The sequence below is a fragment of the Bufo bufo genome, chromosome 1 (genome assembly GCF_905171765.1).
Source record: "Bufo bufo chromosome 1, aBufBuf1.1, whole genome shotgun sequence".
Taxonomy (NCBI): Eukaryota; Metazoa; Chordata; class Amphibia; order Anura; family Bufonidae; genus Bufo; species Bufo bufo.
In genome coordinates this window covers 427,726,039-427,798,127 of record NC_053389.1, presented here as the reverse complement: position 1 = coordinate 427,798,127, position 72,089 = coordinate 427,726,039, and the positions used below count along the sequence as shown (strand labels likewise).

The 72,089-nt window shown below is 45.3% G+C and overlaps 1 protein-coding gene across 1 annotated transcript; it reads right to left on the bottom strand.

The window, feature by feature from the left end:
• Nucleotides 1-15,934: 15,934 nt before the first annotated feature.
• LOC120981085 (double-headed protease inhibitor, submandibular gland-like) lies at nt 15,935-61,637 on the bottom strand. Its single transcript, XM_040410604.1, has 7 exons — nt 61,580-61,637; nt 50,884-50,924; nt 46,083-46,207; nt 42,139-42,187; nt 40,933-41,042; nt 17,544-17,589; nt 15,935-16,048 (listed from the first exon to the last, which is right to left on the bottom strand). The coding sequence occupies exons 1-7, from the start codon at nt 61,635-61,637 to the stop codon at nt 15,935-15,937; spliced, it is 543 nt and encodes a 180-aa protein (XP_040266538.1).
• Nucleotides 61,638-72,089: the final 10,452 nt, after the last annotated feature.

The following is a 72,089-nucleotide window of genomic DNA, read 5'->3' as shown; positions in this document are numbered from 1 at the left end:
CATTCCCCACCTGCCCGTCGCCTCCACCCTCCCAGCAGTGGCCGAACGCCTAACAACCCTACAGGAGGCACAAAAGAACATTATAGACAACCTCCAGCTCGCCCAGAGGCATTTTAAACAGGGAGCAGACAGATGTCGCAAACCCACCCCGGGCTTCCATGTGGGAGACAAGGTGTGGCTGTCCACCAGGAACCTCAGATTGAAGGTCCCCTCCAAAAAGTTGGCCCAAAGATACATGGGTCCGTTTCGGATCACCGCACAAATCAACGAGGTCACGTTCCGGCTCGACCTTCCGGACTCCATTAGGGTGCACCCTGTCTTCCATTGCTCACTCCTCAAGCCATACGTGGAGAACACCTTCACAGGCCGCCACTCGCCCCCTCCACCACCCGTGAGGGTACAGGGTGAAGAAGAATAGATCCTCGACTCCAGGATCCACCGGGGAAGACTACAATACCTAATTGGGTGGGAGGGTTACCCTCCCGAGGATAACTCCTGGGAGCCAGAAGAAAATGTCCACGCCCCTAGACTGGTAAAAGAGTTCCACCAACGGCACCCCGGTAAGCCTGCCCCTGCGGTGCCCGGAGGTCACCTTGGAAGTGTCACGGAACCATGAACCAGACGTACAACAAGAGATAAGTGAAAATAAGAAGGCTTTATTGAAAATAAAGCTGTAAAGCAAAAGTCCAAACGGATGGTGAAACCGAAGCAGAGTCTTTGAGAGGCCAGGGGTCAGGAACCAGAAGGGTAGTCAGACGAAGCCAGGATCAGGAACCAGCAGGGTAGTCAGACGAAGCCAGGATCAGGAACCAGCAGGGTAGTCAGACGAAGCCAGGATCAGGAACCAGAAGCAGCAGCAGTCTTAGAAGCATGTGAACACAGGAGGACCAAGCAAGAAACTGAAGCCACAGACCTCCTATATATATGAGCTAGGCATCCAGCTCCTCCCAGTGGGAAGGAGGAGCCGCAGGGTGGAAGGCTACAAGAAACCCAGAAACCAAGATGGCCGCCAGCACATGTCAAACGAAGGAGAACAGCAAGAAGGTAAGACCATGACAGTACCTCCCCCTCAAGGGCCCCTCCTCCGCGGAGCAAAAAACGGTTTCTGAGGGAAGCGTGCGTGGAAGGCTCGGAGCAAGGCAGGAGCATGGACATCTGCGGAGGGAACCCAGGAACGCTCCTCTGGACCATAACCACGCCAATGGACCAAAAACTGCACCCGACCGCGGACCAGGCGTGAGTCCAGGATATTGCTCACCTCATACTCCTCACGATTGCCCACTCGGACCGGACGAGGCCGAGGAACCGAGGAAGTGAAACGATTACACACCAGTGGCTTCAACAGGGAGACATGAAACACGTTAGAGATCCGCATGCCAGGAGGAAGCGCAAGGGCATAGGCTACCGGGTTTACCCTGCGAAGCACTCGGAAGGGACCAACAAAGCGAGGCGCCAGCTTGGGAGTGGGCACTCGAAGGTTGAGGTTGCGGGTGGACAACCATACACGGTCTCCGACCTGGTAGGAAGGAGCAGGCGCTCGTCTGCGATCAGCCTGGAGTCTCTGGCGCTGCGCAGAGGCCTCAAGGGACTTCTGGATCTGTACCCAAGATGCACGTAGGACGGAAAGGTGACCCTCCACAGCCGGAATATCCTGGGGAGAGAATACCTCCGGTAACACGGCAGGTTGGAACCCATAATTGGCCATGAAGGGAGACGTCCCAGAGGAAGAGTTCACCGCCGTGTTCCTGGCAAACTCAGCCCAAGGCAGGAGGTCAACCCAATTGTCTTGGTGATCGGAGACATAGCAACGAAGGAATTGCTCCAAGGCCTGATTGGATCGTTCTGCGGCACCATTGGACTGAGGGTGGTAGGCCGAGGAGAAGGAGAGATGAATCCCCAACTGGGAGCAAAAGGCGCGCCAGAACCTGGACACAAACTGACTCCCCCGATCCGACACAATCTCCTTGGGCAAACCGTGCAACCGGAAGACCTCCCTGGCAAAAATCGTGGCCAACTCTTGTGCAGAGGGTAACTTCTTGAGAGGAACACAGTGGCACATTTTGGAAAACCGATCCACAATCATGAGAATGACCGTATGGCCTCGGGATGCAGGGAGGTCCACAATGAAATCCATCCCCAGGTGTGACCATGGGCGCTCCCCGGTGGCTATGGGTTGCAGAAGGCCCAACGGAAGGTGCCGAGGGGACTTACTCTGGGCACAAACGGAGCATGCCGCTACATATGCGGCGATGTCGGAACGTAGGGAAGGCCACCAGAACAGACGTGAAACAGCCCAGGACAGCTGATTCTTTCCAGGATGCCCCGCGGTCTTGGAGTTATGGTAGGTTCGCAACAACTGAGTGCGCAACTCCTCAGGCACAAAACATCTGCCGTTGGGTCTCCCAGAGGGAGCACCAGATTGAGCCGCCAAAATCTGCTCACCCAGGGGAGAGGTCAGGCTGGTGCGAATGGCGGCCAGGATCTGATTCGGAGGTATGACCGAAGTCGGAATCGACTCCTCCCTGGACAGCTCGGAGTACTGCCGTGATAGGGCATCCGCCCTGATGTTCTTGGAACCGGGTAGGTAGGAGACCACGTAATTAAAACGTGACAAGAACAGAGCCCATCTGGCCTGACGTGGTGTCAATCTCTTGGCCTCAGAAAGGTAGGTCAGATTCTTATGGTCCGTCAGGATGAGAACCGGAACCACCGAACCCTCAAGCAAGTGCCTCCATTCTTTAAGGGCCTGCACGATGGCCAATAACTCCCTGTCACCAATCTGATAGTTGCACTCCGCGGAAGACAGTTTCCGGGAGTAAAACCCACAAGGAAGCAGAGGACCCTCTGGTGTTCTACGCTGAGACAGAAGGGCGCCTACTCCCGTCTCAGACGCGTCCACCTCGAGGACAAAGGGCAACCCAGGGTTGGGATGCGACAGAATCGGAGCCGACACAAAAGCGGACTTTAGAGCCTCAAAAGCTCGGATGGCCTCGAGCGGCCAGACCTGGGAATTACTGCCCTTCCTGGTCAGATCCGTGAGAGGCTTGGCCAGCATGGAAAAGTCCCTGATGAACTTCCGATAATTGGCGAAGCCCAAAAAGCGCTGCAGGGAACGAAGACCACTGGGCTGGGGCCACTGTAAGACAGCTGAAACCTTCTCAGGATCCATGGAGAACCCCTCAGCGGAAATGATGTAACCTAAGAAGGTTACCTGGGATCGGTGAAATTCGCATTTCTCAAGCTTACCGAACAGCTTGTTCTCTCGTAACCGTTGCAACACTCGTCTGACATCCAGAATGTGGGCCTCCATGGATTCAGAATATACCAAGATGTCATCCAAATAGACCACCACACACTGCTGCAACAGGTCACGGAAAACATCGTTGATGAATTCCTGAAAGACTGCGGGCGCATTGCACAACCCAAAGGGCATAACCAAGGATTCATAATGACCGGTCCTGGTGTTAAACGCGGTCTTCCACTCATCACCCGCCTTGATCCTTACCAGGTTATATGCCGCCCTCAGGTCGAGTTTGGTAAAGACCGTGGCCCCTTTAAGGCGATCGAACAGCTCGGAAATCAAGGGTATCGGGTAAGCGTTCTTGATCGTGATGCGATTGAGACCCCTGTAATCGATGCAAGGCCTCAACTCACCGCCCTTCTTTTTCACAAAGAAAAATCCAGCCCCTGCCGGGGACGAGGATTTGCGAATGTGTCCACGTGAAAGCGCCTCCCTCACGTACTCCTCCATGGCCTCATTCTCCGCTACCGACAGTGGATAGACTTTGCCACGAGGAGGAACGGCACCAGGTTGTAACTCTATGGCACAATCGTATGGGCGGTGCGGAGGTAGGGCAACCGCGCGCACCTTATCGAATACATCCCGGTACTCCTCGTATTCAGGAGGCAACAGAGCCTCCGAGGAAGTACACAGCAACTTGACAGACCCATGGATGCAACTAGCCCCACACTGCGGTGACCACGAGAGGATCTCGGCCGATCTCCAATCGAAAGTCGGATTATGCTTCTGGAGCCAGGGGTACCCCAAGACCACCGAGTAGTGTGGAGACGAAATAACCTGGAGGCAGACCGACTCTCTGTGAACGGCACCAATGGCTATCCCCACTGGAAGGGTCTCATGAGTCACGTGTGGCGGCAGAAGGGGTCTGCCGTCTATCGCCTCAAGAGCCAGTGGGGAACCTCGAGCCTGCAGAGGAATGGAATTGGCGGCAGCGAACACACTATCAATGAACAAACCACCAGCACCAGAGTCCACCAACGCCTGGGTCGTCACCGAGCCCCCGACCCAGGAGAGGACAACAGTGATCAGTGGTTTGTCAACACGGGAAACTGGGGACGAGGAGACTCCACCCAAGATCTGCCCCTTGACAGGATCTCAGGTGCGAGCGTTTTCCCGGACGGTTCGGACATGCCAACCGAAAATGCCCACCGAGACCACAGTACATGCATCGGCCCTCGCGTCTCCGGAGTACCCTCTCCCCCTCGGACAGGCGAGCAAACCCCAGCTGCATGGGTTCACCCCCAGACAAGTCATCTCCAGGAGGCGTGGGAGGAGAGGGAGGCACGGGTGGGACAGCAAACGTAGGCGCCAATCTGTTAGAAGACCTCCGCAGGCTCTCCTTAAAGGAAGGTCTCTCCCTGAGTCTGGTGTCAATCAAAATAAGGAAAGAAATAAGAGACTCGAGCTCCACTGGTAGGTCCTTAGCTGCAACCTCATCCTTCAAGGCATCCGAGAGACCATGAGAGAAAGCAGCGACCAGAGCCTCATTATTCCAGCCCACCTCTGCTGCCAGGGTACGAAACTCAATGGCGTATTCAGCTACGGATCGTGAACCCTGTCTGATGGACATAAGGAGCTTCGCAGCAGAGGCAGCACGAGCCGGCACATCGAATACCTTCCGAAGAGAAGCAACAAAACCGGAAAACTCGGCAACCACCGGATTGTTGTTCTCCCATAAAGGGCTGGCCCAGGCCAAGGCCTTGTCCGAGAGCAGCGAGATCAAGAAGCCCACCTTTGATCTCTCAGTAGGAAAGGCATGTGGCAGCAACTCGAAATAAATGCCCACCTGGTTAAGGAAACCTCGGCACTGAGTTGGCTCTCCCCCAAAGCGCTGTGGAAGAGGGGCAGAACCGATCATACCCCGAAACACCGCAGGCGCAACAACAGGTGTCGGGGTAGACTCTGGCGCAACAACCGGAGCGGCAGTAGGAGCGACAACCGACCCATCGGCAACGGGAGCGAAATGAGCCGTGCGTTCAAGCAGGGTTAGCAACGCCACAGCGAACCGACCCAATAGGTGATCCTGCTGATCAAGTCTGGCAACCAGCATGGGTAGCGAGGATGGCCCTGTACCGTCAGAATTCATGGCTTGGTCCTAATGTCACGGAACCATGAACCAGACGTACAACAAGAGATAAGTGAAAATAAGAAGGCTTTATTGAAAATAAAGCTGTAAAGCAAAAGTCCAAACGGATGGTGAAACCGAAGCAGAGTCTTTGAGAGGCCAGGGGTCAGGAACCAGAAGGGTAGTCAGACGAAGCCAGGATCAGGAACCAGCAGGGTAGTCAGACGAAGCCAGGATCAGGAACCAGCAGGGTAGTCAGACGAAGCCAGGATCAGGAACCAGAAGCAGCAGCAGTCTTAGAAGCATGTGAACACAGGAGGACCAAGCAAGAAACTGAAGCCACAGACCTCCTATATATATGAGCTAGGCATCCAGCTCCTCCCAGTGGGAAGGAGGAGCCGCAGGGTGGAAGGCTACAAGAAACCCAGAAACCAAGATGGCCGCCAGCACATGTCAAACGAAGGAGAACAGCAAGAAGGTAAGACCATGACAGGAAGGGGGGGGGGAGTACTGTCGGGATTCGAACCCATGACCAGCCACATCCCAGGCGGTAGCCCTGCTTACTAGGCTACCGTCCTCTCTGGACATTACTCCCTGAAAGCTATTATGTAACCTCAGTCTTGCCAAGCCTTGCTCATCACCCTTGATTCCCCACACCTGGTACTTCCCTATATAAGTCCAGCCCCTTGCACTCTAGCTTGCTGATTATTGAGCTCCTGAGCCTTGATCAAGCTTCTCCTCATCTGCTGCTCCTGCTACTACTGAAAGTCCACTGCTGACCAGGAATTGCCTACCGACTACTCTTCTGCTTGTCCCTACCTACTGAACTGCTACCACCGTTGCCATCCGGATTGTCTGACCACGCTTACTGCCGCCTGCCCTGACCCACCGCCTGCCTACCGACTACTCTTCTGCTTGTCCCTACCTACTACCTGCCTGCGGTCCTTGCCACTGGGCTCCACTCCTACCTCCAGCCAGCGGTCCTCTGACTCAGGTGAGCCTGTAGGATTGTTACACTGATAGCATTCTTTAGAAATGTTGACCCATATTGATGGGATAGCATCTTGCAGTTGATGGAGATTTGAGGGATGCACATCCAGAGCACAAAGCTCCCGTTCCACCACATCCCAAAGATGCTCTATTGGGTTGAGATCTGGTGACTGTGGGGGCCATTTTAGTACAGTGAACTCATTGTCATGTTCAAGAAACCAATTTGAAATGATTCGAGCTTTATGACATGGTGCATTATCCTTCTGGAAGTAGCCATCAGAGGATGGATACATGTTCTCATTCTGTTTACGTCAAATTTGGACTCTACCATTTGAATGTCTCAACAGAAATCGAGACTCCTCAGACCAGGCAACATTCTTCCAGTCTTCAACAGTCCAATTTTGGTGAGCTTGTGCAAATTGTAGCCTCTTTTTCCTATTTGTAGTGGAGATGAGTGGTACCCGATGGGGTCTTCTGCTGTTGTAGCCCATCCGCCTCAAGGTTGTGCGTGTTGTGGCTTCACAAATGCTTTGCTGCATACCTCGGTTGTAACGAGTGGTTATTTCAGTCAACGTTGCTCTTCTATCAGCTTGAATCAGTCGGCCCATTCTCCTCTGACCTCTAGCATCCACAAGGCATTTTTGCCCACAGGACTGCCGCATACTGGATGTTTTTCCCTTTTTACATTATTCTTTGTAAACCCTAGAAATGGTTGTGCGTGAAAATCCCAGTAACTGAGCAGATTGTGAAATACTCAGACCGGCCCGTCTGGCACCAACAACCATGCCACGCTCAAAATTGCTTAAATCACCTTTCTTTCCCATTCTGACATTCAGTTTGGAGTTCAGGAGATTGTCTTGACCAGGACCACACCCCTAAATGCATTGAAGCAACTGCCATGTGATTGGTTGACTAGATAATTGCATTAATGAGAAATAGAACAGGTGTTACTAATAATCTTTAGGTGAGTGTATAACACCCCTTTATTCCCAGACCCGATTTTCTGTAACAGTTCCTCCATTTGTTATGCATACTGGCCATCTTCTATGAGAAGACCAACCTCCTAGAAGCCTGCCTTTTAATGCAAATTTGGGTAGCTGGCTAAGAGGTTTCACCATGCGTGTGTCCAACAGGAAACCTTAGGGTTATTGATGTTGGAGCAGCCTGTTAACATTGTTTCATTTTTTACACAGATTCTAGAGACATATTTTTATTTTACATTTGGACAATCCTTTTAATTTTGAACTGGAAGAGGTGCACATGAGAAGGTTCAATTCCAAAATTTTGTGTGCTATACTCAGGGGTTAAGTAGACATGTCATTGCTATTGTGTGTGCATGTCTATGTAAAATGCTATGTGTGCAGCCTATGTTTTCTGTGTAAATGGTATGTATATGACATTTACAGCACGTTTTATGTATAACTAGTTTGTATGTAGCATGTATTTTATGTGTTAGTGGAGTGTGTGACACATAACTTACAGTATGTACAGTGTGTGCAGAGTGAGTCAGAGTCATGTATGCTTTGTGAGTGGCTTCTCTACAAAATGCTTCTTTGTGTGCGGCTTGTGCACTCGTATGAGTATGTATAAACTTTTCTTTGTCTAACTTTCCCATGAAAGGCAGGCGGGGGAAGAAACACTTCTTGAACAGGGACCCTCACTTTTTTCTGGTGAAAAATAAGTAACTATAACTACTATAACTAATAAACTAGAGGTTTTGTATGACCAAAAATTTACCATCGGCATTTTAGGATTAATACAACTTATTTTAACATTTAAAAGGGTTGTACCAACATTAAATGTTATTCTAATATAATTTACCATGAAAAATAAGTTACTTTTGTAATTTACTTTCTCTAACAAGAATTGTGAGATATCCCCCTTAGTTCATGATAATGTCACCCCCTTGTGTTTAGTCTGTATTGTAATGTGTAAATCCTACTGAGCTGGATGGGCATGGTTGCACATGCTCAGTTCTTCAACTGACACAAGCCATATCTACTGTTAGAACTTCTGATAGTTACAGGGTCAGAGCTGCATCAGAAAGAACATGCCCCTGACCTTTAACAGGGAGAGAGTTGCAGCAGAAAGGAGGCACCTCCTGAGAAAGAACTGAGCTGTGAGCAATTACAGAAACAGCTGCAGCAGAAAGGACATGCCCCTGGACTGCAGCTTGAAATAAATCTAGCAGAGCAATGAATGGAGATACCTCTGATTTTATATTTTACATGAATGATGTCATAACCCTTTAATGTGATTTCTTGGAAGGATTGTAAATTATAAAATTTTATAGAACCAGGAACCATGCTATGCATTTCCATTTATTGCAGTTTTGATCCCTGCATTTACGAGGCATGTAAATATGCTGCATCAGTTAATTCTGTTCTTCACATTTTCCATTAGATACAACTCTCAGCTCAGAATTCCTGTAAAACAAAAAAACAAAAGGAAAGTTTCAGCATCACATTATCCAATACATTCAAACAAACAGTTTGGGATATTTTAGTGCAGAGAAGGTGACAAATATTTTGGTAGAAGGTGTCAAATAATCTAACTGATGCTCATTCTCTGGGCAGACACTTAATGGAGGTTCTATTTATCATATATATATATATATATACACATATATATATATATATATTATTATATTATATTATACTATTATTCTAATTTGCCTGGTTTCCCTATTTCAAAATTAAGAATAAATAAAAAAAATTAAGATCAATGGTATTGCCAAATCCCGTAGGGCAAATTTCGAAGTTTTTTGTTCAATCTAATGATTGCATGTTATAGTTCCCTATGGGAACTATAAAAAAGTGTAAAAAAAAAAATTAAAATTAAAATCACCCCCCTTTTCCCAAAATAAAAATAAAAGAGCTAAAACATTTTTTTAAATACACATCATGGGTGTCGAGATGTATGAAAACACCCATAGTATAAAAATACACTGCTAAAAAAAATAAAGGGAACACAAAAATAACATCCTAGATCTGAGTTATTTAAATATTCTTCTGAAATACTTTGTTCTTTACATACGGTAGTTGAATGTGCTGACAACAAAATCACACAAAAAAAAAAAAAATGGAAATCTAATTTTTCAACCCATGGAGGTCTGGATTTGGAGTCACACTCAAAATTAAAGTGGAAAAACACACTACAGGCTGATCCAACTTTGATGTAATGTCCTTAAAACAAGTCAAAATGAGGCTCAGTAGTGTGTGTGGCCTCCACGTGTCTGTATGACCTCCCTACAACGCCTGTGCATGCTCCTGATGAGGTGGCGGATGGTCTCCTGAGGGATCTCCTCCCAGACCTGGACTAAAGCATCTGCCAACTCCTGGACAGTCTGTGGTGCAACGTGACGTTGGTGGATAGAGCGAGACATGATGTCCCAGATGTGCTCTATTGCATTCAGTTCTGGGGAACGGGCGGGCCAGTCCATAGCATCAATGCCTTCGTCTTGCAGGAACTGCTGACACACTCCAGCCACATGAGGTCTAGCATTGTCTTGCATTAGGAGGAACCCAGGGCCAACTGCACCAGCATATGGTCTCACAAGGGGTCTGAGGATCTCATCTCGGTACCTAATGGCAGTCAAGCTACCTCTGGTGAGCACATGGAGGGCTGTGCGGCCCTCCAAAGAAATGCCACCCCACACCATTACTGACCCAATGCCAAACCGGTCATGCTGGAGGATGTTGCAGGCAGCAGAACGTTCTCCACGGCGTCTCCAGACTCTGTCACGTCTGTCACATGTGCTCAGTGTGAACCTGCTTTCATCTGTGAAGAGCACAGGGCGCCAGTGGCGAATTTGCCAATCTTGGTGTTCTCTGGCAAATGTCAAACGTCCTGCACGGTGTTGGGCTGTAAGCACAACCCCCACCTGTGGACGTCGGGCCCTGATATCACCCTCATGGAGTCTGTTTCTGACCGTTTGAGCAGACACATGCTGGAGGTCATTTTGCAGGGCTCTGGCATTGCTCCTCCTGTTCCTCCTTGCACAAAGGCGCAGGTAGCGGTCCTGCTGCTAGGTTGTTGCCCTCCTACGGCCTCCTCCACGTCTCCTGATGTACTGGCCTGTCTCCTGGTAGTGCCTCCATGCTCTGGACACTACGCTGACAGACACAGCAAACCTTCCTGCCACAGCTCGCATTGATGTGCCATCCTGGATAAGCTGCACTACCTGAGCCACTTGTGTGGGTTGTAGACTCCGTCTCATGCTACCACTAGAGTGAAAGCACCGCCAGCATTCAAAAGTGACCAAAACATCAGCCAGGAAGCATAGGAACTGAGAAGTGGTCTGTGGTAACCACCTGCAGAGCCACTTCTTTATTGGGGGTGTCTTTCTAATTGCCTATAATTTCCACCTGTTGTCTATCCCATTTGCACAACAGCATGTGAAATTGATTGTCACTCAGTGTTGCTTCCTAAGTGGACAGTTTGATTTCACAGAAGTGTGATTGACTTGGAGTTACATTGTGTTGTTTAAGTGTTCCCTTTATTTTTTTTGAGCAGTGTATATATTCCCCATACGGCAAACAGCAAAACGGAAAAAAACATCCAAATGGCCAATTGGCCGTTTTTGGTCGCTTCATTTTCTACAATAAAATTTGATAAAAAGTGATCAAAAAGTCATACACACCCCAGAATGGTATCAATGAAAAGTTCAGATCACCCCAAAAAGTTATAGGGGTCAAAATATGGCGACAAAAAATAAAACTGATCAAAAAGCAAAAAAAACTATACATATAAAAGGTATCGCCGGATTCGTACTGACCTGTAGAATGAAAGTAATCGGTCAGTTTTATCGTACATCGAACGTCGTAAATAAAAAGCCCATAAAACTGTGGTGGAATTGCTTTTTTTTTGCAATTTCACCCCATTTAGAATTTTTTTCCCACTACATCATATACAATATTAAATGGTGGCATTGTAAAATACAACTTGTCCCGCAGAAATCAAGCCCTCATATGGCTATGTGAACAGACAAATAAAGTTATGGCTCTGGGAAGGCAGGGACCGCAAAATGAAAAAAAAAAAAAAAACGGGACTGAAAGGGTTAGGGACTGAAAGATTTTTGTTTGTATTTTTCAAACAATACACATGTATGAGACCTTACTTCTTGCAACATAAAAAGTTGCACATTCTATACAGACCATTATGAAGTAGATATACAGGTTTTTTAGTTATACATTTGTATTACGGTCACCCTCAGGAAAACAAAAAACCTGAACAAACCCATCTATTTACCACTTATTTTCCCATCTACCTATTTATCTTCTATAAACCTAAAAAGGCTATGAACTGTCTATGTACCATTTTTTTTTCTACATGTTAGGACCCTTTCACACGAGCGAGAATTCTGCGCGGGTGCAATGCGTGAGGTGAACGCATTGCACCCGCACTGAATGCGGACCCATTCACTTCAATGGGGCTGTGTACATGAGTGGTGATTTTCACGCATCACTTGTGCGTTGCGTAAAAATCGCAGCAAGCTCTATATTGTGCGTTTTTCACGCAACGCAGGCCCCATAGAAGTGAATGGGGCCGCGTGAAAATTGCAAGCATCCGCAAGCAAGTGCGGATGCGGTGCGATTATTACAGATGGTTGCTATGAGACGATCGGGATGGGAACCCGATCTTTATTATTTTCCCTTATAACATGGTTATAAGGGAAAAATGATAGCATTCGTAATACAGAATGCTTAGTAAAATGTCCATTGAGGGGTTAAAAATAATAAACACATTTAACTCAGCCCATCCACTTGGTTGTGTAGCTGATCTCCTCTTCTTTCTACTTTCTTCAGGACCTGGCTAAAGGACCTTTGATGACGTCACTTTCTTCAGGACCAGCCAGGTCCTGAAGAAAGTAGAAAGAAGAGGAGATCCGCTACGCGTGGATGGGGTGAGTTAAATTTGTTGATTATTTTTAACCCCTCAATGGACATTTTACTTAGCATTTTGTATTAAGAATGCTATTATTTTTCCTTATAACCATGTTATAAGGAAAAATAATAAAATCTACAGAACACCTAACCCTAAACCAAAACGCTTTGCACTCGCGCATTTTCCCGCAACGCACCCGCATCTTGTCCGTCCCTCACACGCGACGCTCGTGTGAAAGAGGCCTTAGTGGTTAACGTAGTTAAAAAAGAAGTTGAGGTTTCATTGTGCAATCTTCATTCCATTTATTTTCAGACATCCTGATTTGCACACAAATCTTGTATGTCCAGGATGCTGTTGTCTTTACTAGCTCTTCTGTGTCACAGCACAACTTCCTGTATTGATTTCCCCTTCTAAAATTGACTGAACTCTGGACAGACAAACACTGATGCTTAGGAGTGTGTGTGCCCCCCCCCCCCCCCCCCCCCCCGCAACACAGTCTTCTGAGAGCTGTCTCCTCTCTGTACACTGATGGACAGCTTATATGATTCACCCCCCCCCCTCCCCCTTAGTGCTTTCCTCTCTATCTACAATGTGTATGATTTGCCATCTCTTAAAAACTGGATGCATTTCTCTTTGCTCTGCCCTTTCCGAACTGCTGTATACAACATCCTCCATCTCCCTGCTGCAATCACTAATACAGAGAAAAAAAAAGGGAAGAGCAAGTAGAGCCAATAGTAGTATGCTGTCAGATCAATGTCACATACAGCAGCACAGCTAGCTATATGAAGGAGAAGCACAAAATCTACAGCAGTGGTAGGGGTTTTTAATTGACTAATGAAGATTGCTTTACAATGCTAATGAAAAATAAATCAGTGCAGTTGTGTTCATAGCCTTTAAATTTAATTAGCTTTAATTTTAATTAACATGATCAAGAACATGAGGCATTCCCTTTAGTGACTGGGACACTGGTTATTTTTTAAAGGGATTGCGCAAAAAACTGACCAAAACACGCTTGAGTCTTATTTATATGCATCATATTTCTATGCTGACTTAAAGGGGTTGTCTCATTATAGACAATGGAGACATATCTCTAGGATATGCCCCCATTGTCTTATAGATGTGGGTCCCACCGCTGGGACCCGCACCTATATAGAAAACGGAGCCCCAAAAGTAAAGGAGGGTGCACTGCACATAGAAGTGAATGGGAGGGGTGGCCAGTCATGCGCGGTGCGCTCTCATTCACTTCTATGAGAAGCCAGTTTGGTGGTGGCCAGACCGGAGTCCTCCAGCCACCACCTTGCGGGGCTCCGTTCCTGATATAGTAGCGGGTCCCAGCGGTGGTACCTGCACCTATAAGACAATGGGGTCATATCCTAGCGATATGCCCCCATTGTCTATGATGAGATAACCCCTTTAAGGCCGAGTTCACACGAACGTGTGTGACCTGTGCCTGTGAAGCGGCCCGCAAATAGCGGGCCGCAATGCTCGATCGCCGGCCGTAGGTCAGCCGCATCGGATCGCGGACCCATTCACTTTAATGGGTCCGCGATCCGGCCGTTCCGCTAAAAGATAGGACTTGTTCTATCTTTTAGCGGAACGGAAGTACGGGACGTAACCCCACGGAGGCACTCTGTAGTGCTTCCGAGAGGTCCCGTCCCGTGCGGCCGTTCCGCGATTCCGGATTAGCGGACCCATTGAAGTGAATGGGTCCGCATCCGTGATGCGGAATTCACACGGAACTGTGGCCGTGTATTGCGGCCCGCGATTTGCGGGCCGCAATACGGCCACAGATCACACACGTTCGTGTGAACTTAGCCTAAGGCTGATTCACATAACTGTGATCAGTCTGGGAAACACTCCCCATGTAGCAACCACATCTCCCAGACCAACTATGGCTTCACTGACCTCCACAGTAAAAGAGTCACTAGTATACGTATCTGTAATCTTGCGCTGCAGGTTTTCAATGCGATGTGGGAAGATCACAGAAGCAAGTAAATCAAGAAAGTGGAAAACTGCGCTGCTTTATACACCTCCTCCCTTCTTGGTACGGGTTACAAAAGGCATGGGGAAAGATTTAACTGCTGGAAAAACCCATGTGGCCTCCAGTAGGTAGGGAGGACCACCAGAAAATTAAAGATTTACAGGAGCATATTCGCAACATAAAAAAAGGTCTGGAGACCCATAGTGTACCCCTACATTTCAATAAATGTCATCAAAAGAATCCCAAAGGATTAAGGTTTACTGGTGTAGAACTAGTTAAAATACACTGGTGTGGGGGGACTTCTGTGCCAAAATCAACAAAAAAGAGGTGGAATGGATGTACAATTTGGGCACTTTACAACCTCACGGACTGAACATCGAGTGCGATTTAAAACCTTGCATCGTATAGTCCAGTCTATTGTACATCCTCCACTTCTCTTACCTGTGACCAGGTAGGACCTGGGATGGGAGGAGTTCTTCCTAACTGGGATAGGATGAGAGGTGGACTGAAGGTCTGACAAAGTAGTCCGGACCTGACTAGTCAAGTCATGTGACAGAATGAATGAGGTGATTGAGCAGAGCCGCTGTTACCAGCTAGAATTGGCCGGCCTGAGATAGTAGTGTGGAAGGATATTGCACCTCTCCACTTCTCTTACCTGTGACCAGGTAGGACCTGTGATGGGAGGAGTTCTTCCTAACTGGGATAGGATGAGAGGTGGATTGAAGGTCTGACTAGTCGAATCATGTGATAGAATGAATGAGGTGATTGAGCAGAGCCTCTATGACCAGCTAGAAGGGGCCGGCCTGAGATAGAAGTGTGGAGGGGTATTACAAGAGGCGGTTTTAGATCTATTAGGAGCGAGTACTAGAAAGATGGTTTTAGTTGTTTCATGTTTTTTGAAACTGTGAAATCTGTTGACTTTTATTAAAATTTTTGAATTGTGTTTTTATATTGTAACAAAGGAGGTGTGACCCTGAGTGGTGACACAGGGAAAGGGTGTGCCTTTTAATGGTATTTAAGATTGTTTTCTGATGCTAAGATGTTCGCTCCTGACGAAGCGTGACAGCGAAACCTGGGTCGGGTGATACCGAAGTGTGCATACCATTGTTTTATGCGTTTTATCAGAGAGACTGTTGTAAGTACAATAAATCTTTGCACGTGACGGTGGCAGTCTGGGCTTGGAGAGAGGAGGGATCCTCGGGTATACCCCTTGCAGATCTTTCCCCGTGCCTTTTGTAACCCGTACCAAGAAGGGAGGAGGTGTATCAAGCAGCGGGGTTTTCCACTTTCTTGCTTCACTGACCTGAAATGACTGCACTGTAATGAGTTATGGTGTAGTCCGTTGCTATCTGATCTGAGATCTAATGTACTGTTCTCACATTATCCAATAGCAACTGACTGCACCATAAATCACTATATCGCATTTGGTCCGGGAGATGTGGCTGACACATGGGCCGTGAATCAGTTCTTATCTAGGTGAAATAAATCTTCATAAATCTCTTGCTCTCTGCTGTCATACCCCGGTTTACAAAGTAAAGCTGACAAGAGTCCTTCTCTAGTGGCCACTGTGAGAACTGAAGTATTTTATGATTTTTAATATGGATAAATCAAAAAAAAAAACACTTAAAGAAATACTAGTATGTTTAATAGCAACCTGATTTGCATATGTTTTATTACATAACTTTTTCTTTGTTTTTGATCTATGTAGTACTCACTGTCGCTTGGCACCGCAAAAGATGCACATGCTGCTATAGGAAACAGCATCAGATCCGCACACTGGAGAGTAAATGAAGGTGCAGAGCTCTTTGTAACCCTCGCATTCATCCTGAAGTGAAGAGAAATTTAGAAGGAACAGTTAGAGGAATTAGGTACATCAACAGAAAGCTAAGGCTACTTTCAAACATGTGGTACAGCAATGTTTTGGCAGATGAACAGCCTTCCAGAGTTCACCACATCTAGCATAGCCGGATAGGGCCGTGCATTGCCAGAATCCATTGACTGTAATGGGATATATCAGGGATTCTTACATTCTGAGGGTTTCCGACATGAGCGCTGTTTTTTGTCCAGCCAAAACACAGCGCCCATGCCAGAAACCGTCAGGATCTTCAGTGGATCCAATTACAGTCAATGGACTCTGGCGGTGAATGACAGCATCCAGATAGACCAGATCCGGGGGCTCCAACAAGCTGTTCCTTTGCCACAACAGCCTGCCAGATAGTTTTACCACTAGTGTGAAACTAGCCTTTTTCCATTTATCTACAATAATCAATTTTTTTCAACTTAACCCCACAACACTAAATCTGTATTTAGGCTGAATTCACATATTTTTGTGGCATTTTCATTTGCATCTTTAAACTCCACTTAAAAGAAAAATCTTACATTAAAAACCGCATTGGAAAAAAGTCATGTGGTTTTTACAGATGAAATACGTTTATTTCATATATTTCACCTGCAACAAAAGCAACCAAGAACCGTGACAAAACTACAGGTGTGTTTTCCTAAAGAAAATATAGATTGGCATTCAATGGCATCAAATTACAGAAAGTTTTTTTTCAACATTACTCTAGGTAATAACACCCTTGCAGGCTGTTTTTATTTTCTCCTTCACAAGTTCTATAATTTAGGTCAATCTCACATGATCAGTGTTTGATCAGCATTTTGCTTCAGTATTTGTAACCCAAGATCCTACCTTTCTCTGTTTATTCTCCACTCCTGGCTTTGGAATACAAATACAGATGCAAAGTACTGTACCATTGTGTGAAAATGAAAAAGGGGTTATCCCATCTTAGACAATGGGGGCATATCGCTAGGATATGCCCCCATTGTCTGATAGGTGCGGGTCCCACCGCTGGGACCCGCACCTACAAGGAGAACGGAGCGGAGAAAGTGGAGGAGGGCGCACTGCGCATGCGCAGCCGCCCTCCGTTTATTTCTATGGAGCCGCTGAAAATAGCCGAGCGCTGGCTCAGCTATTTCCGTCGGCCCCATAGAAATGAATGGGAGCGTTGGCCGCGCATGCGCGGTGCGCTCCCATTCACTTCAATGGGAGAGGCGGGGAGCTGTGCCTGGTGGTGGACGGACCCAGTGAAACCCGGGGTCCTCCAGCCACAACTCTCCCCGGCTCCGTTCTCGTTGTAGGTACCTGTACCTATCAGACAATGGGGGCATATCCTAGCGATATGCCCCCATTGTCTAAGATGGGATATCCCCTTTAAGCTTGTAAAATTGATCACATCTCCCAACATGCACATAGCATCAGCTAATGATAACTGAAATGAAGAAACATCTGATAAAAAAATAAATACTGAACAAAAATTTACCTTTGGTTTGCATTCTCCATCGGATACAATTAGTAGGTCAGCATTCCTGTGAATAAAAACAAGAAAAACACATCAATATTTCGTTTTACTTCAGTTTTCTAAGAACTGCCCCAATTTATCTGGATGCTGCATGCCCTAGTTATTTGGAACTGTATTCACTCTTTATCCAGGACAGGGGCTTAGCTCAAGACTCATGGGCATTCAAATAGATAAAAACCTGCACATACACTATGTTCTTTCATTTACACACAGAGGTGACCTAATTGACTGTTTACTATGTTGATTGAAAGGCCCATGGACCTGATGCATAGGGTTCAGCTTGGGCTTCTCCCCACTCCCTGCACAACTTCTATTGACAGTGAGCAGAGCAGTTAGAGACCTGGATGCGGTTAACTCTAAGGCTGGTTTCACACGTTGCGGGAACATGCACGATTTTTCCGCGCGAGTGCAAAACATTGTAATGCGTTTTGCACTCGCGTGAGAAGAATCGAGCATGTTTGGTACCCAAACCCGATCTTCTTCACAGAAGTTCGAGCTTGGGATCGGTGTTCTGTAGATTGTATTATTTTCCCTTATAACATGGTTATAAGGGAAAATAATAGCATTCTGAATACAGAATGCATAGTAAAATAGCGCTGGAGGGGTTAAAAAAAATAAATTAATTATTTAACTCACCTTAATCCACTTGCTCGCGCAGCCGGCATCTCTTCTGTCTTCATCTTAGCTGTGTGCAGGAAAAGGACCTGTGGTGACGTCACTCCGGTCATCACATGATCCATCACATGATCTTTTACCATGGTGATGGATCATGTGATGACCGGAGTGACGTCACCACAGGTCCCTTTCCTGCACAAAGCTAAGATGAAGACAGAAGAGATGCCGGGCTGCCGAGATGCCCTCCAGCGCTATTTTACTATGCATTCTGTATTCAGAATGCTATTATTTTCCCTTATAACGATGGTATAAGGGAAAATAATAATGATCCGGTCCCCATCCCGATCGTCTCCTAGCAACCGTGCGTGAAAATCGCACCGCATCCGCACTTGCTTGCGGATGCTTGCGATTTTCACGCAGCCCCATTCACTTCTATGGGACCTGAGTTGCGTGAAAAACGCTGAATATAGAGCTTGCTGCGATTTTCACGCAACGCACAAGTGATGACTGAAAATCACCGCTCATGTGCACAGCCCCATAGAAATGAATGGGTCAGGATTCAGTGCGGGTGCAATGCGTTCAACTCACGCATCGCATCCGCGCGGAATACTCGCCCGTGTGAAAGGGGCCTAAGGCTACTTTCACACTTGCATTTGGTGCGGATCCGTCATGGATCTGCACAGACGGATCCGTTCAGATAATACAACCGCATGCATCCGTTCAGAACAGATCCGTTTGTATTATCTGTAACATAGCCAAAACGGATCCTTCTTGAACACCATTGAAAGTCAATGGCGGACGGATCTGTTTTATATTGTGCCAGATTGTGTCAGAGAAAACGGATCCGTCCCCATTGACTTACATTGTGTGCCAGGACGGATCCATTTGGCTCAGTTTCGTCAGACGGACACCAAAACGCTGTCCACCAAAGCGGAATGAAGGCGGAACGGAGCTAAACTGATGCATTCTGAGCAGATCCTTATCCATTCAGAATGCATTAGGGCAGAACTGATCCGTTTTGGACCGCTTGTGAGAGCCCTGAACGGATCTCAGAAACAGAAAGCAAAATGCCAGTGTGAAAGTAGCTGAAGCTGAGTTATACAAAAACTTAGCAGTTAAATATTAACTTACAACACCCTAATTATTAGCTGTAAAACAGCCATATATCCTGTATATCAAACATCATCCAGGTAAATACTATTAAAAAGCAACCATGAGTAGTACAGTAAGGTGGGGTTTTTTTCTACCTTCCTTGGTGGTGTAGGAGTGAAAAGCATTAATGCTTGTTTTGCGGTAGCCCAGAGCAATTTCTGAACAGTTCATAAAAATAGGCAACTTTTTTCCTGTGTCCGTGAAAAAAATAGGTGTGTTTGTGATTTTTTTGAGGCTAGTGGTACTTAATTACAATCAATTTACAGCTCACAGTAAATGCTGGTAGTGAGTTCTTATCAGTATAATGAGCTATAGTATTATGAGAATAATGAGTATATAGTATTACTTGTAATCTTTAGCATTATGGTTTTCCAATTTGTCAGTAAAAAATGTTGTCTGTCTGTGATTTTGGGATAAGTTGTCCAAAAAAAAGAAAAATTCTGGTTGGCAACCCTGATCTGTATGCCTTGTGGTGCATCTCTGAAGGTCCAGGGATTAATGTAAGCATATCTGTTACTCTAGGACAGTGTTCCTCAACTCTGTCGGTCATGATTTGAGAATATCCCACAGAATGAATACATGTCGTAGGTTCTGATGCATCAACACTAATTATACCACCTGCTCAATACTTAGGAAATCCTGAAAACATGGCAGGATGGTGGGGCCTTAGGACTGAGGAACACTGCTCAAGGGGTTAATGCCAATATACCTGGTAATGTACGGCAGTGAAGGGTTCAATATCAGTATAAGGCCTCATGCACACGACCGTATTTTTTTGCGGTCCGCAAAACGGGGTTCCGTTTTTCCGTGATCCGTAACCGTTTTTTCATCCGTGGGTCTTCCTTGATTTTTGGAGGATCCACGGACATGAAAAAAAAGTCGTTTTGGTGTCCGCCTGGCCGTGCGGAGCCAAATGGATCCGTCCTGAATTACAATGCAAGTCAATGGGGACGGATCCGTTTGACGTTGACACAATATGGTGCAATTTCAAACGGATCCGTCCCCCATTGACTTTCAATGTAAAGTCAGGAGTTAATATACCATCGGATCAGAGTTTTCTCCAATCCGATGGTATATTTTAACTTGAAGCGTCCCCATCACCATGGAAACGCCTCTATGTTAGAATATACCGTCGGATTTGAGTTACATCGTGAAACTCAAATCCGACAGTATATTCTAACACAGAGGCGTTCCCATGGTGATGGGGACGCTTCAGGTTAGAATATACTAAAAGAACTGTGTACATGACTGCCCCCTGCTGCCTGGTAAAAGATCATGTGACGTACCATGTGATGACCGGAGTGACGTCATCCCAGGTCCTTAAACTATAGTTAATGCTCTCCACAGGTCCTAGACAGTAAAAGAGTCAGACGGAGATGCCGGCTACGCGAGCAAGTGGATAAAGGTGAGTTAAATGACTTTTTATTTTTTTTTAACCCCTCCAGCCCTGTTTTACTATGCATTCTGTATTCAGAATGCTATTATTTTCCCTTATAACCATGTTATAAGGGAAAATAATAAGGTTCGGGTCTCCATCCCGATCGTCTCCTAGCAACCGTGCGCGAAAATCGCACCGCATCCGCACTTGCTTGCGGATGCTTGCGATTTTCACGCAACCCCATTCATTTCTATGGGGCCTGCGTTACGTGAAAAACGCACAAAGAGGAGCATGCTGCGATTTTCACGCAGCGCAAAAGTGATGCGTGAAAATCACCGCTCGTGTGCACAGCCCCATAGAAATGAATGGGTCAGTATTCAGTGCGGGTGCAATGCGTTCACCTCCCGCATCGCATCCGCGCGGAATACTCGCTCGTGTGAAAGGGGCCTAATGGTTCTACAAATTGCTAAGTAACCATGGCAACCGGGACTGCAGTAGCGTACTGGTTGCCATGGTTACCGATCGGAGCCCCAGCGATTAAACTGGGACTCCGATCGGTACACTCCGCTGCCACCAATGATAGGGGGGAGATTTTAATTAGGAGGGGGAGGGAGGGGAGAAGGCCCACTGGCCACCAACGAGTTAACTACTGGGGAGGGAGGGGGGGGCCCACTGGCCACCAACGAGTTAACTACAGGGGAGGGAGGGGGGCCGGCCGCACTGGCCACCAATGAGTTAACTACAGGGGAGGGGGGGCCCACTGGCCACCAATGAGTTAACTACAGTGGAGGGGGGGCCGGCCGCACTGGCCACCAATGAGTTAACTACAGGGGAGGGAGGGGGGGGCCGGCCACACTGGCCACCAATGTGTTAACTACAGGGGGGGGGGCTGCCCCCTGCCAGGCAGCAGGGGGCAGTCATGTACACAGTTCTGTTAGTATATTCTAACCTGAAACGTCCCCATCACCATGGGAACGCCTCTGTGTTAGAATATACTGTCGGTTCTGAGTTTTCACGAAGTGAAAACTCAGCTATGAAAAAGCTTTTATGCAGACGGATCTTCGGATCCGTCTGTATAAAAACTAACCTACGGATCACGGACACGGATGCCAATCTTGTGTGCATCCGTGTTCTTTCACGGACCCATTGACTTGAATGGGTCCGTGAACCGTTGTCCGTCAAAAATATAGGACAGGTCATATTTTTTTGACGGACAGGATACACGGATCACGGTCTCGGCTGCAAAACGGTGCATTTTCCAATTTTTCCACGGACCCATTGAAAGTCAATGGGTCCGCGAAAAAAAAAAAAAAAGGAGAACGGCACAACGGCCACGGATGCACACAACGGTCGTGTGCATGAGGCCTAACTGGTGGTCTAGGACAGGGAAGATGTTAATGTCAGTATAACTAGAAGACTTGGGCAGTGATTTAGTCATTTGGGCAGTGGTTTAATGTTAGTAGCCCTGGTGGGTTAGGGCAGGTGTTAATGTTTGTACGATATAACTGGTGGTCTAGGGCAGTGTAGGGGGTTAATGTCAATAGAGCTGCTGGTCTAGAACAGTGAACGGGCTAATGTACAGATCACTGGTGCTCTGAGGCAGTGAAGGGGTTAAGGTAAGGATGCTGATTGGGGAAGTGGAAGTGTTAATGCTTCATACCTGGGGTCTAGTGCAGGGATGGGCAAACTGCGGCTCTCCAGCTGTTGTAAAACTACAAATCCCATCATGCCCTGCTGTAGGCAGACTGGGAGTTGTAGTTTTACAACAGCTGGAGAGCCGCAGTTTGCCCATCCCTGGTCTAGTGGTTACTTGCCTCTCCATGCTTCATTGCGGTCCTGGTTGTAAATATCTCCAAGTGTGCTCACCCCATGGTTGAGCTTCTAGTGCTATTTGGGTCTTTCCTATGTGCCTAAGAAATTGATACGTTTGGTGGCAGCAATTCACTAACGTGCTTCTATTTGACTAAAGTTGAATCCTGATCACTAGTGTACTTTGCTTGCCCAGAACCTGGTACACAAGGATGTAGGATCAACTCCGACATTGAAGTTAAGGTGCCTTTAAAACTGCATCAAATGAATGTATGCAGTTGTACTGCAGTTTACTACTGTTTTCTATGCAGCTGTTGTATTACAGGTGAAAGTCATTTGGTAGATTTATTAATACTGGTATTTCGAATGTAAGTCTTAACCTCAGGGCCGCCATCAGGGGGGTACAGCCGATAACCCGGGGGGAAGGGGCCCGGTCGGTCCTGAGCCTTTTTTTTTTTGGTGGAGTAAGTGACTTGATAGGCCGCGTCGCTACAGGGGGGCAATTCACATACTGATTCACATACCGCTGCGCTTTCTTTCCCTTTAAAACTAAACGTAAGGCTCTGACTCTGAGCCACTGCGCCGATCCGAATCATCAGTGAGCAGTGACTGTGACAGTCAGTCACTACTCGCTGCGCAGAGCGCACGTGACGTCCGACGCATGCTTCCTTCCGATTCGCCCGCCACCTGCCAGTTTCTTGTTCTGGTTTGCAGGCGCGGCAGCGGGAAGTGGAAGCCTGCCCTTAGCCAGGACTAGGAGGAACCAGACCGAGACAGACTGGAGCGCAGCGCGGTAGCTGCGCTGAGGTAATCAAAGAAAATTTAAGACGACAAGTTGATGAGAATCTCATAACACCCCCAGCCCCTCCAACACTTAACTAACCCTACCCCTTCATGGACTAATAAAATGTTCAAAGAAGAACACACAGCAAAATGGGGCTGGGTGGGCTGGCAAGGGAGGGGTTAATAATAAGTGATGGAGAATGGCCCTGTGTTCACTAGTAGAGATGAGCGAACTTCTGTTTTAAGTTCGGCGTCTAAAGTTCGGCTTCCGGTTAACGGAGGATCCCGATATGGATTCCGAATTCCGTTGTGGTCCGTGGTAGCGGAATCAATAATGGTCATTATTGATTCCGCTACCACGGACCACAACGGAATTCGGAATCCATATCGGGATCCTCCGCTAACCGGAAGCCGAACTTTAGACGCCGAACTTAAAACAGAAGTTCGCTCATCTCTATTCACTAGACAAGCACCTTGTGACAGGTGCAAAGCGATCTCCTAACTGTATTCCCCCCCCCCCCCCCGTCCTGCCAGACAACTTCCTCATGAGATTATATTATATATTCATACATAATCATATAATTTATCTATATGACAGCAAACAGCCTGATTGCAGCTTGCACTGCCTGGTGTGGTGCCACGTGCTGCTGATTGAGTAGAGTGTTGTGCCTGTGCATTTAACATTGTGAAGGGGGGGGGGGGGGGTCTGCTGCTATTAATTGCTTTGTGAAGTTGTGGCAGGAGACTGGGGGGGTAAACAGTTAGGAGATCGCTTTGCACCTGTCTAGTGAACACAGGGCCATCCTCCATCACCTATTGTTATTAACCCCTCCCTTGCCAGTCCACCCAGCCCCATTTTGCTGTGTGTTCTGCTTTGAACATTTTTTAGTCCATAAAGGGGTTAATTAAGTGTTGGAGGGGGTGGGGGGTGTTATTGTACATATTGTGTTTGGGAGCCATTTAACGAGTTTGACCAGTTGGGTTTGAGAGTGGTTGAGTGTCATCCACTGATGCCCATAACAGTGTGTCATCCACAGATCCCTAATAACAATGTCATCCACAGATCCCCCCCATAACAGTGTCATCCACAGATCCCCCCATAACAGTGTCATCCACAGATCCCCCATAACAGTGTCATCCACAGATCCCCCCATAACAGTGTCATCCACAGATCCCCCCAATAACAGTGTCCTCCACAGATCCCCAATAACAGTGTCCTCCACAGATCCCCCATAACAGTGTGCATCACCCACAGATCCCCCATAACAGTGTGCATCACCCACAGATCCCCCATAACAGTGTGCGTCATCCACAGAGCCTGCGCACTGAGGGAGAGAGAGCAAGGAGGGGAAAGAATCTGCAAAAGCAAGCAGAGGACGGCACAGCAGACGACTTAATAGCTTCTTTTGTAAGTAAATTGCTTTATTATAAATGCAGTTTAATCTCTGTTTTTGTCTTTTATTAAATTCTGGCTTTTGCTTAAGGGGACAGTAAAAAATGTTAGTTTTTTTAGTTATGTATGATGCTTTTTGATAATACATAAATATAAATGTAGTGGAGCTATATTGTGGCATCCCTGCATACCGCAATACTCTCGTATTTTGTTATCTTATTTATATATACTTATTTAGTTTTTTTCAGTAGTGTAGGGTCCTGCTTAAAAGAGTCTACCTTGTTGTGGTAGCAGGCTTCATAATCTTTGGTAAAAAAAAATATTCCTTACTGAAATCACTGATTATCACTTTTTACTGTCTTTGTAGTTGTAAAACAAATAATGAAATTGGGAGCCAGGATGGATTCTAAAGGGGCGGAGTATGAGCGGGCCATGGAGGAAGGGGGAGGCCAAGGCCTTGAGCTGTGTAAGGGGCCCCAAAATTTCTGATGGCAGCCCTGCTTAACCTCAAGTGCGGGGTCATGAGATTTATCATAACCCGTGTGCCAGAATTATGTCGCCAGATGCCTCAACATTTTTTGCAAGCCCATTTTGACCAAAATATGTGAATTTTTGCCTTTTTCTCTGCCATGCTTGCCATTTTTGCTAAAAGTGGGAGAGGCATAGGAGGGGCAGAGCCTAAGCGGCCAGACACATTTGAAATAAGATTTATGGACATAAATGTGGACATTTATTTGATATAGGCATTTTAAATAGCAGCTCCAAGGATTCTTAGATTTAACTTAAAGGGAGTTTTATACTGATGACCAATGCTCCAGATAGGTCAGATACTGACCTCCTATCTCCCAGAAAACCCCTTTAAAAGAAGTCTGACACAATGATCTTGGAATATTATTTGCAATCTGCAGTAAGGCCGTAATTACACGTCAGTTTTTGATCAGTGATTTCCATCAGTTTTAGGCCTCCTGCACACGAACGTATTTTTTTGCGGTCCGCAAAAACGGGTCCCGTTTATCAGTGATCCGTGACCGTTTTTTCGTCCGTGGGTCTTCCTTGATTTTTGGAGGATCCACGGACATGAAAAAAAAGTCGTTTTGGTCTCCGCCTGGCCGTGCGGAGCCAAACGGATCCGTCCTGAATTACAATGCAAGTCAATGGGGACGGATCCGTTTGACGTTGACACAATATGGTGCAATTTCAAATGGATCCGTCCCCCATTGACTTTCAATGTAAAGTCAGGAGTTAATATACCATCGGATCGGAGTTTTCTCCAATCCGATGGTATATTTTAACTTGAAGCGTCCCTATCACCATGGGAACGCCTCTATGTTAGAATATACCGTCGTATTTGAGTTACATCGTGAAACTCAAATCCGACAGTATATTCTAACACAGAGGCGTTCCCATGGTGATGGGGACGCTTCAGGTTAGAATATACTAAAAGAACTGTGTACATGACTGCCCCCTGCTGCCTGGCAGGTGCTGCCAGGCAGCAGGGGGCAGCCCCCCCCCCTGTAGTTAACACATTGGTGGCCAGTGTGGCCGGCCCCCCCTCCCTTCCCTGTAGTTAACTCATTGGTGGCCAGTGCGGCCAGCCCCCCCCTCCCCTGTAGTTAACTCATTGGTGGCCAGTGGGCCCCCCCCTCCCTCCCCTGTAGTTAACTCGTTGGTCGCCAGTGGGCCCCCCCCTCCCTCCCCTGTAGTTAACTCGTTGGTGGCCAGTGGGCCTTCTCCCCTCCCTCCCCCTCCTAATTAAAATCTCCCCCCTATCATTGGTGGCAGCGGAGTGTACCGATCGGAGTCCCAGTTTAATCGCTGTGGCTCCGATCGGTAACCATGGCAACCAGGACGCTACTTCAGTCCCGGTTGCCATGGTTACTTAGCAATTTGTAGAACCATTATACTTACCTGCGAGCTGCGATCTCTGCGTCCGGCCGGGAGCTCCTCCTACTGGTAAGTGACAGGTCCGGCCGGGAGCTCCTCCTACTGGTAAGTGACAGGTCATGTCACTTACCAGTAGGAGGAGCTCCCGGCCGGACCTGTCACTTACCAGTAGGAGGAGCTCCCGGCCGGACGCAGAGATCGCAGCTCGCAGGTAAGTATCATGGTTCTACAAATTGCTAAGTAACCATGGCAACCGGGACTGCAGTAGCGTCCTGCTTGCCATGGTTACCGATCGGAGCCCCAGCGATTAAACTGGGACTCCGATCGGTACACTCCGCTGCCACCAATGATAGGGGGGAGATTTTAATTAGGAGGGGGAGGGAGGGGAGAAGGCCCACTGGCCACCAACGAGTTAACTACATGGGAAGGGAGGGGGGGGCCCACTGCCCACCAACGAGTTAACTACAGGGGAGGGGCCGCACTGGCCACCAATGAGTTAACTACAGGGGAGGGGGGGGCCCACTGGCCACCAATGAGTTAACTACAGGGGAGGGGCCGCACTGGCCACCAATGAGTTAACTACAGGGGAGGGGGGGGGGCGGCCGCACTGGCCACCAATGTGTTAACTACAGGGGGGGGGGCTGCCCCCTGCTGCCTGGCAGCACCTGCCAGGCAGCAGGGGGCAGTCATGTACACAGTTCTGTTAGTATATTCTAACCTGAAGCGTCCCCATCACCATGGGAACGCCTCTGTGTTAGAATATACTGTCGGATTTGAGTTTCACGATGTAACTCAAATCCGACAGTATATTCTAACATAGAGGCGTTCCCATGGTGATGGGGACGCTTCAAGTTAAAATATACCATCGGATTGGAGAAAACTCCGATCCGATGGTATATTAACTCCTGACTTTACATTGAAAGTCAATGGGGGACGGATCCGTTTGAAATTGCACCATATTGTGTCAACGTCAAACGGATCCGTCCCCATTGACTTGCATTGTAATTCAGGACGGATCCGTTTGGCTCCGCACGGCCAGGCGGAGACCAAAACGACTTTTTTTTCATGTCCGTGGATCCTCCAAAAATCAAGGAAGACCCACGGACGAAAAAACGGTCACGGATCACGGAAAAACGGAACCCCGTTTTGCGGACCGCAAAAAAATACGGTCGTGTGCATGAGGCCTAAAGAGAATTATTACTACTCAGGGACTACAGGGAACATGATTACTAGTATGAGCACTAGTGATGGCCTTGCGGTTTACCCGGCGGTCGGTTCGCGGCGAACTTTGCGCCGAACATGCGAACATATGGCGATGTCCGTGCGCCATATATTTTTGCATTGTGCCGAACTTTGACCCATGACACAGCCATCAGGTGGGACAGGACAGCCAATTGAGACGTTTCAGCACATAGACACACCCCCAAACCTATAACAGAACCCGATCTGGCAGCCATTTTACATTATGTGATTTGGCAGTATAGGGAGAGGTTGCATTTTGGAGCAGGGAAAGGTTGTTAGGAACTTAGGGACACCAAATGCTTGGTAATAGGGCCACAAAAGTCCTTTAAAGGACTGGTAACGTTGTGCTATCGATAGGTGTGATGTCAAGCATGTAACCCGTGGCACCCATGTGGATTTGGTGTTACCGCCATGGATTGCATGCAGGCGTGCCTCTTCTTCTCCTCCTCCTACTCCATCCTTTGTCGTCTTCTCGAGTCACTCCTCCTTTTACACTGCTACCGCCTCTTCCGCTGCGCCCCCCAAGCTCCACAGAATTTACTCGATGTGCCAGGTGAGACGTTGCCATGCTGTGCTGCGGCTGTTGTGCCTGGAAGCCAAGAGCCACACTCGTCCTGCACTTCTTTCAGCTCTGCGGTCACAGGCCGATCAGTGGCTAATCCCGCTAAATTTGACAGTTGGTAAAGTGGTGTGTGACAACGGTGCCAATCTGCTGAGCTCGCTGAAACAGGGCAAAATGACACACGTGCCGTGCATGGCACACGTCCTGAACTTAGTCGTGCAGCGATTCGTTGCCAAATACCCCAGGGTCCAGGACGTCTTGCGGCAGGCCAGGAAAATCTCTGGCCATTTTAGAAGATCTTACACGGCCATGGCTCGCCTTGCTGACGTTCAGCGACGACACCACTTGCCCGTCAGACGTCCGATTTGTGACTGCCCGACGCGCTGGAACTCCACCTTGTATATGCTTGATAGGTGCTCCAGCAGAAACGTGCAATTAACGCCTTCCTGTACGAACTCTGCGGTAGGACAGGTTCTGGAGAGTTAGTTTTTTTTTCACCGCGCCAGTGGCTGCTCATGCGCGACGCATGCAGACTTCTGCGACCATTTGATGAGATCACCAAACTGGTCAGTCGCAGCCAGAATGCCATCAATGACATCGTACCTTACGCCTTTTTTCTGGAGCGTGCATTGCGTTGTGTCATTGATCAATCCGTTGAGGCGCAGGAGCTGGAAGATGAGGAAGTCGCAATGATGAATAAATTCTCAGGGGGGGCTACTCCATCTGAGACAAGTCAGCAGGCGTCTGAAGAGGAGTCAGAGAAGGATGGTGGCTGGGGGGAGGAGGAGGATGAGCAAGAAGAGCAGGCTTTAAACTTTTTTGGGATCCCTGGTGTTGTCCGTGGCTGGGGGGAGGAGACCGAGGACGACATTCTCATGGGCGATGAGCAGGAGCCAGGGCGCTCCACGGCTTCCAATTTAGTGCAAATGGAGGCCTTCATGCTCCAGTGTTTGAAGAGGGACCCCTGTATAAAAAGCATAACGGTCAAGGACATGTACTTGGTGGCAACGTACTTAGACCCCCGGTAAAAACACAAAATGGCGGACATGTACCAGTATCACAGAGGGCTGTCAGAATGCAGCATTTCCAGGCCTTGCTGCGAGAGATGCTGCATTCTGCTATCAAGGGCGCTGGCAGAGGAATTTCCACCCACAGCGAAACAGGTGCGGGTATCAATCCTACTGCGCCTGCAAAAAGAGGGTGGTTTGAAGATGTGTTGGTCACTTCTGATATGAGATCATTCTTGCAACCAACCCATCAACAGCCGCCCTCCGGATGCAGCCTCAGGGAACGCCTAGACCGACAGGTGTCCGAATACATCGGGTTAACGGCCGATGTGGACGCTCTGAGAAGAGAGGAACCCCTGGACTACTGGGTGTGCAGGCTTGACCTGTGGACAGAGCTGGCACAATTTGCCATTGAACTCTTGGTTTTCCCCTCGTCAAGTGTCCTGTCCGAAAGGACATTCAGCGCAGCAGGGGGGATCGTGACCGATAAGCGCACTCGCCTAGCTCACGACAGTGTGGACTACCTCACATTTTTTTCAATGAATGAGGCATGGATCTCGGAGGAATTCAAAACCTGTGATGACCATGTGTAATTGAATTTCTTCATGCCAGCCCACACATCTGCCACCACCCAGAACAAAGAATGGTCCTTGCCTTATGTATATACAGCAGCATAAAAGGCCTTTTATGTCAGGTGAATGCCTAATTTTTGGTGCCTGTACTGGCCGACAGTTACATTTTTATCCTGTGACCGCCTAATGTACCTCCAGCCACAGAATCCAAAGTTCTTTGCTGTCAGGTGAATGCCTATTGCCTAATTTTTGGGGCCTGTACTGGCCGACAGTTAAATTTTTTATCTCTAGCCACATAATCACACCCCTGTCTCACTCTTCTGCATCTCATTATGGTGGCGTATGAACCGCATTCACCATAAAGACCTTTTCATGTCACAGGGTCATGTGACTGTGCCCCCCACCCTATACTGTGCCCATCATCCCGTACTGTGCCCCCTTATACCCTGCATTGTACCCTCTTACCACACCCTGTGCAGTGCCGCTAGTCATTCCCTGTACTGTGCCCTCTTATACCCTTTTATCCGGTCACGGTATGGCGGTGTTATCCGGTCACTGTACAGAGATGTTATCCGGCCAATGTATGGCGGTGGCATCCAATAACTGGATGGCCATAACATGGCCTGTATTTCCCAGTAGAAAATGATCCTTGGGAAACACAGTCCTCATCCCTGACCACCAGGATCAGGTAGCGTTCTGTCAGTACATGGCGGCCTCCCCTCTCCGCCACGCTGCTCCGCTGTGTACTGGTGCTTATTCTGACACTAGGGCTGGGTTCACATCCTATTTTTGCCATCCATTTAATGCATACCAAAAATGTATGCGTTAACAGATGCCTCAGACTGATGCCGTATAGTGGCGTCCGTTCACCATACAGTTCCATGATGGAAAAATAATTTACGTTAACGTATGCATTTTTTTAATGGACTCTCCAGGATACAAAACGTGGGGGTGCTGCACATTTGTATACATTAAACCAATAGGAAATAAAAAAAATTCTAGGCTCCAGCAGGGCACATTTTTGAGAGTTTCCCTTAAAGACGCATAAAAATGGCCCCTGATAAACCGCCTCCGGACTGCCTAACGCAGGATCGCGTTCCGGAGGCGGCAGCGCTGCGCAGTCATGCATATACGCGTCATCTCGCGAGACTTCGCTCAAAGCCGGCCCGCGCATGCGCATCGCGGGCCGGCAAAAGTTAGAGGACAAGTTCGTCACCAGCCTGCCAGCCACGATCATTGGCTGGCAGGTTGGCGATTTTCAAAAAAACAAATCACAAGCCAGATAACACATCATATTAGTACATATGATGTGTTAAATGGCTTGTCTGCTCCTCTGCTGGTCCTTTTCTTCGGTTGGTTCCAGCAGAGGAGCAGAGATCACTGTGAGTACCCACCAACACTACACCTTAGCCCCAGATCACCCCCATCACCCGAATTAACCCCTTGATCACCCCTTGATCGCCCCTGTCAATCACCTAGTGAAAGGAAAAAAGTGATCAGTGTAAACTGTCAATTTTTTTTTCACTGGTATTGACTGTTAGGTTTTAGGATAGTTTAGGCCCCTTGGTTAGGTAGTTTAGCGTCAGTTAGCGCCCAGCCCACCGCACCGCAGTCACTGATTTGCTGATTAGCGTATCGCTAATCAGCATTTGTACTTTTATAGTATCTGTAAGTGATCAAAACTGATCACAGTCAGATCTATAATTGTATTAGTGTCACCTTAGCTCGCCCTCCACCCAAAACGCAGTGTTTGCCCGATCAGGCCTGATCGGTCGCCCACACGTGCGTTCACCCACGCCTGCCCCACCGCAGTAACAAAAAATATATTTTTTTTTGATCACTGCACAATCACTTTCCAAGCGCTGCGGCGATAAAAAAATCAGTTTTGATATTTTTTATCAACCGCAGCGGCCTCCGGTACTTCGCTAGCCTCCCCTTTGTAAGACAGGCTTGCTTTTTTTCTTGGGTAGTCTCAGGGAATACCCCTAAATTTAGTAGTCCAAATCTCAAACAGGGGGTATTCTTCTGAAGAGGCCTACAGGATTCTGACCCAGTCGGATGAGGAATGGGAACCCTCATCTGACGAATCTAGCGGGTCAGAATATGAACCTGTAGAAAGCAGTGGCACTCTGACCCAAAGTTCGGACGAGGAGGTTGAGGTCCCTGATAGCACCAGGCGTACCCGGCCCCGTGTCGCTAGACCACAGGTTGCGCAGGATCCGCTTCAAGAGCAGCAGAGTGGGGCTGACGCTGTCGGATCACGTAGTGAGGCATACACCAGCAGCGCAGCCCTCCCTGGACCTAGTACCAGCACTGCCGTACAACATGGTGAAGTGGCGAGCACCAGAAGGGCAGTTGAAGCTGGTACGTTGGCACGTGCAGTAGTTACCCCGTCGCAGCCACCGCACAGACAGGCCCGTAGAGTCCCTTAGGTGCTGGCAAATCCTGATTGGCAGTCACCAACTTCAGCCGCACCATTAGTTCCCCCTTTCACCGCCCAGTCTGGAGTTCGGGTTGAGACAGCTCAGATCGGTTCGGCCCTGGGATTTTTTGAGCTGTTCTTGACTGCGGAGCTCTTGGACTTAGTCGTGGCAGAGACAAACCGGTATGCCACACAATTTATATCCGCCAACCCGGGAAGCTATTATGCCCAGCCTTTCCGGTGGAAACCAGTCCAAGTTTCCGAAATTAAAATTTTTCTGGGCCTTCTCCTCAACATGGGTCTAACCAAAAAGCATGAATTGCGGTCATATTGGTCCACGAACCCGATTCATCACATACCCATGTTCTCTGCTGCTATGTCCAGGGCACGATTTGAGGCCATCCTGCGTTTCCTGCATTTTAGCGACAACACCACCTCCCGTCCCAGAGGCCATCCAGCTTTTGACCGGCTCCACAAAATTCGGCCCCTCATAGACCACTTCAATCAGAAATTTGCAGATTTGTATACCCCAGAGCAAAACATCTGCGTAGACGAGTCCCTAATACATTTTACCGGGCGCCTTGGCTTCAAACAATACATCCCAAGTAAGCGCGGTATGGGGTCAAATTGTATAAGCTCTGTGAAAGGGCCACAGGCTATACCCACAAATTTCGGATCTATGAGGGAAAAGATCAGACCCTGGAGCCAGTCGGTTGCCCTGACTACCTGGGGAGCAGTGGGAAGACAGTCTGGGACTTGGTGTCACCCTTATTTGGCAAGGGGTACCATCTTTATGTGGACAATTTCTACAATTTCTAGAGTATGGCCCTCTTCAGGCATTTGTTCCTAGAACAGATTGGCTGCTGTGGTACCGCGCGAACTAGTCACGTGGGCCTCCCCCAACGGCTCGTTACCACCCGTCTTGCAAGGGGGGAGAGGGCTGCCTTGTGTAACGAAGAACTGCTCGCGGTGAAATGGAGAGACAAGCGTGACGTTTACATGCTCTCCTCCATTCACGCAGACACGACAATCCAAATTGAGCGAGCAACCCGTGTCATTGAAAAGCCCCTCTGTGTCCACGACTATAATTTGTTCATGGGAGGGGTGGACTTCAATGACCAGATGTTGTCTCCGTATTTAGTTTCCCGACGCACCAGACGCTGGTATAAGAAGGTGTCTGTATATTTAATTCAATTGGCTCTGTACAATAGTTTTGTTCTCTACAGTAAGGCTGGGAGAACACGATCCTTCCTCAAATTTCAGGAAGAGATCATCGAGAACCTCCTGTATCCAGAAGGTTCCGTGGCCCCATCCACCAGTGTAGTTAGCCGTCTACACGAGCGACATTTCCCCAGTGTCGTTCCTGGTACCTCAACCCAACCGTCACCCCGAAAAAGATGTTGTGTCTGTAGCAGGAGTGGAATAAGGCGTGACACCCGCTATTTCTGTCCTGACTGTCCTGACCACCCTGCCCTATGCTTTGGAGAGTGTTTCCGGAAGTACCACACACAGGTACAATTAGCATAGGGATTGCATCTCACAGGACAGGCACACAGGGCTATTAGGGCCCTTTTACTCACAGCTGCTGCAAACCTCTCCTTTCACCTGGGATAAAGTGCATAATGTACTTCGCCACATCTTTGGGCGATTTGCGCTTTGCACATTGTCCCATGGGGAAGGAGAGGTTTGTCCTATAAAAGGTAAAAAAAAAAGGTAAGCAAAAAAGTTACCTTCAGTTCAAAAAGTTAAAAAAAAGTTTATGTTCTGTTCAAAAGTTATTAAAAAGTTAATAAAATGTATTGTGTTGCGGCCTGGTTTTTTCTTTTTTACCTTCCAGGTGGACCAACCGATCGACTAGCTGCAGCACTGATGTGCATTCTGATAGAAGCATTGCGCTGCTGTCAGATTACACAAAAGTCAGTGTATGCGGCGCTGCAAGACGAGATTTCTCCTCTGCAGTAAAAGATACGTTTGCCGAGGCATATGAGCTGAGGAGGTGGCGGTGTTCATATGCTTTGGCAAACACTTTGTATATATAAAAAAATAAAAAATCCCGGCAATGATTTATTCATCCACATCGATTGATGTGAATGGATAAATCTGGTTTGCCAGGGCATACGAGCTAAGTGGGTATGGATGTTGGACGGAGCTCCTATGTCCTGGCAGACGCCTTTCCCCTCCTTTTTCTTTTTTTGGCAGAGATTTTTTCATCCACATTGATCGATGCGAATGAAGAAATCTGTGCCGTTCATTTTTTTCTTTCAGCCCAGAGGCTGAACGAAAAAAAAAAAGCTCATTACCCGTATGCTCAATATAAGGAGAATAGCAGAAACTCCTAATGCTGGCCATACATGTAATGATTGCGGAGACCCTCAAATGCCAGGGCAGTACAAACACTCCACAAATAACACCATTTTGGAAAGAAGACACCCCAAGGTATTCGCTGAGGGGCATATTGAGTCCATGAAAGATTGAAATTTTTGTCTCAAGTTAGCGGAAAGGGAGACTTTGTGAGAAAAAATATCAAAAAAATCAATTTCCGCTAACTTGTGCCAAAAATTTTTTTTTCTATGAACTCGCCATGCCCCTCATTGAATACCTTGGGGTGTCTTTTTTCCAAAATGGGGTCACATGTGGGGTATTTATACTGCCCTGGCTTTTTAGGGGCCCTAAAGCGTGAGAAGAAGTCTGGGATCCAAATGTCTAAAAATGCCCTCCTAAAAGGAATTTGGGCATCTTTGCGCATCTAGGCTGCAAAAAAGTGTCACACATCTGGTATCGCCGTACTCAGGAGAAGTTGGGGAATGTGTTTTGGGGTGTCATTTTACATATACCCATGCTGGGTGAGAGAAATATCTTGGTCAAATGCCAACTTTGTATAAAAAAAATGGGAAAAGTTGTCTTTTGCCAAGATATTTCTCTCACCCAGCATGGGTATATGTAAAATGACACCCCAAAACACATTGCCCAACTTCTCCTGAGTACAGAGATACCAGATGTGTGACACTTTTTTGCACCCTAGGTGGGCAAAGAGGCCCACATTCCAAAGAGCACCTTTCGGATTTCACCGGTCATTTTTTACAGATTTTGATTTCAAACTACTTACCACACATTTTGGCCCCTAGAATGCCAGTGCAGTATAACTACCCCACAAGTGACCCCATTTTGGAAAGAAGACACCCCAAGATATTCGCTGATGGGCATAGTGAGTTCATGGAAGTTTTTATTTTTTGTCACAAGTTAGTGGAATATGAGACTTTGTAAGAAAAAAAAAAAAAAATCATCATTTTCCGCTAACTTGTGACAAAAAATAAAAAGTTTTACGAACTCACTATGCCCATGGGGTGTTTGTACTGTCTGGGCATTGTAGAACCTCAGGAAACATGACAGGTGCTCAGAAAGTCAGAGCTGCTTCAAAAAGCGGAAATTCACATTTTTGTACCATAGTTTGTAAACGCTATAACTTTTACCCAAACCATTTTTTTTTCCAAAGACATGTAGAACAATAAATTTAGAGAAAAATTTATATACGGATGTCGTTTTCTTTGCAAAATTTTACAACTGAAAGTGAAAAATGTCATTTTTTTGCAAAACAATCGTTAAATTTCGATTAATAACAAAAAAAGTAAAAATGTCAGCAGCAATGAAATACCACCAAATGAAAGCTCTATTAGTGTGAAGAAAAGGAGGTAAAATTCATTTGGGTGGTAAGTTGCATGACCGAGCAATAAACGGTCAAAGTAGTGTAGGTCAGAAGTGTAAAAAGTGGCCTGGTCATTAAGGGTGTTTAAGCTATAGGGGCTGAGGTGGTTAAAATACATATTTTTTGTGGGAATTTTTTACAATGATCCCCCTCTGGTATGTCACTGTCCATTTTGTGGGACTATTTGTGCACTTATAGTTTTTATTTGGTGGCTGCAAATATGACCTGAAGGTTTTCAGGTTCGCCTGCTATTAAAGTTAATGGGCGAGATGCGAATGCGCGGTTCGCGAACATCCTGGCCGATGTTCGTCCATCATTAATGAGCACTATAGGGGCATAATAGGAATATAATTACTATCGGGGGCACTGTTAACACTGAGTGCACTCTGGCAAATTATTTCTATTGATGGGACTTTAGGGAGCACTGTTACTGTGGGGGCACATTCTTTGCACAGGGGTACTCTGCTGTCTGTGTCTGCCCCTTGTGGGGACTCGCTCTGGTAGACAGGATTAGCGGACGCAGTATAGAGGCAACAACAAGTTCTTTTGATCAAACAGTTCAGTGTTTTATTCACACTTTAGGCAAGTGACAAAACAGTCATATTCAAATAAAAAGTCACCTTGCGGTGTTGGTGGTTATTCACACCATGCGGCAATTCTGCCTCAAAGAGTCCTTGCTGATAGCAGCACCAACCTGTTTTCATGCCAAACAGGTAGCAAGCCTTCATCCAGACACAAGGCTCCCAGATCCCAACACAGAGACCTGGCTTCTGAGCCCAGCTGCCTATTTAAGGACAGCCAGGGGTTGCCAAAACCTGGACCGGCATTTAAAATCCAGTCCAGTATTTTATCTCACCTGGCGGTAAATCAGCCCAGCAGCACATGCTGGGAGGAAAATACCTGTTTTCCCAGACCAAACCTCTCACTGTGTCACATTACAGCTTACAATCTATGAGGAATTGGGGTGACACATAAGGTAGTTGATTGTGATAAGTAGGATTTAAGCCATTATTGAACTGACAGGAGTGGTGCCGGTCGATCTGCTTCGGGTTTGGGACTACTAGAGAATTAAGTTTAGGCCATAGAAGCTGGTTGGGGAAAGGTTTAGTCTGGGAAAAGTCATTTTAGGTAGCTTGATAAGCTTATAAGACACTGCTGCCAGCTGCTAAATAAAAATACAATACCTATTTAATATACCATATACAATTATAAAAACATAAAATCCACTAATTAATATTGCAAATGTATAACACAGTCCCTTTATACCTCACTGGTGGGGAGCTCACGCACTGATAGTGAGTAAAAAATGTCCCGTATACGTTTAAATTTAAATTTCTCCGTATACATATTGTGGATGATCACAGATCTATTCCCCTCTGGGGTACTCCGTATATGGACAGTTATTGATTAAACTTGGATGTCAAATGGCAGTGTTAGCTGCGCTGTAAGTTCTTGAGCATGTATCTTTGCGATGCGGAGGGCGTCTCCGCATCGCAAAGAGACATGCGCAAGAACTTACAGCGCAGCTAACAGTGCCGACACTTACACGAAGGAGACCAGCCGAAATCCATCCAGCGGGACACTGCCAACGGGACCCGACCGGTCAGACGTGACCTGAAATTTCATCTTTCACGTATGGGTCGGTAAGAGCAGTTATCTGCATCTCTGGATTTAAACCGCTATCACTGCCATTTGACATCCAAGTTTAATCAATAACTGTCCATATGCGGAGTACCCCAGAGGGGAAAAGATCTGTGATCATCCACAATATGTATACGGAGAAATTTACATTTAAAGATGTTTGATTATTAATTAGTGGATTTTATGTTTTTATAATTGTATATGGTATATTAAATAGGTATTGTATTTTTATTTAACAGCTGGCCACTGTGTTTTATGTGTTTTTTTATTAAACCTATTGAGTGGAATAGCAGACTTAGCTTTGCTCCGGTGAGCTCTCTATCGTATTGATAGCTTGATAAGCCTGCCTGAAAAGATGTGTTTTTATGCACTTTTGAAGGTGGAGAAGTTGTGAATTGACCTAGTATTCCGGGGCAGAGTATTCCAGAGAGTAGGTGCAGCTCGAGAAAAGTCTTGGAGACAGGAGTGAGAGGTACGAATTATGGAGGTTATTAATCTTAGGTCGCTAACAGAAAGGAGAGCACGATTAGGGTGGTAGATGGAGATGAGGGAGGAGATGTATGGAGGTGCAGCACTGTGGAGAGCTTTGTGGGTGAGGGTGAGAAGTTTGAACTGTATTCTGTGGTGGATGGGCAACCAGTGAAGTGACTGGCACAGACTAGCAGCATCAGTGTAGCGGTTGGATGGATAGATGAGCATGGCTGCAGCATTTAGGACAGACTGAAGGGGGGAGAGTCTAGTGAGAGGGAGACCAATTAGTAATGCGTTGCAGTAGTCAAGACGAGAATGAAGAGTTTTTGCCGTTTCCACCGTAAGAAAAGGACTGATTCTGGCGTTATTCTTGAGGTGCAGACAAGAGCGTGTAAGTGATTGAAAATGGGGAACAAAGGAAAGATCAGAGTCAAATGTGGCCCCAAGACAGCGGGCATGTTGCTATGTTGCACAGGATTTATGATAGTGCTGCAGACCGAAATTAAAATATCAAGTTTAGGTGAGTTAGTAGATGGGGGAAGGACAAGAAGTTCAATTTTAGATACATAGAGGACATGATGTTAGAGACCAGACAATAAATAATAGCGGCGAGATTCTAGTGCCCACTTGATAGCCAGTCACTCTCTCTCCGCTATACTATACCGGGTCTCGGCTGGGGTGAGCTTACGGCTGAGGAAGACAACGGGATGCTCCTCCCCATTGACTTCCTGAGACAGTACAGCACCGAGGCCTACTTCAGAGGCATCGGTCTGTACTATAAATTCCCTTTTGAAGTCGGGCGTCATCAAAACCGGGGACCCGCACAGGTCTGATTTCAAAGCGGAGAAAGCCTCTTCCGCCCGATCATCCCAGCGAACCATAACTTATTTTTGTCTCTTCAAGAGCCCTGTCAAGGGTGCCCCTAGAGTAGCAAAGTGGGGAACAAACCTTATGTAAAAGCCCACCATTCCCAGGAATGACTTTATTTGCCTAGTGGTAACAGGTCGGGGCCAATTCCATATCGCTTCTATTTTGTTCACTTGGGGTTTGATGACTCCGCACCCAATGACATACCCCAGGTACTTAGTCTCTTCTAACCATATCACACATTTTTTGGGGTTAGCGGTTAGGCCAGCTTTCCGAAGGGAGTCCACTATAGCCTGCACTTTGGGCAGGGGACTTTTCCAGTCGGTACTGTGGATGACAATATCGTCCAGGTAAGCCGAAGCGTACTGACGATGTGGATGAAGCACAATGTCCATTAGTCGCTTAAAAGTGGCGGGGGCGCCATGCAGACCAAAGGGTAAGACCTTATATTGATACAGCCCCTCAGCCGTGATGAAGGCAGTTTTCTCTTTGGCAGCCTCCGTTAAGGGCACCTGCCAGTACCCTTTTGTGAGGTCCAAAACAGAAAAATACCAGGCTTGTCCTAACCTCTCGATGAGCTCATCCACCCGGGGCATGGGATAGGCATCGAATTTGGAAACCTCATTCATTTTTCAAAAGTCGCAACGTCCCGTCCGGCTTGGGTAACAATACTATAGGACTGGCCCACTCACTTTTTGACTCCTCAATGACGTCTAGCTGCAACATTAGCTGCACCTCCTCCGATATGACTTGTCGCCGATCCTCCGGTACACGGTATGGTTTTAATCGGACTTTTGCCTGAGGCTCAGTGACAATGTCATGCTGGATTATGGAAGTGCGCCCAGGGAGGTCCGAGAACACATCCGTGTTCTGACTAATGAACTCCCTGGCCTCCTGAGTCTGTTTAGAGGAGAGTCTGTCAGCAATTTTTACTGTGGTAGCCACCTCTCTTGCATCAGATAGAGGGGCCAGTACCTCTTCTCCTAGAAAACCCAGCCATGGGCTGTCTTCTGTACAGGTTTCCCTATCTTTCCACGGTTTGAGTAAATTCACATGGTAAACCTGCTCTGGCTTTCACCGCCCTGGCTGGTGTACCTTGTAGTTTACATCTCCAATTTTATCGAGTACCTCGTAGGGCCCCTGCCACCTAGCCAGGAACTTATTGTCCACGGTCGGCACCAGAACCAAAACCTGATCACCCGGGTTAAAGATCCGGACCAGAGCCTGCCGATTATAGACCCGACTCTGGGCACGCTGAACTGTCTCCATATGCTCCCTAACAAGAGGCAACACTGTCTCTATCCGATCTTGCATCTGGGTAATGTACTCAATGACACTTTTATGTGGGGTGGGTTGTTGTTCCCACGCCTCTTTGGCCACATCCAAGAGACCGCGAGGGTGTCTGCCATATAGCAGTTCGAAGGGCCAGAACCCAGTAGAGGCCTGGGGTACCTCTCCACTGCGAACATGAGCTAGGGCAGAAGAAGGTCCCAGTCCTTTCCATCTTTAGACACTACCTTTTTCAACATATTTTTCAATGTTTGGTTAAACCTTTATACCAGACCGTCCGTTTGCGGATGGTAAACGGACGTCCGTAGTTGTTTTACGTGCAGCGACTTACAGAGTTCCCTCATCACCTTGGACATAAAAGGGGTCCCTTGGTCGGTCAGAACCTCTTTAGGTAGTCCTACTCGGGAAAACATTTCCATTAACTCCTTAGCTATGAGTTTGGCCGAGGTATGTCGCAGTGGCACCGCCTCCGGGTACCGAGTGGCATAGTCTAGAATGACTAAGATGTGTTGATGCCCTCTGGCGGACTTCTCTGGCCTTACACCTCTGAAGCACTCACCTTGTCTTAGCATTGCAAAAGCTACATTTGTTGTCATAGGTAACAGAATCAGATCCACAGACTGGATTAGACTCCATGGTACATACTGTTCCATATTCTTGGCAATCGTCCTCAGAGAAAATAAGAGAAATACAAAACAACGTGAACACAAATCGTCATAAAATTTAAATTCTAACATAAAAACATTAAAAGGGTTGGCTCATTTTGCTTCTCTAAGTCATGAACATATTGCGGCTCCTCTGCTATCCCCCTGCCAGTGTAATGTATCAAACAATGGTACACAACAGAAAGGGATTCGCCTGTTATGGTCACACGTACATTGTGATGGAATAAATCAGTTTAAATGTGTTATCTGGGATCAACCTACTGATGACCTATCAATAAGAATAATGCCTCGTTCACATTTCCGTATCAGTGTCACATCCATGAAAAAAAGCAGTTTCATCCGTGAAGCTGTGCATGAAGGATCCCTGAATGGTCCGTGTTGGCCGACAGCTCTGCTTCCAGCAGTAAACAATGCGGAGCCAGAACACCACAGCTCTGTACGCTGCATAGTGGCCTTCTCGAGTATCCTGTTCCACAGATCACCAATAAGTTGGTCCCTGGAAAACCTCTTTAAAAGTCCAATAGTGACTTTTCTTATAAAACCGTTCACATGACAGAACTTGAATTACGGTGAAAGCCGCATGATGTCTGCCTTCCATAGATTTCAATAGGGATACTAGGTCATCATGAATATGAGCTTGTGCTCTGTATTGAACAGACTCCAGTGCTCAGCTCAATACAGATTTTAGCAAAATGACTTGGTCAGCTCAATGACCCAGTATTTTTTCAGAGTATCTATCACCAGATTATGCTGCCCTCAGATAGGACCCTGTGAAACTGCTGATAGATTATCTTTAAGATGAAATCCAATACTATACCTACTTGATGGGAGGGTTACTTGACAATATGCTGATAATAAAATGTCCTCCTGTTGGTACTCCCTGCTTTCAGCTGTAATATGTGGGAAAATCTGGCAATACATTTTCAATTTCCCTGCAGAGCTTCCACAGGTCAAATCAGCATTATACCATTACTCTCCACTATGTCCAATTGATGAGTCTTCAACAGAGAAGTATGTTCCTAACTCAGAATTGCCTAATGGGGCATATAAAAGGAATTTTCTACATTGCATAAACCCTTACAATGTGTAAAAAAAATTACCTTAACACAGCTGTTTTTGTGCTTGATCTTGATTTTGCTTTTTAACTTCCTGTGAAAAAATTAAAGAATAAGCACAGTGTCAATACAGTAGTGCTTCAAAGTTTATGAATCCTTCAGAACTTTCTACATTTCTGCATAACTTTGACCTAAAATTACATCTGGTTTTCACATCATAATGAGTTCTCCATTGTGGGGGACTTCAACTACCCAGATAAAGATTGGGAAATTAAAACCTGTACATCTCATAAAGGAAACAGGTTCTCGCCAATAACCAAAGACAATTACCTTTTCCAACTGGTTCAGGACCCGACTAGAGGGACGGCAACACTGGACTTAGTATTAACCAATAGATCTGACAGAACAGATGTGCAGGTTGGGAGACACCTGGGAAATAGTGACCATAAAGTAATAACCTTACAATTGTCATTCAAAAGAGTGTTTCTTCAGGGAGGAACAAAAATACCAAACTACAAAAAAGATACATTTTAGTCAACTAAGAGAGGCCTTAGGCCTAGCACTGGGACAAAGTCCTCAAAAATAAAAATACAGCCACAAAATGGGATATTTTTAAAAGCATCCTAAAATCTAATTGTGAGAGGTACATACCTTTATGGGAATAAAAGGTTAAGGAACAAGAAAAAAAACAATGTGGATGAACAGAATTGTAATGAAAGCAATAAATGACAAATAGAAAGCATTTAAATCACTAAAACAGGAGGGGAGCAAGGAAGCATTGAAAAACTAAAAGGAAAAAAATAGAATATGTAAAAGACAAATAAAAGCAGCCAAACTAGAGACCGAGAGATTAATTGCCAAAGAGCGTAAAACTAACCCTAAAATGTTCTTCAATTATATAAATGGTAAAAAGTATAAATCTGAAGGGGTCGGCGCTTTACAGAGTAATGAAGGGGGGAGTTGCAGAGAGCGATGAGGAGAAAGCAAAGCTGTTAAATATTTTTTTCTCCACTGTATTCACTAAAGGAAATAAACTGTCAGATGAAATGCAGAATGTAAAAGTAAATTCCCCATTAAAAGTGCCCTGTCTGACCCAGGCAGAAGTACAGCGGCGTCTTAAAAAGATTAAAATAGACAAATCGCCAGGACCATATGGCATACACCTCCATATCCTAAGAGAATTAAGTAATGTCATAGCCAGACCCTTATTTATGATATTTAAGGACTCTATACTGACAGGGACTGTTCCACAGTATTGGCACATAGCAAATTTGGTGCCAATATTCAAAAAGGGTCCAAAAACAGAGCCTGGAAACTATAGGCCGGTAAGTTTAAAATCTGTTGTGGGTAAACTGTTTGAAGGTTTTCTAAGACATGCTATCTTGGAGTCAGGGCCGCTGCAAGGACTTTTGCCGCCCTAGGCAAGATAAAAAATTGCCGCCCCCTCCCCCCCTATCAGATAATCTGCCCATATCATGACATCACATATGTTCCACCCCTTTCTCAGCATTTTAATTAAAAGAACTGCTATGTTAGGGTTAATCAAGCTTCTTGTAGCTGTCTCCCTGACAGCCGCTAGAGGTGCTTCCGTGATTCTCACTGTGAAAATTACAGTAGGAAGACGCGGAACATAGTTTTGAATGCGTGCGCATGCGCATTCGCAGCTAAGAGGAGGTTCGTGGAGAAGAGTTCCCAGTGCCGGCGCTGGAGAAAGGTAAGTGGCTGAAGGGGTTTTAACCCCTTCAGCCCAGTGGGAGGGGGACACGAGGGTGCCCCACTTCTAATAACTATATAGTGCCAGGAAAATGAGTTTGTTTTCCTGGCACTATAGTGCTCCTTTAACACCAGTACTGCACAGTGTCTTTTCTCTGCAGGAACAGGCTATAGACACCAGTACCACTACATTAAACTGTAGTGGTTCTGGGACTATAGTGTCCTTTTAATGTGAGGTAAATTAGTTTCCAATGTAGTATTAATAACTAAACAATTAAATGATAAACATATTGCATTGTCTACTTACCACCAGGACAATAAGATAATCTGGTCTCTGGCTGCAGTCTGGCTATTGGTCTGGCTCTGGGGACTCCCTTGTCACTCTCTTCTCCCCCCCCCCCACTCCCTCCCTTGTCACTGTCATTCCCCCCCACCTCTAGTGTAGCGTGGCCGAGCTCTGTTCGGTCCGCGGTACAGGAGCTTTTGTTTCCTGTACCCGGCCGGACTGAAAGGAAGTGCACACTAAGTGAGCACTTCCTGTCAGTCCGGCCGGGTACAGAAAACAAATGCTCCTGTACCGCGGACCGAACAGAGTTTGGCCACACTACATTAAAGGCGCTTCCCTCCTGTCAGTCCCTCTCTTAAGGCTGCGCCCGGGCGGTCCACAATCATAGACGCGCCAGCCCGGGTAGTGCGGCAGCCAACGCTTTTTTTTTAAACCGCACGGGGCCGGCGCCTCCTGCTAAATTGCGCCCTAGGCGGCTGCCTAGGTCGCCTTACAGGTGGCGCCGGCCCTGCTTGGAGTACCTCAATGAAAATAAGCAAATAATGCCATATCAGCATGTCTTCATGAGGGATCAGTCATGTCAAACTAATCTAATCAGTTTCTATGAGGAGGTAAGTTCTAAACTTGACGTATATCTGGACTTCTCCAAATCATTTGACACTGTACCACATAAAAGGTTAGTATATAAAATGAGAATTCTTGGACTGAGGGAAAATGTCTGTATGTGTGTAAGTAACTGGCTTAGTGATATAAAATAGAGGGTGGTTATTAATGGTACATACTCAGATTGGGTCACTGTCACTAGTGGGGTACCTCAGGGGTCAGTATTGGGCCCTATTCTCTTCAATATATTTATTAATGATCTTGTAGAAGACTTGCACAGTAAAATATAAATTTTTGCAGATGACACTAAACTGTGTAAAGTAATTAACACGGAGGACAGTATACTGCTACAGAGGGATCTGGATCGATTGGAGGCTTGGGCAGAGAACTGGCAGATGAGGTTTAACACTGACAAATATAAGGTTATGCACATAGGAAGGAATAATGCAAGTCACCCGTACATACTAAATGGTAAAACACTGGGTAACACTGACATGACGAAGGACCTAGGGATTTTAGTGAACCGCAAACTAAGTTTCAGGCAGCTGCTGCCAAGGCCAATAAGATAATGGGTTGCATCAAAAGAGGCCCATGATGAGAACATAGTCCTGCCACTTTACAAATCCCTAGTCAGACAGCACATGGAGTACTGTGTACAGTTCTGGGCTCCTGTGAACAATGCAGACATAGCAGAGCTGGAGAGAGTTCAGAGGAGGGCAACTAAAGTAATAACTGGAATGGGTGGACTACAGTGCCCAGAAAGATTTTCAAAATTAGGTTTATTCACTTTAGAAAAAAGACAACTCAGGGGAGATCTAATAATAACTATGTATAAATATATCAGGCATCAGTACAAAGATCTCTCCCATCTCTCCCAGGACTGTGACTGTGATGAGGGGACATCTTCTGCGTCTGGAGGAAAGAAGGTTTGTACACAAACATAGAAGAGGGTTCTTTACGGTAAGAGCAGTGAGACTATGGAACTCTCTGCCTGAGGAGGTGGTGATGGTGAATTCACTAAAAGAGTTCAAGAGGGGCCTGGATGTATTTCTGGAGTGTAATAATATTACAAGTTATAGTTAGTGAGCCCTTAAAATGAGGGAAGTTGAGTTTGTACCTAATAATGGTTAGTCAGGATAATAGGCTAAGGTTAGTTGCACACTAGTGCTAAAATTTTACAGCAGGCTGTTCCGGTAGAGGAACAGTCTGCTGGAGACCATCGTATCCAGCCTAGCCAGATGCTACCTTTTCTTGCCTGAGCATATTGACTGTAATGAGACCCAGCAGGGATTCGGCAAGCTAAAAACTGCTGCAAGCACCAGTAAAAAGAAATCTTGATTATCACATAAAATAATGGTACATATCCTAATGTGCAAATGTGACTTACAATTTGTCAGAACATAGCTCACATTCGTTTGTGTAGGTCTGACCATTTGTGCCGCACACTGGTTTTAACATTCGGTTGCAGGCCAGCCCAATTTTTGGTATGGGCTTGTACAAATCACAATTAGGCTGTAACGAAATTAAGGTTTAATTGTGTGACAACTTATTACTTTAATATTTTACAAAGGAAATGTATGTATAGTTACGTGTCATGTTTTCTGTCGAGATACTATGATCAAAACACTTTGGGTCTCGTTTATCAAAATCATCTAACAGAAAAACTGTCCATGTTGCCCATTCATACTAATCGAAAAGGCTGTTTTTTTTGTTCAGTAGTTTTGATTTTGCCTATAACCAGTACATCAGTATGGCTGAGTTCACACTTCAATTAGTCGATCAGTTATTTCCATCAGTTATTGTAAGCCAAAACCCCAAGTGAAACCTAAACAGAGATAAGGTATAATGGAAAGAATTGCCTCTATTCTGTGATTTTGACCCTCTCATTGTTTTGGACAAAAACTGATCTAAATAACTGAAGTGTGAACTCAGCCTATTTTGCTAGCATGTTTTATGTATATAATCAGTTTTTACTATATCTTAATACAAACAAAACCAAAAATGCATTATTGCAATGAAAATACACATATAACAGGACCTAAGTGATGATTTTTTAGTGTAGGCTGCTGTATAACTTCTTTTTTTTATTCAGGAAAAGTGTAGCTTTTTATTATTACAGATGTAGCAGACTGTAACTTGACATTCAACATGTTGTATAGACGGTATACACTGTTGCAGCAAACTTTAAATTGATAATTAAGAAACCAAAAGTCATTCAAAACTAATTAAAGTCTGCTGCAACTGTGTGTATTTAAAGCCTTAAGTGACACGTTTGCTATATCTGCATCTGTCTTCGACTACAACGCTAATTATGTCACCTTTGCACAATCAGTGCTCCAGACTAAAAAAAATACCTAGTAGCCATTGGCTCCTGAACTGAAAAATTTAGGAGCCAAATTTAATTTTTAGTCGCCAAATCGAAACCGAATCAAAATTTGGTATCGTGACAACGCTATGTCGATCAGATCGGCGTAGGTTGTTTCGATACAAAAATTTTGATTTGCTTTCGTCACCATAAAAAAGTATTGCGATACTCAATACCACGCAAAAAAAAAAAAAAAAGCAAAAAAAAGCAGCGTGCATTTTGCATTTTATGAAACGTTCGGCCCATAATAGAACAGTCCTATCCTATTTTTTGGGGTGACAAGGTGACTAAAAAATGGCGAATCGCATGGTTTTTATTTATTCATTTATTTCTGTTACGGCGCTCACCGCATAGGAGATATTTTTTAATAATTTAATAGTTTTGACTTTTCGGACGCAACGCGTCCGAAATGTGATATGTTTATTTATTTATTGTTTATATATTTTATATGTAAAATTGGGAAAGGGGGGATTTAAAAGTAATATTTTAGGGTACTTTCACACTAGCGTTTTTCATTTTCGGCATAGAGTTCAGTCACAGGGGCTCTATACCGGAAAAGAACTGATCAGGTATATCCCCATGCATTCTGAATGGAGAGTAATCCGTTCAGGATCCATCAGGATGTCTTCAGTTCAGTCATTTTGACTGATCAGGCAAAAGATAAAACCGTAGCATGGTACGGTTTTATCTCCGGCGAAAAAAAACTGAAGACTTGCCTGAATGCCGGATTCGGCATTTTTCCCCATAGGAATGTATTAGTGCCAGATTAGTGCATTCAAAATACCGGAATACCGGATCCGTCCTTCCGGATGTGTAAAAAGATACAAGACGGATCCGTCTGTCCGCATGACAAGCGGAGAGATGGATTTGTTCTTGCAATGCATTTGTGAGATGGATCCGCATCCGGATGCGTCTCACAAATGCTTTCAGTCACTTTCAGATCGGCGGTTCCGGCAGTGAAAGATCACACTGCCTCAAGTGTGAAAGTAGCCTTAGTGTTTGTGTTTTTATTTATTTATTTTACTTACTATTAGCCCCCTTAGGGGCTGGAACCCTTGTCCTATTCACCCTTAGGCCCCTTTCACATGGGCGAGATTTCTGCGCAGGTGCAATGCGTGATGTGAACGCATTGAACCCGCACTGAATCTGGACCCATTCACTTCTATGGGGCTGTGCACATGAGCGCTGATTTTCACCCATCACTTGTGCGTTGCGTGAAAATCGCAGCATGCTCTATGTTGTGCGTTTTTCATGCAACGCAGGCCCCATAGAAGTTAATGGGGCTGCGTGAAAATCGCAAGCATTTGCAAGCAAGTGCGGATGCGGTGCGATTTTCACGCATGGTTGCTAGGATGAAAGTCTATTCACTGTGTTATTTTCCCTTATAACATGGTTATAAGGGAAAATAATAGCATTCTTTAATACAGAATGCTTAGTAGAAGGTCAATTGAGGGTTAAAAAAAAATATAATGAACTCACCTCCTCCAATTGATCGCGTAGCTGCCGGTCTCCTGTTCTTTCTTCAGGACCTGTCAAAGGACCTGTGGTGACATCACTGAGCTCATCACATGGTAGATCGCATGAACCATCACCATGGTAATGGACCATGTGATGAGCTCAGTGACGTCACCACAGGTCCTTTGACAGGTCCTGAAGAAAGAACAGGAGACCGGCAGCTACGGGATCAATTGGAGGAGGTGAGTTAATAAAAATAAAAAAATTTAACCCTCATTGGCACTGCGCCACCAATGTTTATTATACTGGGGTGTTGGGGGGGGGGGCGCACTGTGCCACTAATGTTTATTATACTAGGGTGTTGGGGGTGGGGGCGCACTGCATCTGAGGGGTTAACTGCCGCCGATCGCAGCTCCCTGTCATAGAGGTCGGGTGCCGGCTATTTGATTACAGCACCCGCCTCCTGTATTTGTATTAACAGGTCAGTTATCTTCATTGGTGGCGCAGTGGCCACAGCCCCTCCCCTCCTCCTCCAGTCTCTCTTCTTAGTGGCGGCGGCAGCACAGGGGGGAGGGAGAGACTCCTCCACTGCGCTGCTGAGAAGAACATCGGTGGCGGGCCAGAGAACTATCAGCTCCTGTGCCCCGCCGCTGTATTCAACTGCAGAGCTGCGGCGGGTCTAGTCGCAAATGGCGACAAGACTAAAAAGTTTTGTCGCCATTTGTAAATTCTAAGTCGTATTGGCGACCATTTTGGTCGCCATCTGGAGCCCTGACAATGTGCCAAATATGGGTATATTTCTTACATTCTATCACTAGTTCAGACCTACACTGAAGTGAAACACATGACAAGTTCCAGAAATCACTCCATAATACAAGTAAGGCTACTTTCACACTCGCTTTTAGTGCGGATCCGTCATGTATTATCTTTTACAAAGCCAAGACGTGTTATAGAAAGTGGATCTGTCCCCATTGACTTACATTGTGTGCCAGGACGGATCTGTTTGGCTCAGTTTCGTCAGACGGACACCAAAATGCTGCAAGCAGTGTTTTGGTGTCCCCCTCTAAAGCGGAATGGAGACTGTAAAAAGGCAAACTGATGCATTCTGAGCGGATCCTTTTCCATTCAGAATGCATTAGAATGCAAACTGTTCTGTTTTGGACCGCTTGTGAGAGCCCTGAACGGATCTCACAAACGGAAAGCCAAAACGCGAGTGTGAAAGTAGCCTTATTAAGAAGAAATGACAGCTCTAAAACAGCTAACTAGTGCAACATAAACCATTTCTGCAGCACTTTGAATCTAAAGTACCACTTTGACAAAATAAAACAAACATTTTCAGCTAATTGTCTCAACTAGGAAGTAGCAACCACAAAAAGATGAAATAAACATGAAGATTCTCCTTCTATTTAAATGGGTTTTGTCACAAAACATATTCAACATTTTTCAAACCAGCATCTGGATGTGAATACTTTTATAATTGCATCTAATTACAAATCTGGCATAGCCACTGAGTTATTCAATAAAACGTATATGCACAGCGCCACCTGCTGTTTCTTCTTTTGCTTAATTTTTGTCCGTCTCACTGAGATGGTCGAACATGCTCATTTTAAATCTTCAACTGCCACCAGCCGTATCTTCTGTTAGAAGCTGTGGGAGTTACAGGGAGAGAGCTGCAGCAGAAAGGACACGTGCCCAGAGAAAGGACATACCCTCTGAGCTGCCAGCCTGAAGATAATCTAGAAGAGCAATCGGAGCAGTGAATGGGGAGATCTCTGGATCCATGTGAGGTTCCAGCTTTGTTAGAAAGGTATTGTCATGTGCTAGATTTTCATTTTTTACATAAATCATGGTATAACCAGTTTATGGTTATGTGTGAAAGGAGTAATCCAGCAACAAATGTGTATGGGTTATATGTAGGATATTTCTAAATACCTGATTGGGAAAGACGGTCTGTCCATTTGGACTATGGAATGGGGGTCACGTATTCCTTATTGCTGTTCTGAACACAGGCAAAAGTGTGACTTCTAAAAGTTCTAGTTTACTTCTGTCTGACTTTTGACTGGTTTCACGGTAGCAACATTCTGTTAATTAGCGGACATCCCTTCAGTTATGGAATATTGTATGGATATATCTTATCCTGTACACTGGCCAGCATAGAAAGTATTTAAAAGGTTTTCCAGAGATTTTTCACTAGATATGCCATACATGTGTGAAATGTGGTGGTTAAACTGCTGGGACCCTTTCAATCCTCACAATACAAGGGGGGGGTCCCCGGTTTCCCTCCAATGGAATTATTTTTGATGATTGAAGCTCTGTAACGAGGTTATATGATAACTTTCATTTACATCATTGAAATAAAAAAGTGTACCTCAATCTCTGTCTCTCCATCAACCGGATAACAGATAATACCTAAAAAAATAAAATAAAGATAAAATAGAATGAGATATAATGCAGGTTGAATAATATAAATATACTATAATATGGTATGGTATGAGAACTGACAGACAGCTAGAACACATTTTAATATTTCAATATTCTAACATTATTACTGAACAAATTGATCCAAAATAATAAACAGTGCAAAGAGCAAAAACACTGAAAAATAATAAATGCAAAAATGAAGCACACAATGACTAATATAATAATGGAAATAATGACAACAACAATACAATAAAATATAAAGAAAAGAAATAGAAAGCTGAAGGAGTTATACCTGTGAAAGTGCCAAATGCCACAACAGCAAAGACAATGACTCCTGTGCTCCTCATGGTGATCACTTTGAACCCAACTAATAGATTCTACACAGTCGCTGTCCATTTTTGTATCCTGAAGTTGTTTACTTAAGGCAGGGCTAAAAGGAGTACACCCTCAATATTGGGCTAATCAAATCTAACTTCAAGTCATGTCATCAGCAGCTTAGGATTTAATTTCTCAATTGTAAAGTAGTGACATTTGCAAATATTTGCTTTTATTTGAATAACAAGATGGCAAAGAGAAACTTCCAGCCTTGGTTTTACTTGTAAGTAATTTGATCCCATTACTAAAAAAACAGGACATGAGTTAAGCCTCATTCACACGCCAGTGTTCCACGTATGTGTGCTGTACGTGTTCTCCAGGGACAGCACACGTACCCATTTTGTTCATGGATCCATCATGCCCATTATAGTCTATGGGTCAGTGATAACCACAGATGCAACACGGATGCCATCCGTGTTTCACGGATCATTAAGAAGAGATGCTTTGAAAATCATTTTTCAGCTGTTCAGTGTCAATGAAACACAGATGACACACAGACAGCAAAAAACAGACACACGGACCAAACACGGATCCTTCACGGAGGTATCACTGACCACCTTTTCACGAATTTGAGAACGGATGTGTGAATGAGGCTTTACACAGAGATAAACCAGCAATCTAAAACTGAGGGTAGAAGCTGCTCATACGGTGGTATAGAGGCAGCAGGATTAATGTAGGTTGTAGGCATGTCTGAAGAGGTGGGTTTTCAGGTTTCTTTCCAAGGTTTCCATGATAAATGGGAGTCTGATGTATTTTGGTCGAGAGATACAGACAAAATATTGGAAACGCATGGGAGAAATCTTGGAGGAGACTGTCTAAAGAGCAGTTAGTTACTTGATTTTGGAGGTAACTCCCTTTAAAGGGTTGTCAAGATAGAAACTTATGCCCAATCCACAGGAAAGGTGTTATGTATCAGATTAGGGGGGATTCTAATCACTAGGACCCCCATGATTACAAGAAAAGGGTCCTGTGCTCCCATATAAATGTATTTCCGGCAATCCCACAAAGAATGAATTGAGCAGTAGTGTCCATGTCTGATCTGCTGCTCCATTCAAAGGAGGCTATGGGACCTCCATTCTCGTGAGTGGTAGGGGTTCCAGCAGTCCGACCCCCACCAATCATATTGTTATTCCTAACCTTTGGATAGGGGATACATTTCTATATTGGCAAACCCCCTTTAATTCATACAGTCTCATCATAAAAAATGTAAAATGGGCTGTACTCCAAAAGGGGGAATAGAGTTCAAATATTTGCTGTAGCAGTTCAAACTGGATACAGGGTTTGTGATTATGTTTAATAATATTCATAAGCCAAAACCTCTCAAAATCTGACATTAAATATCCCAAGGATGTTGGATTGTACAGTAGATAGAAAGCAGCAGGGCCAGTCTTGTCACTAGGCATAGGAGGTCCAGTGCCTAGAGCGACCCCTTACAGGGGGCTTGCACCTTTTGGGGGGCAGCAGCAGAAAACAGTCTTTCTTTTATTATCCACCCCCTCACTGCCTTCCGCCAGAACTGCTTGTAAATGCAGGATGAGGAGGGACAAACATAAGTCTGGCACTGGGGGACAAATAAAATAGCGGACACGAGCAGCACTTAGCAGAGGCTGCTCGACCAATCACAGAGCTGGTGCATGGTAGTCTGAGTGTGTAGGTTTCAGACAGGCAATCACACTGACTGCACCAGGATCACTGCTGATGCATCAATCAATCCAACCACTCACTTCCTAAGGCTCAATTCACACCTGAGCGTTTTACAGCGCGTTCCTACGCGCTGTAAAACGCTCAACAAGGAGAAACCAATGCTTCCCTATGGGAATGGTTCTCACCTGGGCGTTTTACAGCGCGTACGATCGCGCTGTAAAACGCCCGACGCTCACACAAGTACAGGAGCGTTTTTTTGGGCGCTTGTCGCGCGTTCCCGTACATAGACTTTCGGGAACGCGCGACACTGTGTGCACACTTGTCTCTGTATGCGCGCTTGTAAACGTCCGTACAATCGCGCATACAGAGCGCTCCTTTCAGAACGCTCAGGTGTGAATTGAGCCTAAGGCTACTTTCACACTAGCGTTCGGAGCGGGTCCGTCTGATGTTTCATCAGACGGATCCGCTCCGATAATGCAGACGTTCGCATCCATTCAGAACGGATCCATCTGCATTATAACTTAGAAAAAATTCTAAGTGTGAAAGTAGCCTGAACGGATCCGTCCAGACTTTACATTGAAAGTCAATGGGGGCGGATCCGTTTGAAGATTGAGCCATATTGTGTCATTTTCAAACGGATCCGTCCCCATTGACTTACATTGTAAGTCTGGACGGATCCGCTTGCCTCCGCACGGCCAGGCGGACACCCGAACGCTGCAAGCGGCGTTCAGGTGTCCGCTCGCTGAGCGGAGGCTGAACGCTGGCAGACTGATGCGAATCCGCGTCCACTGAGAATGCATTAGGGCTGGACGGTTGCGTTCGGGGCCGCTTGTGAGCCCCTTCAAACGGAGCTCACGAGCGGACACCCGAACGCAGGTGTGAAAGTAGCCTTACTTTTAGGATCTGTCTATCCCTCCTTCACAAGCCAATAAGGCCTCATGCACACGACCGTTTTTTTTTTTGCGGTCCGCAAAACGGATTTCCGTTGGTCCGTGAACGTTTTTTTCAAGTTTGCATTGAAAATGATAGGAAAAACGGACACGGATCACGGATGCAGATGACTACCTTGTGTGCATCCGTGATTTTTCACGGACCCATTGACTTGAAAGGGTCCGTGAACCGTTGTCCGTGAAAAAAATAGGACAGGTCCTATTTTTTTAACGGACTGGAAAAACGGATCGCGGACGCGGAAGCCAAACGGTGCATTTTCCATTAAAAGTCAATGGGTCCGCGAAAAAAAATGGAAAACGGAACAACGTCCGCGGATGCACACAACGGTCGTGTGCATGGGGCCTAAGTCATGTGAAGAAACATACAAATTCATCAAAATTTCACTTATTTAAAACAACACATGTTCCAGAGTATAAAAAAAGTATGCACATAGAGTGTCATACCAAGTCCATATCACTTCACGCTTCAGTGGATCAGCAGATGTTTACTATAGAGGTGGAGATAGCATGAAGCACAACACCTGCAACGTTTTAGGAGTCTACGTCTCTTTCCTCAAGCTGACTTGTTATCTGCCTCTTGCAGCACACAAGCAAAATATTCACATAGAAAATAGTGGAAGTAGCAAACTTGACTTGTAACTGGTAATGATACTGTCATCATGGGGGGGGGGGGCGGAGGCCAGAGCAGCCATGGACTAGCTGAAAGAGCTGACAGCCACATGTGTTAGACTCACTCAGCGTGACTTACTGGGCTGAAAAGCATATCACAAGCCTGAGAAAAGTGCCAATCTGGGAGCGAGAGAGATAGGGGCATAGTCAGCTAGTCCAGCGTCAATGCCCATCCTGATACACATCGTTCCAACTCCTCCTCCGCTCATCCCAAGATGTTTTTTCTTTTTGTGCCACCAGTACTGTCTGCCTTAAAAAAAAAAAAAAGATGTTATTTTTACATTCACACTGTGCATACAGTATGTCAATACGTGACATGACCCGTGCAAACAGGAGACAGCCAGAGCCAAAGAATTATGGAGAGAGAGAGGTGAGTTCACACAAGAGAATCTTCTTGACGTTGCTTAAAGGGAGCAATAGTTACTGTGATGCTGTACAAGGTATGGGCATCGCAGCGCGCATGCGCCGGCCAAAGGAATGAGTGTGCAGACGCGGGATCTCGGCAGAATAACAAGTTGGTAGATAGGCGAACAGAGGGAAAGGATGGGCGGGCGGAGGGTAGGAAGGGGCGGGGGGAAGCAATGAAAAGGCTGAGCTAGCAGGGCAGAAATAAAATAAAATGAAGTCTCTGTAGAAAATACTCATCCTCTCTAGCGCTGCGAATCCAAAGACAATGTGGGGAAAGTCCGCTGTATAAAGATATATGGAAGGATTGCGCTGCAGGAGAGAAATCTTTTTTGTGTGAATAAAAGTTCCTTTTATAAATCTTCAACTAATGTGAACACATGCCAACCTCACAATCCGACACTGGTATGGAAACCTGTAGTGTAATGAAAAAGCGCACAATGGTGTAGCAAATTCCAAGCACTTAACGCACCATGTGAATAGATTATACTCACAGGATTTCCAGTTAGTAAATGCGTGTAGAAAAATAGATGGTGTCTTCAATAGGACTCTGCTGAAAGAAGAGAACTATAGCGTAGTATGTAATGACACTTAGCACGCCTGCAACAAGATTCTACTCACAGAACTTCACTGGTAAGATGCATGGAATATTCTCTGCGAAGTCTTCACAGACCGCTGGGCAAATGGAGCAGGCAAGGATCAGGACGCTTAGGCATGAGAAATCCCAAATACCAATCCGACAGATATAACACTTCTACACCTGGATGACAATGAACCACAGCTTCCAAAAAAGACTGGCGAGTAGGACGGATGCGCACCAAAGGGTCAGATAAAAGTTATTTAATAAAAGCAAAAATTACAGCTATAAAACATATATTAAAAATCTCTGAAATGCCCGACCCGGGTTTCGCCGTGATGCTTCGTCTGGGGCGTTGATTGGTAATTGAATTCCACAGAGTTTAAATTAACAGGAGAACCTCCCCTATAGCACGTCATGGACACATCCATAGAAACACAAGGTAAGAACAAATACATACAAGCAGGTAAAATATAATAAAAGGCTAATTGGCTAGTGGCGAATATATTAAAATAAGCAAGCATTAACGTCACACTCAATATTTAACCCTTGAGGTTGAATGGTTCCCAGGAGGAACATCCATTCAACCTCTTTTTTATTTATTAAGGAAATAAAATCCCCTCCACGGGTAGGTGTATGCACCAGTTCCAATACAAAAAAATCGCAGGCCTCTAGGATTTTTATTGTGATGGATTTTAAAATGTAACGAGACACCATGGGTCTCGAGACCTTTTTTAATATTCCGTATATGCTCCTGCACCCGAGTCTTTAGACTCCGTGTAGTCCTACCGACATATTGGAGGCCACAAGGGCACTCCAAAAGATAAATTACGCCAACATTGTTGCAGGAAAATTGGCCCCTAATTTTCAGGGTGGTATCCTTTGTTTTGTTAGTTGTAATTGTATCCACAAACCTTTTTCGGTCTTTTAGGGTACGATTTTTGCAAGGTAAGCAAAAGCCGCACCATGTGAACCTGCCTTTATGTGTGCTGGTGCGTTTTTTACTAGTAGCGAGACTAGCACTACGGACCAATTTATTGGTAAGACTGTCGGCTCTTTTGAAGACTACAGGAGGCCTAACTGGCAGATCTTTGCTAAGTACAGGATCATTCTGAAGGATATGCCAATTTTTACGGATCATATTTTTGATACAACCCATTTTTTCTGAGCTAGCAGGGCACCTACAAGGGTAACGCCGCCCCTGGGCACTTGCGAGCCCTCATTTGCATATGTTATAAAGATCGTTTTTGATGCTTTTATAAGTCCAGGATTGATGCCAGAGGTAACGTTTTTATTAACTGTAAGCATGCTAGGGAGCTATGGGAAGGGTTAAAAAAATGAAATGCTGATGACAGACTCCCTTTAAGGACTGCAGTGGGTACAAGGTGCATCCTATCATCTAGCCACTGATGTGAACTGTTCTTTGGCACATAATGAGCCTTGGCCCATCAGCAGTGCTATCTTAAAAGCAAACAGTTTGCAGTATTTATGGGAAAGCTGAATACCAGGTCCACCATTACAGCTCCCACAAGTGTGCCACCCATCAGTCTTACAATTCTGAACAGCTTACCGCCACGGTCCCGGGCGCCGTGTTCAACGGTGATCTGCTGCCAATGTTTCCTTTCAGCCCTGGCCACAACATGCTTGCTGCATGTTTTCTGCAGCATTTCCTCAAGGGCCGATGCGCGTCACTTCCTGTGCTTTATGGTTGGATCAAGTGACCTCGCTGACCAATCCTAGCCCTCCGGCACATATATAAGTGGCTCAGCCCCCTTCCCAGATGCCTTAGTGTCAAGGTCATTGTGTCCTGCTAAGGTTCCTGATATCTGCTTGTGTTTCTGACTCGTAGTTGTATTCCTGGACTCTGCTACCTGTTTGATCCCTGCCTGTGTGCCTTGACTCTCCTGTTGCCGATCCCGGTTTGCCTGATCTGTACCTGTGCTGCCTGCCCTGACCTATTGGCTATCTGACTTCACCGCTGCCTCATCCTTCGGTCCTGCACTGTTGCTCCTGGTTACGACTCAGCCTGCTGACAACGCCTGTACCTCTGGTACCTCCCGGTCTGCCCGGACCAGCTGCCTCGTGTGCTAATCCTCCTAAAGAGGTAGCAACCTGGTGTTCCCCTCGGCAAAGTCAATCCCCACCTTCAGGGGTACTGTGAAGAACGAGGGGTTTACTTAGACAACGCCCTTAAAGGAGGTAGGACAAATGGCACAGTGGGTTCACACGCGCTGGTTTGTGACAGTACACTGAGGCACCTGGGAAGGGGGCTGACTCACTTATATATGCGCAGGAGGATAGGATTGGTCAGAGAGGTCACATGACCTAACCCATATAGCCCAGGAAGTGACGCGTGACGGCCCTTAAGGAAGGGCTGCAAAAAAAAAAAACAGCAAGCATGCTGTGGCCAGGACTGAGAGGAAACTGTGGAGCGGATCCCAGAACCACAGCACCCACACAAACAGAGCCTAGGACTGCAGCGGTGAATGGGAAGCACTGGCCACAGATCACCGCTGAGTGTGGCGCTCGGGACCGCGGTGGTAAGCAGGGGAACAGTGGCATACAGCAGCCGCTGTTACATCTATAAAAGTACAAGTTACAACTATATCCGCTTTCTTAGATATACCCCCTCGTGTGGCACCAGTCAGTAAAGAGATTTATTACTGGTATTTCTAAATTAACTGGGGAGAGTTATCAAACTGGTGTAAAGGAAAATTGGCTTAGTAGTTGCCCATAGTAACAAATCAGATTTTACATTTCATTTTCCAAATGAGCTCTGAAAAATATAATGATAAGGTGGAATCTGATTGGTTGCTATGGACAACCAAACCAGTTTTCCTTTACACCAGTTTTGATAAATGTACCCCAAGGTCTTTAAACCATTCTCAGCATGGGATTACTTAGTGGTGCCAAAGTAGCTATGCCTTCCTCCATTTGAGCCTTTAGAAGAGGTGAACATTAAATTCCTAGAAGGCCGTTTTTTTTATTGGCAATTAAGGTACTTCAGCCAAGAGGTTTGGAGAATTACAGGCCCTAGCTGCCATTGAACATTATATTTCTTTCACTCAGGACTGTTGTGCCTTTTCATAGGTAAATACATTGATATCCAATTCATTATTGTCAAGAGGAATCTTCATTGCCTTTAAGAGCCATGCTCGACTATAGTTGCAATTTTGTATGTCTTGAGTAGGCCAAATTAAGGTCACACAAAGTTTTAGTGTTATTTTTTTTTGAATGTACCAGTCTGAGAAGAGGCCTCCTTGTCTACTTTTAAATTTATGACGGGAGATAAAGATGAGCTTTATGCAGCTGGTGATAATTACCTATACAATTAGGCATTTATAAATGAAGCAAAATATATAATATGTATGTATTCATTTAATGAGCCTTAGTCCTTAGCATAAGACAATCAGTAGGACATATAAATATTTGTTAATATTATATTGTTATATGTTACGAAGACAACATGTATCCAGTATATTGTATATATTTCTCATTAGAAGAGTGTCTGTGAAGATGTGTGTTTTGTAACAATTAATCACATCTTTGGTATGACAGAGGAGGTACTGATATCTCTGAGAAAACAATGCCATTCAAACTATTTATGAGTCCATAAATCAACAGTGTGAGAAACGTTAAGTGAGACGCCTAGAGGTCTGTCTCTAATTGCTACAAGTGTCAGAATTAATCCCTATGGCTTTAAATTAAAGCTTCTAAGGTCAAAATGTATATTCAGACTTACATAAGTTAACCCTTTATACTATGATGCAGATAGCTTATACAGCAGTGCCACCTAGGTATCAGTAGGTGACATTACAACAGTAGCAAAAGTGCATTCTGGGTAAGGTTATGATGTCACATTTTATCAATGGTCACGCCCATCCGACAATGATTGGAAAGTTCCAAACTAGGAAGGTGTGTCTAACTGATAAGTTTGTGATCATAAGCCATACACAGAGGGTAAAGGGGAGAAAAAAAAGGAGGGAGAGAAAAGGAGAGAGAGAAGAGAAGTTGAGTCTCTAGAGGGGTCTATCAAGATGAAAGCCATGATGAGATGCGCTATGATGGACCACCCAGCTTTCCTAGGAGCAGAAGTGAGATTCCTACTAGGACTTGGTAGGAGACACAGAAAATGATATTTCATTTTATTAAGACTAATTTGATAGTGTGGGTGAAATTCTACCATCTAGATTGGCAAATAAATAATTAAATCAATTTATCATCTCCATATTGAGATGTAGTCTTAGGATATTGTGAGGCTTCATTCTACCTGCAGAAGAATCTAGACTCATAATCTAGCAAAGCATTAAATGATTTTATATATATATATATATATATATATATATTGATGGAACATTCTTCGCCAAGCTAAGTGATGGATTCCCACAGGAAAGACGTCAAGTCCTTCCCATTTAAGATCCTAGATCCCTGTTATTTGTCTTAATAGTCTTACCAAAGTCATATATGTGAAAATAGTCCAGGATGGGGCGGAAGGATACAGTTATCTCTTCTAAGTTATATCCTTGGATGGATTTGCCCATCTTGAAGTCATGTGATGTGTAGTTGGTGTAGTTGGTTAGGGGGGGCAGAATGTATTTAGCATTCTATATTGATGTCTAGGATTAGACATTCCCATCCTGATATCATGAGGTTTTCTCTGAACAGAAGTAATGTGTATAACTTATGTTCATATTTTGATATCCTAACCTAATAATAGCTTGTGTATAATGTGACAAGTTATTTCCACTCACATGTATTGTTAAGCTTGTAATGCTTTATATTAACGCTATATATATTCATTTGCATGTATCATTGTGTTTATTTACTTATATATGTTTATAATCTTGTAACCAATAAATCTGCATATTTTTATAATACCTGCGTATTATTGTATAATGCAGAACTACATTTTATCATTAACGTCATCTCACGTCAAAAAGAACTTATTTATCTGAGGAAATAGTCGGACTCAGATGTGAATTGTATCAATTAGGTTGTCTACAATTCACCAGGTCATGATTTTAAGAATTTATGACAAATTTTATAAATTTAAATTTTTTATGGTTAATTATTTTTATGACCATAATTAATAATTCTTAATTGAATTATTACCCCCCGACAGGACAAAGTATTAATGAGATTTCTACAATCGTTCATGCTTAAGGTTCCCTCTTTTAGCAATGTGAATTAGTTAATACCCCAGCCTCTGAGGAAGAGAGAAACTGGATACTGTTTAAAGATTTACTTAGAGAGAACATGGGGATTTCAGAAAGAAGACAATCTTCTCATCATGTTCCAAGGAAGAAATAGGAGAAACAAGGCCTCTAAGCCTACCAACTCCAGATGGATATTTGAATGTATTAGGCAAGGGTATCAGGTTTCATCCCTCCAAAGTTTACAAAATCACATTTTACCAGATCCATAGCCTCCTTTTGGGCTGAGAGGAGTTCTGCTCCTCTGGTGCTGATATGTCTGGTTGCTGCAGGTGGAGCTCTTCACTAACTTTTTCCACCATTATAGACTGGATTCGAGACAATTGAAAGAGGTGACCTTTCAACTGACAATTCTAAATTCTGCCAAGCAAGGAGTCCTTGAAAATGTGGGTTCTACTTTATAATTCCTTACTATTGTGCTGCTGTCAGACACCAGAGAATATTGGAATTACACTAATCTGCCTAGTCCCAACAGCAGCATATGCTTTCTGCCCTTTTTTACTTGTCTACTCTATAACTAACTCAGTGGGGTATGTCAGCGTGGGTTGTTATATAGGAAGGGGGAATAGTTTATTTAATTACGGTAGTTATATTCATTAAAATATTTCTAGGTAATGCAACTGCACAGAAGTAATTAACCCCCATTTTTGTGTTGCTATTGGGACTAAGGGAAAACAGCTTCACTAATTTAAATCTAATCATTTGACTAGAGATAAACCAGCAACATAAAAATACAAATGCATTAAAAACTAGTGATTATGGGAGATTATGAGCGATTTTAATAAAAATGGCCAAAGCAAGAAGAATTACCAGTAGTGCAGTCGTATATGGAATCTGTCACTTCCAAAATCAATTTCAAAGAAAGCATACCACCATGTCAGCCAGTTTCATAGGTAGAAATCTGCTGACAGATGCCCTTTAAGAAATAAACAGGCCCAAAGTGTTAAAGGGAAGTATTATCTATATATATAAAGAAGGACGTATATATGTATGTATGTATGTTCAGCGATCACTCAAAAACGCAACCATCGATTTCAACAAAACTTTGTATACACATCCCTTGCTACCTGGAAATAAATCTTGTGGGGGTCACAGCTCTCTAGGACGGTACGTTCCTGAGATATTCCCAAAAATGACCTGCATTAGCCAATACAGGCCTGCAAGGATTTCTCTTCATATCCCAACTGCCATACACACGGTCACATGTCCCTTATCAGCCAATAGAAGCTTGCAGGCCTTTAGTCTCCACATACACACAGTTTTACTACAGGTTTCCATAACAACCCAGCCATTTTTCTTCACTCTTGTAGGTAAGCTTTAGGCTAGGGCTGCACGACATGTAGGGCACAACTACACTGCTACATGCATCAATCTTGGATGGATTTTTTGCGACTGTCGTGTCGCAGTCGCAGCATGTCGCGGTGCAACACCATAGCCTATCATTATAAAAATTGTTGTGCGACATTGGTACGACAAAATGTTGCGTGACACATGTCGTCATGTAGCCCTAGCCTTCAAGGGGCAGGGTGCTGTGAAAGTCACTGTTAAGGAGACAGGGGCCACTATTAAAGGGGCTGGCTGCTGTGGAGGACACTGTTAAGTTGGCAGGGGCCACAATTAAAGGGGCAGCTGCTGTGGAGGTCACTGTTAATAGGGCAGGGGCCCCTATTAAAGGGGTAGGCCGCTGTGGAAGTCACTGTTAAAGGGGCGGGCACTGTGGAGTTCACTGTTAAGGGGGCAGGGGCCACTATTGAAGGGAAGCTGCTGTGGAGGTCACTGTTAAAGGGGTGGGCACTTTGGAGGTCACTGTTAAAGGGGCAGGCACTGTGGAGGTCACTGTTAAAGGGGCGTTCACTGTGGAGGTCACTGTTAAGGGGGCAGGCACTGTGAAGGTCACTGTTAAAGGGGAGGGCACTGTGGAGGTCACTGTTAAAGAGGTGTTCACTGTGGACGTCACTGTTAAGGGGCGGGCACTGTGGAGGTCACTTAAAGGGGCGGGCACTGTGGACGTCACTGTTACAGGGGCATTCACTGTGGAGGTCACTGTTAAGGGGGCAGGGGCCACTATTAAAGGGGCAGAGCACTGTGGAGGACACTGGTAAGTTGGCAGTGGCCACTATTAAAGGGGAAGCTGCTGTGGAGGTTACTATTAAAGGGGCAGGCCACTGTGGAGGTCACTGTTAAAAGGGCAGGCACTGTGGAGTTCACTGTTAAGGGGACAGGGGGCACTATTGAAGGGGTAGCTGCTGTGGAGGTCACTGTTAAAGGGGCGGGCACTGTGGAGGTCACTGTTAAGGGAGTGGGGTGCTGCTGTGAAGGTCGAAGTTAAGGGGATGGGCTGCTGTGGAGGTCCCATTTTAGGAAGGCTGGGCACTGTGGGGGGGTCAGTGTTAGGGGGTTGGGGGGCTGTGGAGTTCACTGTTATGGGGGATACTGTCGATATCCTTTAACGACACACACAAACATTAAGTGAAATAAATTAAATATACCCGTGCAAAGCCGGGTCCTTCTCCTAGTAAGCTATAAAATTCTGATAGATCCCACCTCTAATACATACAGTTCCCACCTCTAGGCAGGGTATGGCTGTCCATGTGTGTGGTCTCTCCTTCATGTCTATTGGAGTTATGGAAACAGCTGTGCATGCCTGCTTTCATAGAGATGAATGGAGAGAGACTTATATTGCGAATATGTCCCAAATGTCTAAGATAAGAATACCCTTTTAACTATGAGGAAAGACTGTAAGGGTACAGAAGATTTGGTTGTTTTTTGTGGAGTGAGGGATCTGCCAACTAATATATTTGGATCTATGCTATTAGTATATTCAGAGTAAATTCAGACGATAAACAACACACATAACCATCCAAAAAACACTAGCAAATAGAGCTTTTGGGTCCTCATAAGCCTCTGCACGATTTACCCATACTTAGCATTGCCTCTTCTTTTTTTCTTTTTTAGTTCTAGTTTTATTTAGTTCCAAATCTATTGCAGTGACAGACTTTGCAATTGCAGAACATTCCATGCCTTTAAACAGTCTTGGCACGATTTGTCAGTATGTGTCAATATTGAGTCCATAAGTATTACAAATATGGGTTGGCCTTATTTAACTTCAGGATATATACCATCTGGTGGATTATCTTTTTAACGGATTAGCCAAGGAAACACCTTGCATGTGGCTCCGCTCTTCCCCTCATCACAGGCGTGACAAGTTTTAAAAAATATATATTCTGCAACTTGCATAGTACTGAATAATTTCTGAAATGGTTCCATGTAAATGAGAACAATAATGTGGTGTTTTTACTGCATTTTTACACAAATCACGGTCACATGTCAAATGTCATGCAGGAGAGGAAGACCGCTAACTGTAGTGTTTAACCCCTTCCTGATGCAGTGATTTTCAGTTTTTACGGTTTTATTTGGGGGTCATTTATCATGCTGAAATATGCCTAAATTAGGCGTAATTCTGGTGAAGATTGCAGAGCAACGGTTAGTTGTCCCGCAATCTGAGTCTTCTCCTTGCTCACACCAGGTCTAAAACAGTGGGTGTGGTGTGGGCGGGGAAGGGCCGGCAAACCCGTCTCACTTACCATTTTCTATGGCTGTTTCAGGCCTAGAAAAAAGGTCTAAATGTAAGACAGCAAGGAAGCTTACATTTAAAAGCAGCGGTGGATCTGCCAAAGTTATCAAGAGGCCGACGCCTCTTCATAACAATGCCAGCTATAGGGCTTTATTAACACCGACGTCTAAAAAGCCAGTCTTAATAAATGTGCCCCTTTGTTTTTTTTCGCTCCCTGCCTTCCCGGAGTCATAACTTTTTTATTTTTCCGTTCACATAGCCATATGAAGGCTTGTGCGACAAGTTGTACTTTCTAAAGCCACTGTTTAATATGGCATACAGTATAGAGGAAAGCTGGAAAAAAATCCAAATGGGGTGTTATTAGAAAAAAACAAAACATTCTGCCACAGTTTTATGGGTTTTGTTTTTACGGCGTTCACTATGCGTTAAAACTGATTACGGCAATACCACATTTGCTTAGTTTTTCTTTCGTTTTAATACTGAAAAAAGTAACTTTTTCTTATTATTGCTGTATTCTGACCCCGATAACTTTTTAAAGGGGTTGTTAGGTTCCCAATTGGACCCCAACTTGCAATCATCAGATTGCAATTTGTATAGAATAATGGACTTGAAATTATTCTATACAGAAATCGCCATATTACAGTTCAGTGCAGCCACCTCCTGGCCTGAACTGTAATATACAAGTAATAAGCCTGGAAGCCTAGTACAGGCTTAGGCTCATTAGTGTAAAGCAAGCATGTCAAACTCAAAGGCTAACATGGGCCAAAAAAACAAAATTTAAGTTTATGTGGGCCGCATCAAAAAAAAATAAAAAAATCGTACATTTTCATAGAACAACATTGTTGTTTCATGACTGCTGACCCCCAACATCCCGTTGCCCAATAACACAAGTGAGACCTATATATATATACAAATATTAAACTTCACTATAAGACGCACCTAGGTTTTTAAGGAGGAAAATAAGAAAAAAATATTTTTAACCAAAAGTTGTGCTTTTGGTGGGCTTTGAATTAATGGTGGTCTGTGCATGACACTATTATGGGGGATCTGTGGATGACGCACTGTCATGTGAAGGATCTGTGGATGGCACTGTTATGGGGGACCTGTGGATGGCACTGTTATGGGGGATCTGTGGATGGCACTGTTATGGGGGATCTGTGGATGGCACTGTTATGGGGGATCTGTGGATGGCGCTGTTATGGGGGATCTGTGGATGGTGCTGTTATGGGGGATCTGTGGATGGTGCTGTTATGGGGGATCTGTGGATGGCACTGTTATGGGGATCTGTGGATGGCACTGTTATGGGGGATCTGTGGATGGCACTGTTATGGGGGATCTGTGGATGGCACTGTTATGGGGATCTGTGGATGGTACTGCTATGGGGTGGGATATCTGTGGATGGCATTGTTATGGGGTGGGGGGATCTGTGGATGGCATTGTTATGGGGTGGGGGATCTGTGGATGGTGCTGTTATGGGGGATCTGTGGATGGCATTGTTATGAGGTGGGGGATCTGTGGATGGAACTGTTATGGGGTGGGATATCTGTGGATGGTACTGCTATGGGGTGGGATATCTGTGGATGGTACTGCTATGGGGTGGGATATCTGTGGATGACACTGTTATGGGGGAGACCTATATATATATATACAAATATTAAACTTCACTATAAGACGCACCTAGGTTTTTGAGGAGGAAAATAAGAAAAAAATATTTTTAACCAAAAGTTGTGCTTTTGGTGGACTTTGAATTAATGGTGGTCTGTGCATGACACTATTATGGGGGATCTGTGGATGACGCACTGTCATGTGGGGGATCTGTGGATGGCACTGTTATGGGGGACCTGTGGATGGCACTGTTATGGGGGACCTGTGGATGGCACTGTTATGGGGGATCTGTGGATGGCACTGTTATGGGGGATCTGTGGATGGCGCTGTTATGGGGGATCTGTGGATGGTGCTGTTATGGGGGATCTGTGGATGGCACTGTTATGAGGATCTGTGGATGGCACTGTTATGGGGGATCTGTGGATGGCACTGTTATGGGGGATCTGTGGATGGCACTGTTATGGGGATCTGTGGATGGTACTGCTATGGGGTGGGATATCTGTGGATGGCATTGTTATGGCGTGGGGGGATCTGTGGATGGCATTGTTATGGGGTGGGGGATCTGTGGATGGTGCTGTTATGGGGGATCTGTGGATGGCATTGTTATGAGGTGGGGGATCTGTGGATGGAACTGTTATGGGGTGGGATATCTGTGGATGGTACTGCTATGGGGTGGGATATCTGTGGATGACACTGTTATGGGGGATCTGTGGATGACACTGTTATGGGGGATCTGTGGATGGCACTGTTATGGGGGATCTGTGGATGGTACTGCTATGGGGTGGGATATCTGTGGATGACACTGTTATGGGGGATCTGTGGATGACACTGTTATGGGGGATCTGTGGATGGCACTGTTATGGGGGATCTGTGGAGGACACTTATGGGGGATCTGTGGATGACACTGTTATGGGGGATCTGTGGATGACACCGTTATGGGGTATCTGTGGATGGTACTGCTATGGGGTGGGATATCTGTGGATGGTACTGCTATGGGGTGGGATATCTGTGGATGGCATTGTTATGAGGTGGGGGGATCTGTGGATGGAACTGTTATGGGGATGACACTGCTATATGTCATCCACAGATCCCCCTCATAACAGTGTCCCCCAATACACCGGCCCTCTGCTCACCGAAGTATTTATAAACGTGAATCCTTATCCTGTTATTAAGTTGAACTAACGCTGCGCTCTCCCATGTTCCCATGTTCCCCTGTATCCCCACAGCACTTACGAACACGCTTCCATAGCAGGCAGAGCGGACGGCACCAGTAACGTCACTCACTGACGTCGCGCGTCTGCTCCGCCTGCTTCATTCATAAAGTGGGCTGAGCAGGCGCTCGACGTCAGTGAGTGACGTTACTGCTGCCGTCCGCTCTGCCTGCTATTGAAGCTTAAGTAAGTGCTATGGGGATACAGGGGGACATGGGAACATGGGAGAGGGCAGCGTTAGTTCAACTTAATAACAGGATAAGGATTCAATACTTTGGTGAGCGGCGGGGCCCGGTGTAAGAGTATAGTGACTGCACCGGGCCCCGCCCCTAGTTACGGACTCCAGCCCCTCCTCTCTCCCGGCTCATACATAGCATGCTGCATCTTTGCCGGGCCGCAAAGATATTCATTGCGGGCCGCATGTTTGACACCCATGGTGTAAAGGAATGTCTTTCCTGATCTCTGCTGGGGGATCTTTTTTTCTTTAACTTCTAGGTTTAACTTCTGCTTATGGGTTTTAGAGGTCTCAGATGCCATGGTCACATTTGACCTCTGCATCTGAGGAATAACTGACAATTGCGGACATTAGCTGCTGGTGTTTGCTGTATGAAACAGCAGGCACCTGGCGGCTATGGCGCTGACTCCAGAGAGGGCCCCATCTTTAAAGACCCGACATCTGCCAAACATGTACGGCAGATGTCGTGAGGGGGTTAATGTGTGTGAATTTTTAAACAAATTTGTAATATTAATATAAAACTGTACATACGGTATTTAAAACATATAGTATGAGACTATAGTACAGTACACTTAATGTTTTTACTGTCTGTAAACTTAGGGGGTTAAATATTATCAAAAATACGCCTATATTAGATGTATTTCTGGCACAGATTGTAGAGCAAAGGTTATTTTTTTAGACTTTTCTCACGGCAGGTCTAAAAAAGTGTGGGTGGCGAAGGCGGCGAGGGGCCTGTAGGCCCATCTCATTCATCATTTTCTATGCCTGTTTTAGGTGTAGAAAATGGTCTAAATTTAAGCCAGCAAGGAAGCTGTCTTACATTTAGACCGGCGTTGGATATTCCAAAGCTATGTAGAGGCCGGTACCTCTAAACTGTATGTACACATATGTAAGATTTGACACAGATTCCAGTGACAGTAATCTGCATCCTATGCATACAGATAAGTTTTAGCAACCTTGTTTGTCACATGATATGTATTTCTGGCAGATTCCTCACAGAAAGGCGAAGGAATCGCCTAATTTAAAGGCTATGTACACCTTTGGAGGCAATTTTTTTTATGATTGCATTTTCTCATTTTGGGCTAAAAATCATTTTTTCAGTTGGTCTTTATTAAAGCGGTTGTCCGGGTTCAGAGCTGAATCCGGACTCCGATGCTCTCCCTTGCCCTTTTATTTACAATAACACACTGCCGGGTGGAGGCTTCCGCCCAGAAGTGTGTTTGGTGACGTCACCGGCTCTGATGGGCGGGCTTTAGCGCTGCCTTATCTGTTTTATAGGCTAGGGCAGAGCTAAAGCCTGCCCATCAGTGCCGTCACCGAGCTCACTGCTGGGCGGAAAGCCCCTGCCCGGTAGCCCTAAGGAGAGCCCGGTACATCACCGGAACTCTACAAAATGCCTTTGCCCTGCTCGATTCAATGCAGGGCAAAGGAGAGCATCGGAGCATGAACTGCTCCGATTCTCAAGTAAGGGGGGCTGCCTGGGTGAAAATGAGGATATGTCCGTGTTTGGCTCAGAAAAGGGTTACCTGTTTGTCTAGCTGTGTGAATCGTACTTTTTAATTTCACTTTGTGCCACTCATCTAATAACCCTTATCTCTAATTTACTAAGGGTTGTATTACACCAACAGATTATGTGACCAATATCTGTCCAATCAGACCAATAGTTGGGGTGTATAACAAAAGATCTGTGTAACAGGCTATATAACCAATGATTGGTCAGAAAATCTGTCAGATATTCTGTTGGTGTAATGCAGCCCTAAGAGGTCATAAACACATTTTTAAGCTACATTCGTATTAGTGAGATAAGATCTGAGATATAATAAGTGTTTATATTGTCAAAGAGCAAAGATAAGGAGCCCGTCAGATTAGCTGGCTGATGGAAGAAAGAGAAAATTCAGATCCCTCTATTAGAGCATCTCAGACCTTTACAGAAAAAAGGGTTCCATGTTTGTAATGAAGACCAATTTAAAAAAGATTTTTAGCTCAAAATGAGTACAATGCAATATTTTTTTTAAATTGCTCCCAAAGGCGTAAATAGCCTTTAATGACAGTAGGGCTAATATTTTTGCAGATCTGTGACAGTTCAAACTGCAAATCCACTGCCAAAATTTGAGGTTCAGCCTAGGACTTGTGACGTGTAAATACACGTTGGAGTTTCATTCAAGGTGAGTACATACCCTATTACACCTAAAACACATGTAAAAACACATTTTTAAAACCAACCAATAGGTCTAAGCAGGGCTGCCATCAGGACCCCAAACAGGCAAATTTTGTAGCCCCCCATCCACGTGGCCCAGCCCAGGCTCCACCCCTTAACCCACAGCTCCACTCTAACCCCCAATTTCACACTCACCCCGCATCCTCTGTCATTCCTACATTAAAGGTTCCCACCCTACACCACATCACATACATTACCATTTGACAAGGTAGACTATTTTGGCAAGTCCCTACTCTACTCTACCCAAATTAAAATTACAATTTTAAGTATCTTTTTAAATGTATTTTTATATAATTGTCTTAAAGGTAATATGTCTCAAAAGTGTTTTTTTTACTAATTAAAGGGAACCTGTCACCTGCAAAACGCATATTAAACCGACCACAGTACCTTACAGTATCCCCCAGTGTGTTGCTAATTATGTTTTTCTTTCCTCTTTGTGTTTCTTTATACTTGTTAAAAACTTTGTTTTAATGTCGGTTGGCGCCGTCTCCGAGTCAGGCTTGAAGTCAAGGGGGCAGCGGCCTCCTTGCTTCAAGTAAAGCTAAGCCCGCCCCTTACCCCTCCTCTCTACAATTAGATTGACATGCTGCCGGGATCGCGCTCTTTTAGCGCATGCGCTGTACGCTGCCTGTTACAGCGCGATAGTCACTCACCCCCCTGCATTTTGCTGACTGCGGATGCGCCGGACAGTTCGATCGCACGCGCACCCGGCCATCACGCTGTAACAAGCAGCGTACCGCGCATGCGCTAGAAGAGCGCAATCCCGGCAGCATGTCCATCTAATTGTAGAGGAGGGGTAAGGGGCGGGCTTAGCTTTACTTGAAGCAATGAGGCCGCTGCTCCCTTGACTTCAAGCCTGACTCGGAGACGGCGCCAACCGACATTAAAAACAGCGTTTTTAACAAGTATGAAGAAACACAAAGAAAGAAGAATATGATTAGCAACACACTGGGGGATACTGTAAGGTACTGTGGTCGGTTTAATATGCGTTTTGCAGGTGACAGGTTCCCTTTAAAACCACATAGTGATACATTTTTTTTCTAATTTCTTTGTATTTCTGATTGCAGAATATTTTATTTATTGAACTCATAGATATGGATATAGGCCACAGCAGATTGGAGGGGACACTATTGATTTCCTTGGGAGAGGGGTGAAATAGCCCATACATAGGGCAATTATTGGAAGTAAGCGTTCACGTGAATGTTCCTTCCTCATGAATGTCCTGATGAGTGTCCTGGGTAATAGCGCCTTGAGATGGTCATTTTGTAATAACCTTTGCAGTCTTCTCTTCAACAGAGTGGTGGAAAGGCGGCCCCAGATGTGCAAAGAAATATACAAAATGACTGACTTAAGGCGCTATTACCCAGGGCACTCATCAGGACAATTATTGGGAAGGCAGGTTCAGATGAATGCTCACTCCTAATAATTGCCCTGTGTAAAGTCCATTTCACACCTCGTTTTTTTGTTACACTTTGACCACATTGACATCTGTGGCAGCCTTTTGAAGAGAAGACCCTTCTTAAGCCTGTACACTGACCCTTCCTTAGGCTACTATCACACTTGCATTTTGGGCAGATCCGTCATGGATCTTCAAAAACGGATCAGTTACAATAATACAACCGCATGCATCCATCATGAACGGATCCGTTTGTATTATCTGAAACAGCCAAGACGGATCCGTCATGAACTCCATTGAAAGTCAATGGGAGACGGATCTGTTTTCTATTGTGCCAGATAGTGTCAGAGAAAACAAATCCGTCCCCATTGACTTACATTGTGTGCCAGGACGGATCCGTTTGGCTCCGCTTCGTCGGCGGACAGCAAAACGCTGCAGGCAGCGTTTTGGTGTCCGCCTCCAGAGTGGAATGGAGACTGATCGGAGGCAAACTGATGCATTCTGAGCGGATCCTTTTCCATTCAGAATGCATTAGGGTAAAACTGATCCGTTTTGGACCGCTTGTGAGAGCCCTGAACGGATCTCACAAACGGAAAGACAAAACGCGAGTGTGAAAGTAGCCTTAGCCTGTTAACTGACTCAAGACCCGCATACACTGCCAGACCCTTTCTCAGCCTGTACACTGACCACATTTATTGTTATTATCATAAATTTTATCCACCAACTTCTAATTATATTGATCATAGTTTATTTTAATGTATATGAAATTAATTCTTCTTCTTTTTTACATATACTCATAATAATTCTCTATTTTATATATGTATTATACGTTTATGGAATGTATTCTTATTGATGTTATATAAATGTAGCCCCTTATGTAATATTATTAATTTATTGCTTTTCTATATCTGTTGATTATGACTATTAATATTTATATTGTATATGAAGTCACTGTTTCTTTTCCTCTCCACCCTACAATGTCTTACGTTTTAGACTTGACAAAGGGGTCCCACGTATCCTGAAACACATTGTCTTGAACTAAAAATAAAACAGATTTTATGTGATACCTACAACTGGTTGT

Coding starts and splice junctions, on each gene's coding strand:
- LOC120981085 (XM_040410604.1), bottom strand. CDS start 61,637: ATGCTTTCTTTGAAATTGATTTTGGAAGTGACAGATTCCATATACGAC. Junction 17,590..40,932: donor TTTTGCAATGCTAAGACAAG/GTGAGTGCTTCA, acceptor TTTTATTCACAG/GAATGCTGACCTACTAATTG. Junction 16,049..17,543: donor ATGGAGAATGCAAACCAAAG/GTAAATTTTTGT, acceptor TCTTCACTTCAG/GATGAATGCGAGGGTTACAA.